At 44.1% G+C, this 72,089-nt stretch overlaps 1 protein-coding gene across 1 annotated transcript; it reads left to right on the forward strand.

Annotated features, from left to right (window-relative positions):
* The first annotated feature begins 16,833 nt into the window (after positions 1-16,833).
* On the forward strand, positions 16,834-41,531 carry LOC141258873 (WD repeat and coiled-coil-containing protein-like). Its single transcript, XM_073674082.1, has 3 exons — positions 16,834-18,645; positions 39,755-39,869; positions 41,137-41,531. Exons 1-3 carry the CDS (start codon positions 16,834-16,836, stop codon positions 41,268-41,270), a joined length of 2,061 nt encoding a protein of 686 aa, XP_073530183.1. The 3' UTR covers positions 41,271-41,531.
* The last annotated feature ends 30,558 nt before the right edge of the window (positions 41,532-72,089 follow it).

Below are 72,089 nucleotides of genomic sequence, written 5' to 3' on the forward strand. Positions count from 1 at the left end.
AGCACGACAGGCAGGACTAGTCGTCCTCCCACATACTTGTCTCGCCAGCTTTGTGGGCCTGGTCATCTTACTCCTGGGGGTTGACCCTCTGCCCCAGGTGTTGCTCGTTTAAATCATAGAATCTTGCGATGTGCCCCGCCATTTGACAGTGGCGGTAGATGGATTGTCTGTCTGTTCTGGTCATAGCGATCGCTGTCTCTTCCTCTGGTCGGTGGAATTCTTCTCTGCGGTCACGGGACGTCATCTGGACTGGAAGCCAGCTGGATTCTTTCCTTTGGAGACACTTCCATGGCCTGCACGGTTTTGGTTAGAGTAGCCACACTTTTGGTCAGCTCCTGGACCTGAAGGCGTAGGTCTACAGAGGGGTCAGCATATAGGGTCTGCGCGTCAGCCTCCACAGGTGCTGGGAAAAAGGATGCCGCCTCTTGGTGGTATGTGATAGCTGGGCGCCGGAGTGGTGCAGTGCCACTTGGGGTTGATTCTCGCAGCAGCTGGATGGCCCGGTCTTTAATTTACGCAAAGTCTAAATCAGGGTTTTGCAGAGCCATAATGCGCAGCTGTGTCCGGTGAGCGTTAGACAGAAGCCCATCAATAAAATTTTCGTTAGCAATCTGTTCTCGTCTCACACACTGTCGGGGTCTACCTGTTTAATGGCCCACAGCGCCTCCTGCAGGTTTAGAGTATAGTCCCGTACACTGTCCTGCACCCTTTGTTTGTACCCGTAGAACTTCATTTTAATCTCCGCTGCTGTGCAGGTGTCAAAGGTATCCTTCAACCTGGCCAAAATTTGCTTAACAGTTCTTTTGTCCCTGCCCAGCCAGGACTTCACCTCCCTCTGGGCTGCACCGATTAGCTGGCCTATAAGGATGCTGACTTTTTGCTTCTCAGACAAGGTGTACACTTCGAACAAACTATGTAGTCTCTCCTCAAATTCGCTCAGGGTGTGCGACTCCCCTGAGGCAACCATGCCGCCCCTGGGATATACGGCATGGATAAAGGCATTACAGTTGCTGTGGCCGCGCCCTCAGCTGGACCCTCTTCTAAGTTGGGCATCTTCCTCCCCCCTAGTGAACCTCAGGCAGGTCCTGGGTTTCTGCTGGCGTACCAGTCTGCTGCTCTGCAGGCGAGAGGGATCGCTTACCCGGCGGTTCTGGATCAGGGCTTCCTGCTTCCCCCCGGCTGACGTCAAATGATGCGATTATACAGTTCAACAAAGTCTATGGCACACAGTACCCGGTCATACCGGGCTACGACAATCCTGTTTGTGACGCCAAAAATGACGCGCCCCCTAGGACCGTGGGGTACTCGCCACTGGGTCGATCGGTTCCTTGGGATAGTCACGGGGGCGTAACCCGGTCTGGGGCCCTAGGCGGTCAATAAAAAGGACAGTTTATTTAGGGGACAAGTTTCGTGATGCCACCAGTGGTATGCGGCTATAGGTGGCCGCCGCTGCTCAAAGAGTCCGCTGGGGCGATTGGTGATGCAGCTGGGATGGATTTGTTCCCCACTGGTAGAGCGGGGCCCCAGGGCTACCGGTATGGTTAATGTAGGGGATTGTGGATGTTGGGGTGCAGAACTGAGGGTGCAGATAATGACCAGACGACACAGGAATGGCAGTTTTCTCTACCTTTACTTGATGTTTGATGGTGGAGACCGGGGCACTGGTAACAGAAGTTAATGGAGATCCGGGCAGCCTAGAAGCAATTTGGGATCCACCTCGCCAGGTGGGGTTGTAGGCTTTCCTTCTGCGATGTCCTTTTTGGCCCTGCTGCCTAAAGCTATGCTGCGGCCCTCTTTCGTGAGTGATTGTTAAATCCTAGCCCGTATGGCAGGCAGCTCGAGCCTTTTACAGGTGTCGCTCCTTTGTGGCGGCTCCGGGCTCTAGTATGCTGCTGAGCCGCCAGGTGTTTGGTGGAGCCAGGAGACCAGCAGTCTCCTGCCCTCCGGATTTAGCTGCCGGGACTTCAGTATCCGAGCAACCACGGACTCCGGTGTCCGGTTTCTAGCGCTTTTCTCTGGGGCAAGCTTGGTCACTGCTCCCCTCCCCAGGTTCTCCCTTGTCTTTCACTCACTCTCCTCCATCCCCAACTGACTTTTCTCACTCCAACTGACGTTTCTAACCCATGCCTCCGGGCTCCAATTTAAAGGGGAAGCTCCCCTGAAACCGGGTTAGAGCTCCCCCTTCTGGTCTGGAGCCAGGAAATATGTTGGATGCCGGTGTTACCTGATAAGGATGAGGGGGTACCATGCATACCAGGATAGGGATGAGGGGTACCATACATACCAGGATAGGGATGAGGGGGTACAATACATACCAGGATGAGAGATGGGGTAGCATACATACCAGGATTGGGGATGAGGGGTACCATGCATACCAGGATGAGGGATGGGGTACCATGCATACCAGGATAGGAATGAGGGGTACCATGCATACCAGGATGATGGATGGGGTGCCATGCATACCAGGATAGGGATGAGGAGTACCATACATACCGGGATAGGGATGAGGGGGTACCATACATACCAGGATAGGGATGAGGGGGTACCATGCATACCAGGATGAGGGATGGGGTACCATGCATACCAGGATTGGGGATGAGGGGTGTCATGCATACCAGGATGAGAGATGGGGTACCATGCATACCAGGATTGGGGATGAGGGGTGCCATGCATACCAGGATGAGGGATGGGTTACTATGCATACTAGGATTGGGGATGAGTGGTAGCATGCATACCAGGATGAGGGATGGGGTACCATGCACACCAGGATAGGAATGAGGGGTACCATGCATACCAGGATGAGGGATGGGGTGGTATCCATACCAGGATTGGGGATGAGGGGTACCATGCATACCAGGATAGGGATGAGGGTACCATACTTACCAGGATAGGGATGAGGAGGTACCATACATACCAGGATGAGAGATGGGGTAGCATACATACCAGGATTGGGGATAAGGGGTACCATACATACCAGGATAGGGATGAGGGGTACCATACATACCAGGACTGGAGATGAGGGGTGCAATGCATACCAGGATTGGGGATGAGGGGTGCTATGCATACCAGGATTGGGGATAAGGGGTACCATAAATTCTAGGATTGGGGATAAGGGTACCATACATACCAGGATTGGGGATAAGGGTACCATACATACCAGGATAGGGATGAGGAGTGCCATACATACCTGGATTGAGGATTCGGGGTACCATACATACCAGAATGAGGGATGGGGTGCTATGCATACCAAGATTGGGGGATGAGGAGTGCCATACATACCAGAATTGGGGATGCAGGTACCATACATACCAGGATGAGGGATGGGGTGCCATGCATACCAGGATTGGGGGATGAGGGGTGCCATGCATACCAGGATTTGGATGAGGGGTGCCATGTATACCAGGATTGGGGAATGAGGGGTGCCATGCATACCAGGATTGGGATGAGGGGTGCCATGCATACCAGGATTGGGGATGGGGGCAGCACATAACAGGATGGGGGAACAGGATTGTGTAGCACAAATACCATGATGGGGGCAGCACAAATACCAGGATGGGGACAGCGCAAATACCAGGATGGGGGCAGCACAAATACCAGGATGGGGGCAGCACATAACAGGATGGGGGCAGCACATAACTGGATGGGGGACCATATACCAATAAAAATGCTCGCCACCCAGGCGTAGAACGGGTTCAATAGCTAGTATATACAGTATATATCAGGCCGTGCACCTCCACATGCCGGCAGGCCGGATGACGCTAACTATTCATTGTAATCCCGATGGCTGTCAATAACTAAACAAGCAGACTTTCCATCAGGAGCGGACACAGACAGAAGAGGCCCCTGTGTAAGAACAGTATATGGGCCCTTAGTAATCCAATAGCTCATCGTAATGCACAATGTTACCTGCTTTGGGGGTGGTAGTGGCCCCCTGACCTCTCAGGCCACTGTGCGGCTGCACAACCAGCACCAATCATATGTCTATCCCTGCTTTCCATACAGCCCACCATAAACAGGGGCTGGACAAGCCTCCTATGGCTTTCCGGATGCAATCCCCCTATCCACCATTCACTATAGGTGATGTCATTGCTCATCTCCTCCTGTACAATGACTGATAACACCTCTATATACAGTAGAAAACACAGGATCCACCATTTACAATAGGTGATGTCACAGCTCACCTCCTCCTGTACAGTGACTGATAACACCTCTATATACACTAGATAACACAGGCTTCACCATTCACAATAGGTGATGTCACAGCTCACCTCCTCCTCCTGTACAATGACTGATAACACCTCTATATACAGTAGATAACACAGGATCCACCATTCACAATAGGTGATGTCACAGCTCACCTCCTCCTCCTCCTCCTGTACAATGACTGATAACCCCTCTATATACAGTAGATAACACAGGATCCACCATTCACAATAGGTGATGTCACAGCTCACCTCTTCCTCCTCCTGTACAATGACTGATAACACCTCTATATACAGTAGATAAAACAGGATCCACCATTCACAATAGGTGATGTCACTGTGACGCGCCCCATGGGCCGTGGGGTACTCAGTAGCCGGGCCGGTCGGTGCAGGGGATGTCACAGTGGCAGTGACCCGGTCCATGACCCAGGGCAGTCAATAAAAGGGGATTATAGTTTTTATAGTTTAATGTTCATGACGCCACCTGTGGTATGCAGCTATATGGAGCCGCCGCTGCGGTGCAGGTCCCCTGGAACTGATGGTGACGCAGCAGAGTTGGTTCAGCTCTCCACAGGTAGAGCTTAGCTCCAGGGCAGTGCAGTGATGATTAATGAGGTAGATGTTGCTGTGCAGTATAGTGCAGGGGATGGCGCAGATAATAATTCTAGGATACAGTGGGGTGCAGGCTTCAAGGTTTACTCACAGTTGTTGAACTCCAGGCTACCAAGACCAGGGTAACCTCCCACGCCGTCCTGTGTTTACCAAGGCAGGGGTTCAGCAAACTCGCAGGTGTTTCAGGAGTACATAACGGGACCCCATTCTGTGAGCCTTCCTCGGTCATCTTCCTGCGCTGGCTCTCACCCTCCTGCCCTGTGCCTCGCAACCAGTGTCCCGAGCCGGTAACCTCGGATTTTGGCGGGCAACCTGCAGTCCCCTGAATCCTATGTGGCTACCTTTTTAGCTATGTAGTTGCGGTTGTGAGCAGCTTCACCCTTAAAGTACAGAAGCCTCCGGTTCCTAGCTGAGCCTTGTAGTTCTCCGCTAGTTAGGGGCCGGTCCCCTTTGCGGCCTGATCCCTCCACGTTCCTGCAGATTCGGGCGCACGGGTGGCTTCCTGCACTTCCCGTGCCCCTGGGATCCCCTCACTTCTGGAGCCTTCCTCTGCTCCCTTCCTCTTCAGCCAGTCCTCCTGGGCCTCTCACTCTAGGCCCGCTCCTCTGAGCAGAGCTCCTACAGAGCTCCTGCTCCCACTCCTTCTCCTCAGGCTGTCTGGTCTCAACTGTTCCCCTTCTAGATGGTTCCTTGCTTTCTTATACTCCTACTGAAGTGCTCCCCTAAACTACTTCCTCGACCCACACCCACTACATGGTTCCAACCTCCAGTTAGGGACCAGGGACTGTGCCCTCCCTTAGGAGCAATCTCACCCTTCGCTCTGAAGTGGAGTGTAATGGATGCAATTGCGTGGGTCCCGGGCAGTACTCCATCCTTACCTGAGAGTGGGATTCCACACCTCTGGATGAGATGCAGTACCTCTGTGGCGACTGAACCCGCAGCGGCGCCACAACTGCTCATCTCCTCCTCCTGTACAATGACTGATAACACCTCTATATACAGTAGATAACACAGGATCCACCATTCGCAATAGGTGATATCACAGCTCACCTCCTCCTCCTCCTGTACAGTGACTGATAACACCTCTATATACAGTAGATAACACAGGATCCATCATTTACAATAGGTGATGTCACAGCTCACCTCCTCCTCCTGTACAATTACTGATAACAGCTCTATATACAGTAGATAACACAGGATCCACCATTCACAATAGGTGATGTCACAGCTCACCTCCTCCTCCTGTACAATGACTGATAACACCTCTATATACAGTAGATAACGCAGGATCCACCATTCACAATAGGTGGTGTCACAGCTCACCTCCTCCTCCTCTACAATGACTGATAACACCTCTATATACAGTAGATAACACAGGATCCACCATTCACAATAGGTGATGTCACAGCTCACCTCCTCCTCCTGTACAATGACTGATAATACCTCTATATACAGTAGATAACACAGGATCCACCATTCACAATAGGTGATGTCACAGCTCACCTCCTCCTCCTCCTGTACAATGACTGATAACACCTCCATATAAGTAGATGACACAGGATCCACCATTCACAATAGGTGATATCACAGCTCACCTCCTCCTCCTCCTGTACAATGACTGATAACACCTCTATATACAGTAGATAACACAGGATCCTCCATTCACAATAGATGATGTTACAGCTCACCTCCTCCTTCTCCTGTACAGTGACTGATAACACCTCTATATAAGTAGATAACACAGGATCCACCATTCACAATAGGTGATGTCACAGCTCACCTCCTCCTCCTCCTGTACAATGACTGATAACACCTCAATATAAGTAGATGACACAGGATCCACCATTCACAAAATGGCGATGCAAACAATTTTTTTTTTTACAAAGTTCTGAGAATCATAACGGCAGATCATTTTTATCACCGTAATGCCGTAAAAAAAACTTTAAAACACAATGGTGGAATTTTTTTGTATTCATCATTTCACCCCACTTGGAACCTTCTTGCTGTTTCTCAGTACAATATATAGTAAAGTAAATGATGCCATTCAAAACTACAACTTGTCTTGCATGAAAAACCCAAAGCTTATGTCGACAGAAAAATAAAAAAAAGTTATGGCTCTTGGAACAAGGTAAGGAAAGCAACGAATGCGCAAAAATGAAAACTGTCCGAATCCTTGAATGGTTAAACAATAGGTAATTTTCTGGTGACTCGTTCACTTTAGGTGTCCAATATCTCAGTATCTTAGTGATCCCTAGTCATTTTTCCACATCTATGGGAGTGATGGAGATAACTGCTCTGCTGAGATAACAGGACAGCGGAGCAGGATGCATCGTTCACCGCCTTTAAATTGGAGAAGATGGGATCCTGACTGGTTACACACCTATAACCTACCTCATGGATAGGTAGTAACGTATAATTATGGAACAACAATTTTAAAGTCATTTTTGTATTATGCCTTCTAAAATGTTCTCTACAGTTAAAAGTAAGTCACAGAGTAACCATAGTTTTTAATTTCTTAAATCAATAAAAAACATGAAAATACATAATTCTGTAATGTATCATATCAGAGAAATCGACTTCTTTCTCCTCCTGGATTCATTGATAAAATCCGTGAAATCAGTAAAGGCAGACTTTCCCAATACTGAGATAGGAGATGACAGTTGGTGCTTATAAGATTCTATGAAGAAGGGACGAGGGGCTAGAGACCTATACAGACATGCGACTGCAAGTTCTCCTGAAACGGCAGTTAAATTTTAAAGTGCCCTGTGAACTTGCAGCAGAATATCTGTTTCCACCTCTAGCTCCTCCGTCTTTCTGCCATAGAATCTTATAAGCACCAACTGTCATCTCCTATCTCAGTAATGGGAAAACTTGTCTTCACTAAATATGGATTTTACCCTTGAAATGAGAGTGAAAGATCAGTCCAGGAGGTGAAAGAAGCTGATTTCTCTGATAAGATCTATTGCAAAGTTTCTTATTTTCATTCGTATTATTGATTCATGAAATAAAATATAAAATATTGGTTACTCTTTACATTTTACATACATTTCTATACCACGTTTACACATGTCCAGCACCTATCTGGTTCAGCTTAGCTGTATCGACAGTTGTTCAGACATAATGGCCAAACTAATCACGTTCTTAACAGATATCATCCATATATCTCGAGGTCCGGGAAGGATTTGCCCATCATCAGCCCAGGAAAATTGTCGATACAATTATTTCTAAACCAGTTAAACGCTTTTTTAAAAATGCAGAATTAATTGAGAGGTCAAAAAGGGCCAAAGGTCAAGAAAAGAGGTCATTAGGACCCACAACAGTCCATGTAAATTTCTTGGGATAATAAGGGCTATGGGGTGTTCAGAAGTTGTTGATGAATTGAGGTAAAATAGAGGTCAAATTCAAGGTCACGATAAAATTCCCCTTTAGGGATTGTTTATTGTTCTGGTCAATATGGAAGCACTGACATGGCATGGGAACAAGGCGAGGTGAGTATGTGATCCGAGGCCTAAAATGAAGCGCTGGACCCACAAACAAAACATCTACCAACCAGTGTGAAGGTCCTTTGTGCCACCAAACATCTCTGTTCCATCAATCCATCAAGGCAAGGACTCCACAAAACCTCTGATCCTGTCCTATGGTGACTGGCACCAAGACATTAGTCACAGATCCTTTAATTCCTGTAAGCTGCATGGTGCGGCCTCCATGGATCGGACTAATTTTTCCAACACGTCCTACAGATGATCAATCAGATTGAGATCTGGGCAGTTTGGAGACAAGTCATCTCCTTGATCTCTTTGTCATGTTTCTCTGGATATTTCTGAACTAGTTTTGCAGTGCAGAAGGGGCATTATCCTGCTGAAAGAGGCACTGCCTTTAGGGAATACTGCTGCCATGATGGGGGGCCCTTGATCTGCACAATGTTGAGTAAGTGGTCCGAATCACAACCACATGATGCCAGGACCCATGGATTCCAAGCAGAACATTGCTCCATCACACTGCCTTTGTCAGCTTGTCTTCTTCCCATAGTGTATCCTGGTGACATTTCTTCTCCAGGTAAGTGATGCACACGCACCTGGATGTCCAAATGATAATAAAAATGTGATTAATCAGACCGGGCCGCCTTCTTTCAGTGCTTCAAAGACTAGTAGACGTGACTGTTGTGGCTAATTTCGGAGCTGGGCAGGGACAGCTGTCTGGTATTTGGCTACACAGCTCCCTACACAGCAAGTAGGGTTAAGCAAAAGGATTTGCAGTATTCTAGTCAAGCGGCCATGTTGTTAGCCCGTAGCTACCGGACCAAGGTCTGGTGACCCCCCCTACAATATGCTAGCATCCCTGGCAGATCTTCTGATTTAAAAACACACACACATTGAGATGAGGTTTGAGTTGGTATAAATGCAGCATATAAATGCATGTTCACATTGGCCATTGTGGCACCCCAGGGGTCTGGTTACCACAGTAATAGAAATATTACGTCTGAGAGCAGGTGGGAGGTTTCCTGGTCAGGAGCCCTTAAACATGCAACACCTACTGTCCCAGGCCAGATAGGGGAGGAACCTGCCCTATATAAACTGGATCTGGGGCGGGGTTAGTTAGACAGAGCCTGGAGTGAAGTTCCAGACACAGGGTACGAGACAGCTAGGAGCTCTGTAGGAGCAGGAGCTGAGTGCCAGGGACTGGAAGCAGATATTGCTCGTCCTGGCTGAAGAGACTACGACCGGACAACGGAGTCCGAGGCTGTGGGAACCTCTAAGTCCAGCAGCAGAAACCAGCCGGCAGGGGATTCCAGGTCCTCTGGCCATAGAAGCCCGGAGGCTCAGTCACAAGGAAGGGACCAGCACCGCCATGGAGGAGCGGAGGCTATCAGAAGGCCCCAAGTCACCAGCCATACGGGTGAGCACCACACGGTATACTCAGGGACGTGGGCTACTTTCACTCGCTTACAGCAAGGTAGCCAGGAAGAGTGCAGATAGACGGGGAGGCCTACAACTCCACCTGGCCAGGGGAACTCCTGCTTGCTCGCAGACTGACCAGGCCCCTTATGCTAGCCAGTACTCCCGGGAGGAGTAAAGACCCTGAACTGCACTGCAAAGACTCTGAGTCGTTCCTGCTTTCTCACCGCACTACTAGTACTGGGACGCCCGTGCACCATCACTCCCATCATCCACATTACCTGCCCTGAGGCCATACTCTTCCCGTGGGGAGTTATCCCATCTTTAGCTGTGCACACCACACCAGCCTCAGCGAACTGCCTCGCAGCGGCGGTACACCCTGACCGCAATCCACGGGTGGCGTAGTCGGACATTAAACCACAAAAATCCTACAAAGACTGCCACTGGTTTGACCACCCTGAGCCACGGGACCGGGTCGCCGCCACGGAGACTACAACCCCCAGAGACCCGGCTCCGGGTATCCCACACACGTGCACACTCGGCCCAGGGGGCGCATCACCATGAAACCGTCAAAACCTACAAGCGCATTTAAAATGCTTCCCAAGACTGAGGTGTCCACGGTTCGAGACCTAGTCCTTTGTCTGCCCTTATTCACATAGGTGAATAATAATATTTTAATAATATTAAAAACACATGTTAAGGTTTTTAATATTAGACAGTGTAGGACTGTCCCAGATAGGGTCACCGTGTCGTTGGTGGGATGGCTCTTATGCTATTTTTGATCAAAAACAGTGTTACTAAGAACCCTATGTTATTTAAATGCACTTTTGCTTTTTAATTAATAACTTACAGCAGGGTTTATACTCAATGTGTTTCTAGTAGGTTTTGAAATCTTCTGCTTAGTAGCCCCCACAATGTCATTACATTGTGCCACAACGCATGCATGAATTCATGCTGGACCATTAATAAGAAGTGGAGCCAGGGATGCCGACAAGTAGTAGAAAGTCGATAAGTGGTGTGGCAGCCACGGACAACTGATGTGGCCACTTTGTCAAGTTCTGCAAATCTTTTTGGTCAACTTTAACGTCAAGCTGTGATGCTTCATGTGTTTCACTTGCATTCTGTCATAGCGAGCAGTAACTACATTAGCAAACAGACTATCCACTGTATCAGCAGGCTAGCCCAGGGCTGAACATACCATTTGTGCAACCTGTGCAGAGGCATAGGGGCCCAACAGGTAAGGAGGACCACTTCCACCTCCAAAACAGGTGGAATTGTGCATTATGATAAGCAACTGGGCTGCAAAACGCCAATATCATGTTCTTGCACAGGGGCCACTTCTGTCTGTGTCCGCTCCTGACCTCACCTTTGCTACCTTGCCCCCAAGCTTGAAGCTTGAGCACCCAAGACCCTATCGCTAGTTCATGGGTTACCTCACTCCCTCTGTCACCTCTTTTTAGTAACCTACAGACAGTAGAGGAGAAGCCAATTAAGAAAAGAGTAAGGTAGAGCAATAATTTAAACACAATTTCGTGCGGAAACACAAAACACCCAACTATAGTACCCTCATGTCAATGCGATAGTACACGTCTGCTAACAGCAGTGCCCCAAACCCTACGCCGGTAACTGTTTAAATTGAATTAGTATTACTAATATTCTAGAGAGTAAATGCAGAATCCTTTTACCTTCAAGTATAAGGAGAATCTGACAATAATGTTTTATTGTTATAATATCTCTAATACGACATTTGGTCTCTCTCATATTCTAAGCATTAGATTATAGGAAAGTCAGAGACAGCCCTTCTGGAGCCACAAAGTACAAGGGATGACATTTTAGATAATTCATAAGATTATTCAAAGGCTATAATATATTTCAGTACAGCTTGTGCTTGTAAAAAATCTATCTATCTATCTATCTATCTATCTATCTATCTATCTATCTATCTATCTATCTATCTATCTATCTATGTGTCTATCTATGTGTCTATCACCTATCTATCTATCTCATTTCTCGTATTTATCTATCTAAAATCAATTTATCTATTTGTCTCAATCTATTATCTATCTATATCAACTTATCTATTTTCTCATATCTCTGTATCTATGTATCTGTCACTCACCTGTCCCTGCTCCAGCTCCGGATTTTGCTTCCTTCCCCTATGGCTGTCTCCCTTTGTGCTCATCCGTGCTGGGTTACTAGCCCAACAGCCACCATAGATGTAAGCATCCTAAGCCTTTTAAGGCTAGCTCAGGTGGCGGTCTACCACCTGAGTATTCAGGAAGTATTCCATGTGCTTTTCCTAGAGTTTGCGTCATTATCCTCTTGACTCTTCTCCAGCCTGAAGTCAATTATCTTCCCAGCTACTCTTGTCTGCAATCTAACAACCAGCTACTACTGCCCAGCTCAGTCCATCAATTCCTTATACTATTGCACATAGGTCCCAACTGCTGAGTATACAGTGGGACAGCCTGGCATTTGATTCTCTACTCTGCTGTCCCAGTTGGCATGTTGAATATTCCACACTGTCACAATCTGCTGGTTCTGCTCTTCCCTGAGAAGACAAAAGCGGTTTATTACCACTTCTGTTTTCTCTATTGCAGAGCTCAATATGTGCTATATACCAAATAGAAGCATCAGCAAAGGCGAGGCTTCTGTTAGATCCAGTGGTCACATAATTGCCCCATGTGTGCCTGGAAGAGCTGTTGGGTCCTAGCAGACTCAGATCAGTTTTGCCAGTGACTCACTGCAATTGGGCCTCCTTGTTTTCTCTGTTATTGGGGCTCCTTGTTTTCTCTGTTATTGGGGCTCCTTGTTTTCTCTGTTATTGGGGCTCCTTGTTTTCTCTCGTATTGGACCTCCTTGCTTTCTCTGTTATTGGGGCTCCTTGTTTTCTCTGTTATCGGGGCTCCTTGTTTTCTCTGTTATTGGGCCTCCTTGTTTTCTCTGTTATTGGGGCTCCTTGTTTTCTCTGTTATTAGACCTCCTTGTTTTCTCTGTTATAGGACCTCCTTGTTTTCTCTGTTATTGGGGCTCCTTGTTTTCTCTGTTATAGGACCTCCTTGTTTTCTCTGTTATTGGGGCTCCTTGTTTTCTCTCTTATTGGACCTCCTTGCTTTCTCTGTTATTGGGGCTCCTTGCTTTCTCTGTTATTGAGGCTCCTTGTTTAATCTGTTATTGGGGCTCCTTGTTTTCTCTGTTATTGGGGCTCCTTGTTTTCTCTGTTATTGGGGCTCCTTGTTTTCTCTGTTATTGGGGCTCCTTGTTTTCTCTCTTATTGGACCTCCTTGCTTTCTCTGTTATTGGGGCTCCTTGCTTTCTCTGTTATTGAGGCTCCTTGTTTAATCTGTTATTGGGGCTCCTTGTTTTCTCTGTTATTAGGGCTCCTTGTTTTCTCTGTTATTGGGGCTCCTCGCTTTCTCTGTTATTGGGGCTCCTTGCTTAATCTGTTATTGGACCTCCTTGTTTTCTCTGTTATTGGGGCTCCTCGCTTTCTCTGTTATTGGACCTCCTTGCTTTCTCTGTTATTGGGGCTCCTTGTTTTCTCTGTTATTGGGGCTCCTTGTTTTCTCTGTTATTGGGGTTCCTTGTTTTCTCTGTTGTTGGACCTCCTTGTTTTCTCTGTTATTGGACCTCCTTGTTTTCTCTGTTATTGGGGCTCCTTGCTTTCTCTGTTATTGGACATCCTTGTTTTCTCTGTTATTGGGGCTCCTTGCTTTCTCTGTTATTGAGGCTCCTTGCTTACTCTGTTATTGGGGCTCCTTGCTTTCTCTGTTATTGGGGCTCCTTGCTTTCTCTGTTATTGAGGCTCCTTGCTTAATCTGTTATTGGGGCTCCTTGTTTTCTCTGTTATTGGGGCTCCTTGTTTTCTCTGTTATTGGGGCTCCTTGCTTACTCTGTTATTGGGGCTCCTTGTTTTCTCTGTTATTGGGGCTCCTTGTTTTCTCTGTTATTGGGGCTCCTTGCTTACTCTGTTATTGGGGCTCCTTGTTTTCTCTGTTATTGGGGCTCCTTGTTTTCTCTGTTATTGGGGCTCCTTGTTTTCTCTGTTATTGGACCTCCTTGTTTTCTCTGTTATAGGACCTCCTTGTTTTCTCTGTTATTGGACCCCCTTGTTTTCTCTGTTATTGGACCTCCTTGTTTTCTCTGTTATTGGGGCTCCTTGTTTTCTCTGTTATTGGGGCTCCTTGTTTTCTCTGTTATTGGGGCTCCTTGTTTTCTCTGTTATTGGGGCTCCTTGCTTAATCTGTTATTGGGGCTCCTTGTTTTCTCTGTTATTGGGGCTCCCTGCTTTCCCTGTTTTTAAGGCTTACAGTGGAAAACATGCACAATAAAGAAAAATATATCGCCCCTGTGAGAGCAGGATTTATCTATCTATCTTGACTCCATTTTGGTTTTGTCTACGTGTATCTTCTGCTTAGTGAAATGCAGATTGACTGACTGTGTAGGTTTAGATTAATAGTCTTTGTCTAACAAGACTTTGAGATAACACTTAGGAAAGTGAAAGGAAAGAAGTAAGAACTACTCCATGACCCTTAAGGTGGGTGTAGATAATATTACCTTTAGCCAATGAGATGTATATATGCTGATGGCAGCATGTATGTAAAGAAAAGCGGAGCCTATTATATTGCTGCAATTTATGTCCAAGAAATGCCTATATCAAGAGTGACCATGATGAAATAAGCAGAATTCAGTTTTGATACATAAGAGTGTGTGTTTGCGTGATTCTCTCCTGTATGTACTTGGATTTTACAATTTAATTTGGAGCTGGCACAACGTCTCAGAACGTCCCACATTATGTGGCGACGACACCCCCTAGACATCTTTTAGAATTCTTTAGAAAAGTTGTATTAAAAAAATAAATAATCTAAAAAAGAGAAAATGAGAAAGATGAGGGATATGATACAATTTTAAACATCTGCGAGTAGAAAAACTTATGTGAACCTTTACTTTTAGTGTCTGATGTGACCTCCTTGTCCAACAATAATTCATCTCCATCTAACACATTTCCAATAACTGTTGAATGCACACATTGGTTTGGAGGGATTTTAGCCAGATCCTCCCTACTAAACAGCTTCACCTCTGTTATGTTGGTGATTTTCTCCAGAACTTCTCGCATCAGGTCCTTCCACAACATTTCCATTGGATTAAGGTCAGGACTGTGACTTGGCCATTCGAAAGCTTTGAAGACCAACTAAACTTTCTTCCTGATTTTTCATATTTAGCCGGCACTTAAATTGCCTTCAGATCAGTAGGGGTCCGGGTCCTGAGACACCTATCAGTCATGCAATAGACCCCTGAAAAGTGCGCAGCTCAACAAATAGGAGAGTACAGCCCCTGTCTGGGCACAGTTACAAACGGGAGCATGGATTCAATAGAAAGCAACGGCTCTGTGTGTGCACTCAGACAGGAGCATACTCTGTCTTCTATAAACCGTCTTCCACAACCTCACCTTTGTAGCAGAGTTTGGCTGTTCCTCACCCAGTTTTAAACCTCCTACACAGCTGCTTCTGTTTTAGTTAATGACTGAGTTTCAACCTACATATGAAAATGATGATCATTATCACCTGCTTGGTATAATTAAAATCCTGAAAAATCCCTGACTCTGTGAAAACAAAGGGTGGTGGTCACCAAATATTAATTGGATTTAGATTTAGTTAATTTACTTTGCATTTTGTTAAAGGGGTTGTCCACCGAACATGAAGAGGAAGTCCGGGATCAGCTGCAGCCCTGTCGTCCTCTTCGCCAACGGGCATCACATGTCATTCCACCACATCACAGCCCCAGGATCACGAGTGTCAACACCGCTGGAACGGAGCCGGCACAGGAGGTGAGTATAGGTCTTTTTATTTTATCAGGGCCTAACATTTAGTTTAAGAAGGGGTTGTCCTAGTAGTGGACAACCCCTTTAATCGTTAAAAAAGAAACCATTAACACTTCTATTTTTTAAACCATACTTACTTTGCAGCATTTTTCTACACCTGCCTAAAAGTTTGCATCGCACTGTATTTATCATATCCATCTACATGTCCGTCTGCCTAGCTGTATAGCTATCCGAGTGTAATCTGACAAAACATCGAATTACACTCAGATCAATGTTATCCAATGGGGATGTGCACATGTCCAATTTTTTCCTCGGACCAAACATGTCCAAGTTTGATCCAATATTTGTCTCTCACTCAGCCTTGCAAGTCAATGAGTCCTTGGAAAACATCAGACTGCACTCGGAGTGCAGTCCGATTTTCACGGACTGACACAATGGAGAAGATGCAGAATTTTTTTCCCCCATCTTCTAATCGGTTAAAATCGCTTCACACTCAGACCAAACTCTGATCAGAGTCTAGCAAAGCATAATTGTGCCAATTCTCTCGGATGAGAGAAAATAAGCTGGTGTGACTCCAGCCTAAATATCAATCTGTTTATCTTATACATAGATACACAATAAGCAGAAAGCAGGACATTACCAATAGCATTAATGGATGCAAGCTTCAGGATGCCGGTGGAGCGTCCTCTTTGATTCATACAAAGTGAGAAATAGCAGCAGTACAATCCCATTCACTGAAATAGAAGTAGAACTTTACCACTTTTAAATAAATAGATAAATAGATCCTTTTTTTTAAAGTTTAGGAGTGATCAGTTCACCCATTGAACTCTGTATAACTTCTGAAACTGAGTTTTATCTTGAAGCGCAGGATTAATTCTTGATCTCTTTTGTTAATTTAATTGAAGAACTAAAAGGGATCTACACGCAAACTCACATTGCCTCCTGACTTCTGCTGGCAGGTTATATCATAATCTCTGATCTTCTTCCAAGAAGGGGTTAATGTATTTAAAAGTTATATTTAGAGAGGGGCAGACAGCTTTGCTTCCTAAGTAAGACGTAATAAGCTAAACCTTCTTTGAATCTTCAAGGGTTTAAGTCTTCCAGGGATAAACGTAAACACGGCAGAATATGCTGGCCAGGAGGTCGACACCGCAGTAGTCGTGGTGGCTTATGACAAGACAAAAAGGGATACGGTACTACTACTTAACAACTGGAGTGCTCAGGAATTCAGACATCAACTTCCTTCAAAGAAATGAGACCTTAAAAATTCTTGCGTCTTTTTACTTCGATACAAGAACGAGACATGGACTTGGGACGAGCAAAGCTCTTGAGATGTGGGATGAATGCTCTTCATCAGGCCATTCACACCATCCATGGTTTAGCCTGGACAGATGGAAAACAGGTCATCCTGACAGCTCTGCACCTCCAAAAGGATGAAGCTGAATTTGGCAGCTCGGTGGTCATCGGACAGTTTGAACATGTTCATGGCCTATTTTGGGCACCTGCAAATGATACTCCAGCTTTGCTAGCTGTTCAACATAAGAAACATGTTACTATATGGCAGCTTTACTACAACCCATTGGAAAAGAACAAACTGGTTGTCTCTCAGACCTGTGAGTATGGAGATCCTCTCCCTGTTCTACCACAAGGATCCATATGGCACCCAAAAAAGGACATCTTAGGCGTTGTAACTAAAAGGGATGTCACAGTTTTGTATACAGTCTCTAATAGCAGTAGTAGTGTTAAGGCGGACATTAAATGTAGTAGTGTCATTCGATGTGCTTGCTGGACAAAAGATGGTAGTCGAGTGGTGGTAGCCATGGAGGACTCTCTTTACTCTTACATTTGGAACGATGACCAAAAGACCTTAAGTCCTTGTTCTTTTTGTCCTATATTTAATATTGTTGCTACAATCGTTGCACTTCAACCCATTATGGATTACCAAGTGGTTGTGACTACTGAAACTTCAGTTAAAACTCCATATATCCAAAACAAGGACCCTGAAGGATCTACTTTCCAATCTTCTCTGCTTATGTTGGATGAAGAATTAAACAGGAACAACAGGAGGGTCTCTATAGATTCGGGTAAATCAGAGCCTGTCGACATGTTGAAGGTCACATCATTGATGCCATCAGAAATGTCCCAGATCCTTGCAAGACATCGTAAGTCTGATCCCAGTCCTCTCATTAACTTAAAACAGAGGAGCATGTCGGGTGAAAACAGGTCAGAATTATCCAATCTCTTGCTTATAACTTTTGAGAAGAACTCAACCACCACTAGAAAAGTGGCAATACCAGGTATATCCTCCCCAGACATCATAGCTCTTGATTCTCGTTGTGAAAGAGTTGCGGTAGCATCTAACGCTTGCAACCTGGTGTTGATTTATCCCATTGCGCCATCATGTATGCCCAATATTCAACAAATTCGTCTTGAAGAGAACGAAAAAGCCAAAGGATTATGTTTTCTTACCGATATGTTGCTACTAATTTTGGTTGGAAGGCCAAAGACCAGTGATTTAGGGTTTGTGCATATGTTGATTTCTGAAAAATATACAGTGCACTTAGCGACTAGACAAATAATGCCCATTGAATATATACCCTCACGACTAAACTCTGGCCAGAACTTGATTTCAGATCAACCTAGTTTGACCATTGGTGGTTACAAACCATTTGGTGATGAGCTCAACGTTGGCAAAGAGTTTTGGATGCCAAACCACATTGGCAATAAATCTCCTCGTATGAGGCGGAAAATTAGAGATCTTGTTCGTGGAACAAGTGGTGAGGAAAGCCCAACATCAAGTCTGGATGACAATGATGACAACAAGGTTGCTGAATGTACTATAACTGTAGAGACTCTTAAGGCTGAGCCAACAGTTCGGAGGCCGGTAAAGGGAATGACCACCAAGATATTGCACAGATCATTTTCTCAAAGATCAAACAATGACCTTCAAGAAACAAATGAGAATCATTTTTCAGCGGTCACCAAGGATGATATCGAAGGGATGACACATTTTCAAGATTACTCTTCAGGAACAAAAGATTCTTCGAAGATGTACTCAAGAGTTTTGCCGTATCCATCTTCTGATGACCCACCTTATATTACCATAAGTCAGCAGGTATTCCTTATATTCTTATATCATTATAATAGTTTCATATATTGATTATTTATGAAAAATACTGTTATATAGTCAATTTACCATGTATCAGAGCAGGGCTACACTGTAACATAAATCTGAGGTCAAGTAATGGTTGCCTGATGGCCACAGAAAGGCATAAAATGGCAATTTTGCATGAGCATAACAGTTGTCGTAGAAAATTAGTCATAAATGTGAGATGATTAAGGACTGTGGCTACTGAGAATAAAGGGTTTGGTCCAAATGTGTTATCAATCCATGAAATGGAACGACTTCTGATTAGTAAAGTCTATAGATTTTTTATAGTACCCCCTTCCGAACTTGACTGATGACAATTCTTGTACAAGGTGTTCAGGGGATCTAAATAACAACATCTTAAATTTAATAATTGGCATGGATTTGAGTTCATGGACTGAAGACATATGCAGTCATGCAAGGTCTAGGGGTATTATGTTCACACTGAGTTTTCTTTTTTTAGGCAAACATTTTTTACATGGATTTAAGAGAAATCCAACTCAAAATACTCATGTTTCTTAATGAGGTTTCCAGAAGTGGGATTTTTTAAAGAGGACTTTTTATTGGATATTTTGTTAATCTCAACTGAGTACGTCCTCCAATTGGTGCTGCTCCACTGATTTTGGAACATTTTTTTTTTTTGCTCCCTGGTTATGTCCCTGGTAATAATAGTGCAATTTTGCCTTCAACCAATTAGGTGTATACTACAGAAAATTTCTGTGGGTGCAGCCATGTTATGCTAGCTGCATAAGAGAAAATGCAAACGCCCATAGAGGACTTCAGTGATAAACACCCAGTCGGTTGAAGGAAAAATTTGCACCATTTTTAGTGGGAGGAATAACTTTGTAATGATGGGACAGAGAAGAAAAACTGTTCCAGAATCAGTGGATCAGCGGTAATTGGTGGAGGTACTCAGTTTAAGTTAAGAAAAAATCCAACGAAAGGTCCTCCTTAACCATTTTTGTATACTATTTTTGCAGCCTTTTGACTTCTGTGTCAAGTTTGGGAAAGAATTTACAAATGTCTTCCCATAGTGAGGTTTTCAAAAAATAGTAGGAAAAAAACTTGCTCTATGTAGACCAATGTGAATTTCTGATTCAATTCAATAGTGAGCATATCTAAAGTGGGTTTTGATCTGGATTTTGGAGCAGATCCGCTTAAATATCCACATGAGCTTTATAACCCGTGTTGCTACATCACACAGGTCACTTTGCTCACCACCATTTCTCTTATGGCCCGGGAACCTGAAGGCTGCTCCCATGTCAATAGGAGGTATACAGTATTGGGCACCATTCAGGCTAAGGTCTCAGACATCACAGTCCCCATAGACAATAGACAGATGTATATTTCACCAATAGGTGAAACCAGGTTTACCCGTGGTCCATGATATACTTCTCAGAGTCAGTGTAACATTGGTAAATATTAATTAGAGGGATAGAAGATAAGTGAGTGTAATTCTGGCCATTCAATGTGATGAATTCCAGCTAAAGCCACCACGTATGACATGACTAAGCAACCATCCAAAGTGGATGTTGTCGTCTCTACACTAATGATAGATGTCAGAAGGGTCAGACATGCTAAATTTCAACGTGAACAATCCTTTTAGTCTTAAGCAAGATTGGCGGCCAGTTTTGAACACCAAAGGCTTACTCTCCCCTCCCTATTGAGAACATATGCATGCTCAGCTGAGCCCCGAGCTTCTAGGCCTACAAAGTTCCCTGCCCATGGTGTTCCCTGTCTGTAATGCGCCCAGTCACATATCTGTGAATAGTTCCAGCTCTGCTCTTTTGTAAAACATTTTTTGCACTTTTCTCTGTGGGTCTCATTATTGTGACAGTCGGGGTGTTTCTAACAAACATGTTGAGGTTGTGCCTTGATTACAAAAATTGAATCACAAAAAACCTAACGCGTTTTGGTGACTGACTTTTTTGTTAGTGGATCTCGGACTCACTGTGCCCCCAGGGTGCCTCCACCAGTGAATAGAGGCTTGGTATTTGTTACAAAAAAAAAAAATAAATCATAGAGGACCCAAGGTCGGATTTACAGGGAATGTGGCAGCAAAAACTTACTAGTAAAAGCAAAGTCTGAAAATGTCTTCACAATTTGACTATTGTTTTAACTACAAATGTTGATTTTCTTTTCAAACGGAAGGAACTGGGAACAGACTGTCGCACATCACATACAGGGTGATGATATGTAAAAAGTGATGACTGGGCACAAAACATACAAGGATGATGACTGGGCACATCACATAAGAGGGTGATGACTGGGCCAAAAACTCACAAGGTGATGACTGGGCACATCACATAAGAGGGTGATAACTGGGCACAAAACATACAAGGATGATGACTGAGCACATCTCATAAAAGGGTGATAACTGGGCACAAAACGCACAAGGTGATGTCTGGGCACAACACATAAGATAGCACTAACTGGGCACAAAAAGCAGAAGGTGATGGTTGGGCACATCACATAAGATGGTAATAACTGGGCACAAAACGCACAAGGTGATGACTTGGCACATCACATAAGAGGGTGATAACTAGGCACAAAAGGCTCAATGTGATGGCTGGGCACATCACATAAGAGGGTGATAACTGGGCACAAAACGCACAAGGAGATGTCTGGGCAAAAAATGTACAAGGTGATGACTGGGCACATCACATAAGAGGGTGGTAACTGGGCACAAAAATCACAAGGAGATGACTGGGCACATCAAAAAAGAGGGTGTTAACTGGGCACAAAACGTACAAGGATGATGACTGGGCACAAAACTCACAAGGTGATGGCTGGACACATCACATAAGAGGGTGATAACTGGGCACAAAATGCACAAGGTGATGACTGGACACATCACATAACAGGGTGATAACTGGGCACATCATATAAGAGGGTGATAACTGGGCACAGAAATCACAAGTTGATGACTGGGCACATCACATAAGAGGGTGATAACTGGGCACAAAACGCAAAAGGTGATGACTGGGCACATCAGATAAGAGGGTGATAATTGGGCACAGAAATCACAAGTTGATGACTGGGCACATCACATAAGAGGGTGATAACTGGGCACAAAACGCAAAAGGTGATGACTGGGCACATCAGATAAGAGGGTGATAATTGGGCACAGAAATCACAAGTTGATGACTGGGCACATCACATAAGAGGGTGATAACTGGGCACAAAACGCAAAAGGTGATGACTGGGCACATCAGATAAGAGGGTGATAATTGGGCACAGAAATCACAAGTTGATGACTGGGCACATCACATAAGAGGGTGATAACTGGGCACAAAACACACAAGGTGATGACTGGGCACATCACATAAGAGGGTGATAACTGGGCACAAAACGCACAAGGTGATGACTGGGCACAAAATGCTCAAGGTGATGTCTGGGCACAACACATAAGATAGTAATAACTGGGCACAAAATGCAGAAGGTGATGGTTGGGCACATCACATAAGATGGTAATAACTGGTCACAAAAAGTACAAGGTGATCACTTGGCACATCACATAAGAGGGTGATAACTGGCACAAAAGGCTCAATGTGATAGCTGGGCACATCATATAAGAGGGTGATAACTAGGCACAAAACGCACAAGGTGACGGATGGGCACATCACATAAGAGGGTGATAACTGGGCACAAAATGCACTAGGTGATGACTGGGCACATCACATAAGAGGGGGATAACTGGGCACAAAACACACTAGGTGATGACTGGGAACATCACATAAGAGGGTGATAACTGGGCACAAAAGGCATAATGTGATGGCTGGGCACATCACATAAGAGGGTGATAACTGGGCACAAAATGTACTAGGTGATGACTGGGCATATCACATAAGAGGGGGATAACTGTGCACAAAATGCACAAGGTGATGACTGGACACATCACATAACAGGATAATAACTGGGCACAAAACTCACAAAGTGATGAATGGGCACATCATATAAGAGGGTGATAACTGGACACAGAAATCACAAGTTGATGACTGGGCACATCACATCAGAGGGTGATAACTGGGCATAAAATGCAAAAGGTGATGACTGGGCACATCAGATAAGAGGGTGATAACTGGGCACAGAAATCACAAGTTGATGACTGGGCACAAAACGCACAAGGTGATGACTGGGCACATCACATAAGAGGGTGATAACTGGGCATAAAATGCACAAAGTGATGACTGGGCACATCATGTAAGAGGGTGATAACTGGGCATAAAATGCACAAGGTGATGACTGGGCACATCACATAAGAGGGTGATAACTGGGCACAAAACGCACACGGTGATGACTGGGCACAAAATGCACCAGGTGATGTCTGGGCACAACACATAAGATAGTAATAACTGGGCACAAAACGCAGAAGGTGATGTTGGGCACATCACATAAGATGGCAATAACTGGGCACAAAACGCACAAGGTGATGACTTAGCACATCACATAAGAGGGTGATAACTGGGAACAAAAGGCTCAATGTGATGGCTGGGCACATCACGTAAGAGGGTGATAACTGGGCACAAAATGCATTAGGTGATGACTGGGCACATCACACAAGAGGGTGATAACTGGGCACAAAATGCACAATGTGATGGCTGAGCACATCACATAAGAGGGTAATAACTGGGCACAAAATGCACAATGCTGGCACATCATATAAGAGAGTGATAACTGGGCACAAAACGCACAAGGTGACGGATGGGCACATCACATGAGAGGGTGATAACTAGGCACAAAATGCACTAGGTGACGACTGGACACATCACATAACGGTGATAACTGGGCACAAAACTCACAAAGTAATGACTGAGCACATCAGATAAGAGGGTGATAACTGGGCACAAAAAGCAAAAGGTGATGACTGGGCACATCAGATAAGAGGGTGATAACTGGGCACAGAAATCACAAGTTGATGACTGGGCACATCACATAAGCGGGGCGATAACTGGGCACAAAATGCACAAGGTGATGACTGGGCACATCACATAAGAGGGTGATAACTGGGCACAGAAATCACAAGTTGATGACTGGGCACATCACATCAGAGGGTGATAACTGGGCACAAAACGCAGAAGGTGATGAGTGAGCACATCAGATAAGAGGGTGATAACTGGGCACAGAAATCACAAGTTGATGACTGGGCACAAAACGCACAAGGTGAAGACTGGGTACAAAACGCACAAGATGATGACTGGGCACATCACATAACAGGGTGATAACTGGGCACAAAACTCACAAAGTGATGACTGGGCACATCACATAAGAGGGTGATAACTGGGCACAAAACGCAAAAGGTGATGACTGGGCACATCACATAACAGGGTGATAACTGGGCACAAAATGCACTAGGTGATAGCCGGGCACATCACATAAGAGGGTGATAACTGGGCACAAAATGCACTAGGTGATAGCCGGGCACATCACATAAGAGGGTGATAACTGGGCACAAAGCGCAAAAGGTGATGACTGGGCACATCACATAAGAGGGTGATAACTGGGCATAAAATGCACAAGGTGATGACTGGGCACTAGAGATGAGCGTTGTTCTACTCGAACTGTTCGCCAATCTCAAATTCGAGCTGTTTTGGGCGGTGTTCGAGCCGGTCGGCGAACACGAACAATTTGAGAAAAATTCGGCTGTTCGAGGTTATGTTCGATAACTGTTCGTGCACCAAAATCATAACTGGATTTTTTCTCAGTAATGATGAAAATTAATGTTAATACGCAGTTTGAGTGTACAGCGGGGTGGGGGGAGGGGCAGGGGATGGATCTCTGCAGGAACAATGAAGATCTCCATTTTTTTTTCTCTTTCCCGCATTTACAGTGGGGAGGTGCAATCTGTCAGCCTATCAGCAGCGCACACACGGAGCGAAGTGCTTTTTTTCACACAAGCAAGGGCATGTGTGATTGGCAGTGTATGTCACATGTCCTTGCCCTATAAGACCAAGCCATTTTCCCCGTCGCCACCATTTTCTCACTGCTGCAGCTGCGTGTTAGACGGCACCGCTGTTGCTGTGTGCGCTATACCTTGTTAATTTCAAGCCAATTTTCGCACAAATATACAGATAGCTTGGGAGTAGGGAATAGTTGTGATTGCAGTCCTTTTAAGGACTAGGTTACAGCATTTCCTACGACTTTTATCAGGCAGGTCTGTGCTCTTAAATAGATAGATTGTGGGAGTAAAGACTAATTGTAATTGGAGTCCTTTTCAGGACTAGGTTACATCAGTTCCTATCAGTTTTTGCCAGGCAGGTCTGTGCCAGTGCTGTGCAAGTTTTTTACACAGCATTTGGCTGAATCTAGCAAAGCTAATCCTTTTTGGCCTATTGCAGAGTGTGTTAGTCAGTGGAGTAGCCTATCTGTGTTGCAAGATATACCACCTGTGTATAGAATACCAATTTTTTTACTGCACCTAGTGAAGTAAAATCTTTTGGGCATAGCATCATTCTATTAGTCCATCTATACTGACCTCCATCAGGTTGCAAACTGAATATAATTTTTTTCTGCATCTAGCTCTGAAAAAATATTTGGGCTTCTAGCGGTGTGTGGGACTTGGTCTATTAGTCCATCTATACTGACCTCCATCAGGTTGCAAATTAAAAATAATTTTTTTCTGCATCTAGCTCTGAAAAAATATTTGGCCTTCTAGCAGTGTGTGGGACTTGGTCTATTAGTCCATCTATACTGACCTCCATCAGGTTGCAAATTAAAAATAATTTTTTTCTTCATTTAGCTCTGAAAAAATATTTGGGCTTCTAGCAGTGTGTGGGACTTGGTCTATTAGTCCATCTATACTGACCTCCATCAGGTTGCAAATTAAAAATAATTTTTTTCTTCATTTAGCTCTGAAAAAATATTTGGGCTTCTAGCAGTGTGTGGGACTTGTTCTATTAGTCCTTCTATACTGACGTCCAGCAGGTTGCAAATTGAATATAATTTTTTTCTGCATCTAGCTCTGAAAAAATATTTGGGCTTCTAGCGGTGTGTGGGACTTGGTCTATTAGTCCATCTATACTGACCTCCATCAGGTTGCAAATTAAAATTAATTTTTTTCTGCATCTAGCTCTGAAAAAATATTTGGGCTTCTAGCAGTGTGTGGGACTTGGTCTATTAGTCCATCTATACTGACCTCCATCAGGTTGCAAATTAAAAATAATTTTTTTCTGCATCTAGCTCTGAAAAAATATTTGGGCTTCTAGCAGTGTGTGGGACTTGGTCTATTAGTCCATCTATACTGACCTCCATCAGGTTGCAAATTAAAAATAATTTTTTTCTGCATCTAGCTCTGAAAAAATATTTGGGCTTCTAGCAGTGTGTGGGACTTGGTCTATTAGTCCATCTATACTGACCTCCATCAGGTTGCAAATTAAAAATAATTTTTTTCTGCATCTAGCTCTGAAAAAATATTTGGGCTTCTAGCAGTGTGTGGGACTTGGTCTATTAGTCCATCTATACTGACCTCCATCAGGTTGCAAATTGAATAAAAAAAATTTCTGCATCTAGCTCTGAAAAAATATTTGGGCTTCTAGCGGTGTGTGGGACTTGGTCTATTAGTCCATCTATACTGACCTCCATCAGGTTGAAAATTGAATAAAAAAATTTTCTGCATCTAGCTCTGAAAAAATATTTGGGCTTCTAGCGGTGTGTGGGACTTGGTCTATTAGTCCATCTATACTGACCTCCATCAGGTTGCAAATTAAAAATAATTTTTTTCTGCATCTAACCCAGCCAATAGTTTTGGCCTAATACCACAGTTTGGTCACTCAGCTCTGCTCGGTTACCATCCATTGTTTTTTTGTGCAAACAACTCCAGAGTTGTGAATTAGTTAACCACCAAAATGAGTGGAAAAAGGCCTGCTGCTGGTGGAAAGGGGAATAGGCGTGTTGGGAAGGGGAAAAAAGGTTGTGTCCGTGGGGTAGGTGCAGAAGAAAGACCATCTTCCAGCCAAACTAAAATGTCTACTTCTTTTAGCGGACAATGTGATAAGATCCCTTTCTTACGGCCACGCCAATCGCTACAAATTCCAGATGAGGCACAAAAACAGCAGGTGCTTCAACGGATATCAAGTGCTCCTTTAAGTGGGCTCTCCTCCACATCAACTTCAACATCACAAATACTCCAGTCCTCAAAGGTGTCACCCAAATCGCACTTGCTTCCTCACAGCTCCCAAATCTCCAGCTGCCCGTCTGAGTATGAGGTAGAACAGATGGTTGAGTCTGCAGAGCTGTTTACTCATACTATAGCCTGGGAATCAGAGGTCGACTCCAGCGCTTCTGTGAATCCAGACGAGGAAATGATCTGCACTGATGCCCAGAATCTTTATGAGTCGGATCCAGGACCAGACGCAGAAGGTTCTGACCATAATGTAGACCCTCATTCCCAAACTGTAACTCCTGTTGGTGGAGACAATGAGGAAGACGATGATAAGACTCAAATACCTGATTGGAGCGACAACTTTAGTTTTTTGTCAGGGCAGGAACAGGTTGGCTCTGAGGACGACGGGTGTGATAACGCACAGGGTGATGATGATGAGGTCGGAGATCCCACTTACTGTCAACCCACAGTCAGCCAAGAGATGAGGTCAGCAGAGGAGGTGGAGGAAGATGCTAGTGACGACGAGGTCAGGTTGCGCCTTCCTGGACAGAGACGTAGTACTGGAAGCACGTCAACAACTGCATCCTCAAACACAACTCTGCCTCTCACCACAAGTCGTGGTGGCTCTTCAGGTCGCATGGGTGCTAAGCCTTGCATAGCCTGGGCATTTTTTCAGATCGATAAAGATGACCCAACTCGTGTTATCTGTAACATTTGTCAGCAAAAGCTAAGTAGAGGCCAAAAAATACATAGTTTGAGTACTTCATGCATGAACCGGCACATGGACATGAAGCATAAGTTGCAGTGGGAAGCTCAGTGTGCTACAATGCGGTCTAGCCGGCCGGGCCAACCACCGTCTGCCATATCTTGTGCATCCGCGGCCTCTTCATCCTCTGTGACTGGGGGTACAGCAGTCACACCTGTTTTGGGGCGCAGACCTGCCACCTCTTTACCCGCAACAGCCAGCGTGATTGGCAGGTCATCATTTTCTTTGGAGGTGGTAACACCAGCTGGTCTTGAGCGCTGTCCGACATCGATAGCACCACCTTTGGATCAAGGCAACCTAACATGTCCGCCTGCATCTTCCTCACAGACCGGCAGTTTGCCGGGGACACCCTTATCAACCCCGTCTAAGCACAATAGCCAGCCCTCGGTCCCTCAGATGTGGACAAGTAAAAGACCATTTCCTCCTAGCCATGAGAAAGCTAAGAGGTTGAATTTCACCATCTGCAAGCTCTTGGCTACAGAAATGCTGCCTTTCCGCCTGGTGGACACAGAGGATTTTCGAGACCTTATGTCCGTCTCAGTGCCCCAGTACCAGATGCCCAGTCGGCACTACTTCTCAAAGAAAGGTGTGCCTGCGCTCCACCAGCATGTCGCACACAACATCACCGCTTCTTTGAGAAACTCTGTGTGTGACAGGGTGCATTTCACCACAGACACTTGGACGAGTAGGCATGGACAGGGGCGTTACATGTCGCTGACTGGGCACTGGGTAACTATGGTGACAGCAGGACAAGGGGCTGCTGTCCAAGTCTTGCCGTCCCCACGAGTTGTGCGTCAATCCTCTTTATGTCATTTTTCCTCCACTGCTTCTGCCTCCTCAACCTCCTCTCGGTCTTCCACCTGCACCCAAAGCCTGTCTGGTCATGCCACAAGCTTTCTAACTGCGCAGAAGGGATCCTGCACACCTCCTTACTATGCTGGCAGTAGGGCTCAACGTCATCAGGCGGTTTTTACATTGAAATGTCTGGGAAATGTGAGTCACACAGCTGAGGAGTTGTGGTCAGCTCTGGAGAACCAATTTCATGAATGGTTGTCTCCACTGGACCTGAAACCAGGGAAGGCCGTGTGCGACAATGCTGCAAACCTGGGTGCGGCCCTTCGCCGGGGCAATGTCACACACGTGCCTTGTATGGCTCACGTGTTGAACCTGGTTGTCCAGCAATTTTTAGCCCACTATCCCAGACTAGATGGCCTTCTGCAGAGGGCACGGTCGCTGTGTGCTCACTTCCGCCGTTCGCATCCCGCAGCTCAGCGACTTACATCTCTACAGAAGTCGTTGGGCCTGCCACTTCACCGGCTAAAATGCGATGTGCCTACCCGGTGGAATTCAACTCTGCACATGTTGCAGCGACTGTGGCAGCACCGACAAGCCCTGGTGCAATACGTTCTGACGTATAGCCTGGGCCAACGAGATTCAGAGGTGGGGCAAATCACGCTGGAGGAGTGGTCTCAGATCAGGGACCTATGCACCCTTCTGCACAGTTTTGAAATGGCGACGAAGATGTTTAGTGCTGACGATGCCATTATCAGCATGACTATTCCGGTGATTTACATGCTGGAGCACATGTTAAACAGAATTCGGAGTCAGGTGGTGGCACAAGAGGAGGTGGAGGAAGTAGAGGAGGAGGAGTTGTATGCGGAAGGGCTAACATCTGCAAGGTCCAGACGGTCGGCAGCACCAAGGCGGCAGGCATGTGAGGGTGGGGGAGATGGTTTAACCAGGGCGCATGGTAGCAGCCAAACTAGTGAGGAAGGTGCAGGAGCCCAGGAAGAAGTGGAGGACGAACTGATGGAAGACTCATCAGATGAGGGAGACCTTGATCACATTTCTGTTGTGCGAGGTTGGGGGGAGAGGACAGAGGAAGGAAGCATGATTGTTACCTCGCCACCAACACAACAGGGACTTGGTGCTCCTGGATGCGCAACACACATGAGTGCCTTCTTGCTGCACTACCTGCAACATGACCCTCGAATTGTGAGAATTAGAAATAATCCTGACTACTGGGTTGCCACACTGTTAGATCCCCGGTACAAAAGTAAATTTGCAGAAATTATTCCTGCCATAGAAAGGGATGCACGCATGCAGGAGTATCAGCAGAGACTGTTGCAGAATCTTACATGTGCTTTTCCACAAAATACCAGTGGTGCACGTAGTGAATCTCACAGTTCCAACTTGCCAACCGTGGGACCGTCAAGTGTTCAGCACTCAAACCGTAACAGAACCACAGTATCTGCTGGTAACATCAATTTTGCGGAATCATTTCACCACTTTTTTAGCCCATCCTTTGCAAGGCCACAGGAGACAAGAAGTCTGACACATAGTCAACGCCTAGAGACGATGGTACAGGAGTATCTCCAAGTAAACATTGAAGCCACGACTGTGTCACTGGACCCTTGCTCTTTTTGGGCTTCCAATCTGGATAAATGGCCGGAGCTAGCCACTTACGCCTTGGAGATCTTGTCATGCCCCGCAGCCAGCGTTCTGTCTGAACGTGTGTTCAGCGCTGCTGGTGGTGTGCTGACAGATAAGCGCACGCGGCTCTCCACTGATAATGTAGACAGACTCACGTTCATAAAGATGAACAAATCATGGATCCGAAACGACTTTTCTACCCCTGTGTCATCCTGGGGAGAGTAAAAGCTTGATGATTGGTTAAAATCACCCTACCAACCGTTTTAAGCTTTCAAATTACTAATCATGTTTATCTGTATCTTGACTGGAAAATAATTTGGGCTTTGTAGCAGTGTGCAGCACTGATCCTATTAGGCCATCTATAATAAGCTTCACCAGATTTAAAATTAAAAATAATTTTTAGCTGCATCTAGCCCGGAAAATAATTTTGGGGCTCCGAGATGCGCAAGACACATAAGTGCCTTCTTGCTGCACTACCTGCAGCATGACCCTCATATTGTCAGAATTCGAAGTAATCATGACTACTGGGTTGCCACACTCTTAGATCCCCCAAACTTTTCGATCAACCTTTTCATTTTAATAAAGACCAAAAAAATGGTCATTTTTGAAATTATAAGCATTAGCAGGTTGTTAGAAACTGAAATCAAACAGTTTTCAACTCAAAACTTTATTCTAGGTGATGTTACATTTTCACATAGGACCCCTTGTTCGAAAGGAGCTTCTGAACTCTCTCGTCCATTGAATTTGTCAGGTTTTGGATGGTTTCTGCTTCAATTGTTTTGCATGAGGACAGAATACCCTCCCAGAGCTGTTGCTTAGATGTGAACTGCCTCCCGCCATCATAGACACTCCTTTTAATGATGCTCCAAAGGTTCTGAATGGGGTAGAGGTCAGGGGAGCATGGGGGTCACACCATAAGTTTGTCCCCTTTTATGCCCATATCAGCCAGAGATGCAGATGTTTTATGTGCAGCATGAGATGGTGCATTATCATGCAGAAAAATGATCTTGCTGTGAAATACACGGTTCTTCTTCTTGAACCATGGCAGGAAGTGCTGTTTGAGAAAATCCACATACATTATGGAGTTCATCTTTAGCGCCTTCAGGGATCCTAAAGGGGCCGACAATCTCTCTCCCCATGATTCCAGCCCAAAACATTACTCCACCTCCTCCTTGTTGGCGCTGTAGCCGTGTTTGCGTGGGGTGTCCATCAACCAGCCATCCTCCACTCCATTCATCTGGACCATCGAGCGCTGCACGGCACTCATCCGTGAACAAAACAGTTTTGAAATCAGTCTTCATGTAATGTTTGGCCCACTGGAGCCGTTTCTGCTTGTGTGAAGTGGATAGAGGAGGTCGACAGGATGGCGTATGCACAGCTGCAAACCTCTGAAGGACCCTGCATCTTGTTGTTCGGGGGACGTTGGAGGCACAAGCAGCTTCAAAAACTTGTCTGCTGCTATGACAAGGCTTTTTTGCCGCTGCTCTTTCAACCTGACGTAATTGCCTGTAGGAAAGAGTCCTCAATTTGCCCTTATCAGCACGCACACGTGTGTACTGTGAATCAGCTACATACTTCTTGATTGCCAAGACACTTCATCCTGATCATCGCACAATGTTGATTGTAGTCATGCCTTGACCTAAACACTCCACAATTTGTTGCTTCTCAGCAGCCGACACATCCTTTTTCTTTCCCATTTTGGCAGAAAATGTAGGCTGCTTAATAATGTGAGAGAGCCTTCTTAAGTAGTCTTGCCTTTATTGGACACACCTGCCAAACTAATTAGCACAGGTGTCTGCAATTGCTTACAGTGATATAAAGAGCCCTGACACACATCACCATCAATGAGTTTAACTGACAAACAAACAAATTCTTCCCTTATCACTCCTAAACACTTTTTGCATAATAATTTGGAACGCGGTGTACATGTGCTTTTCCACAAAACACCAGTGGTTCACGTAGTGAATCTTACAGTTCTAACTTGCCAACCGTGGTCTGTATGGAATTGTTAAATAAAGGGCCCAAAATTAAGATAACATAGATGGGAGAGGTCTCTATGAATAGGAATTCCTAAGTATTTGATACCCTGTGAGGGCCAGGCAAAGGGAAAGTTGGACTGGATGGAATCCTATATGGATTTAGGGAGGGAGACATCGAGGGCCTCAGACTTCGCTGCATTGATTTTAAAATTTTACCATGTAACAAAGTGATCTATTTCAGCCATAACAGCAGGGATGGATATATGTGATTGAGTGATATATACTAGGACATCATCAGCAAATAGAGAGCACTTGTACTCGGTGCCTCCCACCTCAATCCACCTAATATTGGGGTTATGGCGAATTGATGAGAGCAGGTGCTCCGTCACTAGGATGTATAAGAGAGGGGACAGAGGACATCCCTGCCTTGTCCCATTGGTGATTGTGAAAGGTGATGAAAATGTTCTGACGCACCCCCTGGGCCTTGGGACACCCGGAGCCGGACCCTTTTTGGTGGATGCTGGTGGTTGTAGTCTTCGTGGCGGCGATCCGGTTCCGTGGCTCAGGGCGGTCAAACCAGTGGCGGAACTATTTATGTGGTTTTGATGTTTAAATGTCCAACTACGCCACCTGTGGATTGCGGTCAGAGTGAACCGCCGCTACAGGGCAGACCGCTAAGGCTGGTGTTGTGGGTGCAGCAGAGCGTAGCATAACTCCCCACGGGAGGAGTATAGCCTCAGGGCAGTGTATGCGGAGGATGGGGGTGATGGTGCAGGGCAGCAGCAGTAACGACACGGAGTCAGTGATGCAGTTCAGGGCCTTTACTCACAGTTCTTATTATCCAGACCACGTCTGCAGGTAACGGCTGCCCACGTCGTACTGTGCTCACCAGGTGAGGGGCTCAGACAACTCCCAGATAACTTTGGAGCGCTTCACAGGACCCCCTTTGTGTGTCCTTTGTCTGGCCTTTCTTACCAACACTTCTGTCCGGCTGCCTCGGGCCTCCTCTTGGTAAACTTGGCGCCAGTTTCCCTGACCCTATGTGGTGCCTTCCTAGCGGGTGGAGCAAGGGGCTGCGCCACATAAAATGTCAGAGCCTCCGGTTTCTAGCTGAGGGTCGTTTCCTGCCTCCACTAGTTCGGGGACTGGTCTCCCCCTTTGGCCTGACCCCTCCACGCAGGTGGATTCGGGCGTGCGGTGGCGACTCGCCCGTCCGCACCCCTGGGATCCCTTCATTCCTCGTTCCTGGAGCCTTCTCCGCTCCTCTTCCTTCCTTCTCCCTCTTGCAGGCCTGGGCCTCTGTTACTAGGCCCGCCTCCGGAGCAGAGCTCATGCAGAGCCCCTGCTCCCTGCCACTTCTGCTCAGACTTCTCTGCACTGAACTAAGATGGTGCCCACCTTTTATACTCCCTTCTCAATGCACCCAGGAACTGCTTCCTCCCTGCTCCTGCACTGCAGGGTTCCCCTTCCTCAGTGTTCCCTCCCCCCACTCCAGCCAGGGACAGGGACTGTCGTGCCCATCTCAGGGGCATATTGGTCGCCCTGCCCCACGGCAATGTGGTGTAATGCATGCAGGTGTCGGGTCCTGATCCACACTCCATCCTTATCTGAGAGTGAGATATCACACCTCTGGGTGAGGTGCAATACGTCTGTAGCAACCGAGCCCTCGGTGCTACAGTTCCATTTATCTTCAGCCTAGGTGACGTATTGTGATACAGGGCCGTGATTTTGGCTATAAAAGGGTCCCCTAGACCCCTACCCCAAGCTTTTTAAGAGAATCATATATGGCGTGCCAGGAGACTCTATGGAATGCTTTCTCAGCATCCAACGAGAGTATCTACTTACAAATTTTTAACTGCATCTAGCCCAGGAAATACTTTGTGCCTAGTAGCAGTGTCTGCTAGTCAGCGGATTATCCCGGCTGTTAAGCAAGCTACACCACCTGTAGTTTGGACACTTAATTTTTTCAAAGGAAATGCTTCGGGACCATGGGATACTCAGTGAAGAGCATCAGGAGGCACCCCAAGGCATAGGGGCTGGGACTGGCAGTAGGATGCCTTGCGGTGGACAGCCGAGCTCGATCCTTATAAAAGCTTTTTAACTGCAGCAGCTTTAGTGGACGCTACTGGAGCTGGAATTACGCGGCTGCTGGCATGAGACTTGCCCTCCAATAGATCCTTGTAAATGGATTTAAAGTGTATTCATTCAAATTAGAGGGACAATTTAAATTAAAAAGCTTAGAGCTGCCTCCACCACAGGGGGGCTCGCTCGACCCACCAGCGGACAGGCACCAGTATTGGGAGAGGGGGGCTGGCCGTCAGGGTTCACCGCGGCTCTGGCACAAACCCGGCGACACGGAGGTGGCACGGGCAGGAGCGGACTGAACGTGTCGGCTTCTCACTTTTTGGATTTTAGAAGGGCATGACATGCCTATATCTGTGTCTCCCCCTCCTTTTACTCCTCCACCTCTTTTCTTTTCGCATGACTATATGTACTTGTCACTTTTCCATGTGTTAGTTGTGTCTTCTGAGCAGTTTGTCAGCTTTTGGACACCTTTGAAGGTGTTTTCTATGTGTTTCTATGTGTTTTTGTTTGCCTGCCATTGGTTTTAACGGTGTTCGAAGGTGTTCGACGAACAGTTCGACGAACTGTTCGGCGAACACACGGGTGTTCGACGAACCGAACCGAACTCGAACACTACGGGGGTGGCTCAACACTACTGGGCACATCACATAAGAGGGTGATAACTGGGCACAAAATGCACAAGGTGATGACTGGGCGCACAATGAAGCTAGGTGATGACTCAGCATACTGCATACATAGGAATAACTGGGCGCACCTCATACAGGGTAATGACCAGGTACACAATGTACAAGATTCTGGGCGGTTACACGGTGTACTGAATATTGGCAAAAGCCCTGAAGATTGGGGAGAAAGCATCAGGTTTACATACAAAATTAAGTGTTGTCAATTTCTCAAATTTCTCTCACTTAAATTGACTTTGTTGCTCATAGCAGCCAATCACAGCACAGCTTTCATTATTTGAGAGCAGTTTACTAAATGTTTGCTGAGCTCTGATTGGCTGCTAAGGACCACAAGGCCAGTGTGCAGGTTGATAAATGAGGCCCAGTGAATGATGTTCCCGGGACGCTGTGCTCATAATTATGTTCTGGGCCTAATTCACTGACTGACTCCTGTACCTTTTGCATCACATGTATCAGCAGTTAAAGGGGCAGATTCACAAAAAGTGTCTGAAAGAAAAACTGACTTTGTTGCCCATAGCGACGTGCAATATATTAAACTGTAATTATTTTAAGGAGTCATTACTTCTGCATTATATTGTTCTTCTTTTATTTTTCACATTACCATCTATAGAAAAATAAATCTTGCAATAAATCTTGCAACTGACCGCTGGGCCATATTATTATACTCATCCTTTCTGTTCTGCACTTGCACATTAGCAGCAATTCACTGATTCCGACCCTATTTGTTTCTACAGAACTATTATCTGGGCATGCTGTAATTCAGGAACAGGTCATTATTAGTGATGAGCGAGCATGCTCGCCACTGCTCGGTACTCGCCCGAGCATCTCAGTACTCGAGATGCTCGGAGCTCGCCGAGTACTTGCGCGATGCTCGGGCGGGAGCTCGGGTCCCCGTCCTGCATGTCTGGTGCTATTTAGAGCACGAATCATGCAGGGATTATCTGCCACTCACTGTAATGTCACGGCCATGGTGGTTGTGGCATTACAGTGATTGCCAAAATCGATGGGAACAGTGCCAACAGTGAAACATGAAAAGCCGGCAATCCTTTATTTTAACACTAAATGACAAGAACAGTAACCAACACTATCACTGTACTTCATATATATGTGACTGACATGTTTCTATCTATCTAATCTATGTGTGAAGCTCTATTCTGTCTGTTCTAAATTGTCGGGTACCGGTGAATGCCGCTGATGAATTGTCGGCTTTTTTAAAGAGATGGGTGCATGAAAATCGGAGGGCACTAGTGTGTTCCAAGTGCCATGCTTTCATGCACCCTCCTATATACCCTGCCTGTCTGCCTATATATTCTGCCTGCCTGACGTTTAATTGAGCACTGTTCCCATCGATTTGCGCAATTTATGACCTTCTGCAGACCGCCGGGGGGACCGCCAGAAAAATGCTCGAGTTTCCCATAGACGTACATTGGGCTCGTTGCTCGGGTCGAGCACCCGAGTATTCCAATGTGCTCGACCCCAGCTTCGAGCACCCAAGCATTTCAGTGCTCGCTCATCACTAGTCATTATGAAGAGAGAAGGAGGGAGTGAGCTGTGACATCACCTATTGTGAATGGTGGATTCTGTGTTATCTACAGTATATAGAGGTGTTATCAGTCATTGTACAGGAGGAGGTGAGCTGTGACATCACCTATTGTGAATGGTGGATCCTGTATTGTCTACTGTATATAGAGGTGTTATCAGTCATTGTACAGGATGAGGAGGAGGTGAGCTGTGACATCACCTATTGTGAATGGTGGATCCTGTGCTATCTACTGTATATAGAGGTGTTATCAGTCATTGTACAGGAGGAGGATGTGAGCTGTGACATCACCTATCGTGAATAGTGGATGCTGTGTTATCTACTGTATATAGAGGTGTTATCAGCCATTGTACAGGAGGAGGAGGAGGTGAGCTGTGACATCACCTATTGTGAATGGTGGATCCTCTGTTATCTACTGTATGTAGAGGTGTTATCAGCCATTGTACAGGAAGAGGAGGTGGTGAGCTGTAACATAACCTATTGTGAATGGTGGATCCTGTGTTATCTACTGTACATCAAGGTGTTATCAGTCATTCTACAGGAGGAGGAGGTGAGCTGTGACATCACCTATTGTGAATGGTGGATCCTGTGTTATCTACTGTACATCAAGGTGTTATCAGTCATTGTACAGGAGGAGGAGGTGAGCTGTGACATAACACAGGCACCACCATTCACAATAGGTCATGTCACAGCTCACCTTCTCCTCCTCCTGTACAAAGTCTGATAACACCTTGATGTACAGTAGAAAACATAGGATCCACCATTCACAATAGGTGATGTCACAGCTCCCTCCCTCCTCCTGTACAATGACTGATATCACCTCTATATACAATAGATAACACAGGATCCACCATTTACAATAGGTGATGTCACAGCTCACCTCCTACTCCTCCTGTACAATGACTGATAACACCTCTGTATACAGTAGATAACACAGGTACCACCATTCACAATAGGTTACTACTGTATATAGAGGTGTTATCAGTAATTGTACAGGAGGAGGAGGAGGGGGTGGGCTGTGACATCACCTAGTGTGAATCGTGGATCCTGTGTTATCTACTGTATACAGAGGTGTTATCAGTCATTGTACAGGAGGAGGAGAGCTGTGACATCACCTATTGTGAATGGTGGATCCTGTGTTATCTACTGTATATAGAGGTGTTATCACTCATTGTACAGGAGGAGGAGGAGATGAGCTGTGATATCATCTATTGTGAATGGTGGATCCTGTGTTGTATCTACTTTATGTAGAGGTATTATCAGTCATTGTACAGGAGGAGGAGGTGAGCTGTGATACCGCCTATTGTGAGTGGTGAATCCTGTGTTATTTACTGTATATAGAGGTGTTTTCAGTCATTATACAGGAGGAGGAGGAGGTGAGCTGTGACATCACCTATTGTGAATGGTGGATCCTGTGTTATCTACAGTATATAGAGGTGTTATCAGTCATTGTACGGAAGAAGGAGGAGGTGAGCTGTGACATCACCTATTGTGAATGGTGGATCATGTGTTAACTATTTATATAGAGATTTTATCAGTCATTGTACAGGAGGAGGAGGTGAGCTGTGACTTCACCTATTGTGAATAGTGGATCCTGTGTAATCTACTGTATATACAGGTTTTATCAGTCATTGAACAGGAGGAGGAGGAGGTGAGCTGTGATACCGCCTATTGTGAATGGTCGATCCTGTGTTATCTACTGTATATAGAGGTGTTATCAGTCATTGTGCAGGAGGAGGTGAGCTGTGACATCACCTATTGTGAATGGTGGATCCTGTGTTATCTACAATATATAGAGGTGTTATCAGTCATTGTACGGGAGAAGGAGGAGGTGATCTGTGACATCACCTATTGTGAATGGTGGATCATGTGTTATCTATTGTATATAGAGATTTTATCAGTCATTGTACAGGAGGAGGAGGTGAGCTGTGGCTTCACCTATTGTGAATGGTGGACCCTGTGTTATCTTTTGTATATAGAGTTGTTATCAGTCATTATACAGGAGGAGGAGGAGGTGAGCTGTGATATCAGCTATTGTGAATGGTGGATCCTGTCTTATCTACTGTATATAGAGGTGTTATCAGTCATTGTACAGGAGGAGGAGGTGAGCTGTGATACCGCCTATTGTGAGTGGTGGATCCTGTGTTATCTACTGTATATAGAGGTGTTATCAGTCATTATACAGGAAGAGGAGGAGGTGAGCAGTGACATCACCTATTGTGAATAGTGGATCCTGTGTAATCTACTGTATATTCAAGTTTTATCAGTCATTGTACAGGAGGAGGAGGAGGAGGTGAGCTGTGATACCGCCTATTGTGAATGGTGGATCCTGTGTTATCTAATGTATATAGAGGTGTTATCAGTTATTGTGCAGGAGGAGGTGAGCTGTGACATCATCTATTGTGAATGATGGATCCTGTGTTATCTACTGTATATAAAGGTGTTATCAGTTATTGTACAGGAGGAGGAGGAGGTGAGCTGTGATATCATCTATTGTGAATGTTAGATCCTGTTTTACCTTCCTATCTGTGATTATGTGACTCCCGTAAAGTCTTCTGTGCAAAACAGGAAGCATGAGTCTAATATCAGACCTAGTGACTAGTCTGAAAATTGCAAGTATTTTTTATATAGATAGTGATACTGAAAGAATACAATATAAGTAAAAAATAAAATAAATTAAACATACAAATGTGATATTACCAATAGGTCATTTTTTTTTATTATAAATTCCCTTTAAAGGCACAGAAAGAACACAGTATAATTATTCCGTAGAAATAAGACATATACCCATTAAAGGGAACCTGTCATGTCCCCAAAAGCTATTAACCTGCAGATATAAAATAAATGTGTAGGTCAATAGTGTTATAAACTATCTGGCTTCCTTACTGAAAGAACGGCTACCGGGTGAAAATAAACTTTCTTCCTCCTGGGCGCCGACGGCTTTCAGTCATAGATGAATTCTCAGAGTAGCTTCAGTCACCGCTCAGTGCACAGTCAGCAGCGGCTGTAAGCAACACCCGGGCATTTTGATCATTTACAGCCAGCAATGCATCTGTGCAGAGCGAGCTGTCAATCACAGTGCTGGGGCGTGCTTACAGCAGCTGCTGACTGTGCACTGAGCGGTGACTGAAACTACTCTGTTCACGCCTGAATGACTGAAAGCCGGCAGCTCCCGAGAGGAAGAAAGTTCATTTTCTTCCATTTTCTACACTTTCAGTAAATAGGCCGGACAGCATTATAATGGTATTATCCTCCAGGATAGCCCTGTATCTGCAGGTTAATAGCTTTTTGGGGACATGACAGGTTATACTTAAAAATTGGGGATTTCAGTTAGAACATTGGGCTTTCATGACATTTAGCATCACTACGTTTTGGACAGAGTCCTTCTTCAGGTTGGGATTAGAAATTATTATTATATATGAGCATATGTGATATCCTTTAATAAGTGGGTTATTTTCTGATAATTTAATTTATCTCTTTATTTATTCCAAGAACTCATCCAGCGGTGAAGGAAATGAATCCCGAGCTGTTCTTCTGTGTCACGGAAAACTTCATCTGAGAACTTTACAGGAGATCTTTCACATTAACACCATTGAAATGAAGTTTGGTAACATTTCTGATTATTATTGGCTCAGAATTCGCCAACTGTGTCTGTCAGTGTTGGGTACGTTCACACAACGTCTTTTAAACTCAGGCAGACCAAACAAGTTTTTCAAGCAGAAAACTCTTCTGGAAACTTTGCCTTTTTTTCCCGAACTTTTTTACTGAGCATTTGCAGGACCGTTTTGGCAGTGAGCGAGTCTTTTGGAGGGTGTTCCCATGGTTTTTATACTTTTTTTACTGTAGATTTTGGGTCATTTTTTGCACTCTTTTGAATAATGAAGAATTTTTTTTTTAAGTATAGCAATTGCAAAATGCTCCAGAAAACGTCCGGGCGTCCTTTGAGCTTTCCCATTGACTTGTATTGTAAAGGTCAGAGTGTCTTCCAAGCAAAAATTGCCAGAAAAATGGACCGGTCACTTATTTTAACTGCATGGCTTTTTTAGAAATCCGAAGCAGTTAAAAGATCTTCATAAGCCTGATGAACTGCGAGTCATTTTTATATAGAAATGCTTAAGTTCATCCTTTTTGAGTGTTTTCTAATAGCTATTTCAGGCGGAATCTGCCTGACAAGGACGTTATGTGCACATATCTTAAAAAAGGGTTTTCTGTTTTTGGATTAAAAAAAAGAAAAAACAAATTGTCCTTTACTCACCCTCTCTGGGTCCAGCACCGAGTCTCCACCAATGCTTCTGGTGTCTGTCATTGCCGGCAGCGCTGATGTCACATCAACATCTCTCCATACAAACAATGAGCCGATGTGCTGTCAGCGCTGCAGACAATAACAGACACCTGGAGAAGAGGTGGAGACTCAGCACTGGACCCTAGGAGGGTGAGTAAAGCATAGTTTTGTTTTTTAAACAAACTGCAGCTGGGGAGAGGGGTTTTTGTTCAAAACCGGAAAACACTTTTAACTACAAGGATATTACGGGAAGGTGGATTGTAGAGTATTTTACTAAGAATAGTTATTACACATGACACTCGGGAGTTGTATGCCTTTTTTTTAAATGACCACTAAAATACTAATGCACAGTTGCCAACATTTCAGTCCTGCCCCCAAATTCTTAGGAACCCCCTACCCCGAAACTTCTTGGGAACACCCACATGGAACCCATCCACTTTCCAAGACACTTGCCAACTAGATGAGTCTTGAGGGCAACTCTGAAATAATATTTGCTTGAGATATTTAGACATCGGATCTGTACCATTCACTGTACAAATAAAACCAATAAATTCTCCAGGATCTCTCTAAAATACATTGTTCTTATCTCTAGGTTCAAAATGGCTGATCCTCACCGAAGACGGAGAAGGCTTTGTCCCAGTTACCTTCAGAGCTAACCAAGAAGTTGTGATTAGGGAGGTTACAGAAAACTCCGGAGATCCAACTCATGAACATATGGAGCCCTAGTGGGACACAACCTACAGTAGTAATCTGTTGTGATCACCATCTTTTATGCTACCTGTCCAGTGTTATATTCAAGAATGTCCTGGGCTAAGATTTCTTGTATGCAATGCTAGGATGCCTTGTCATCAGATGGAGCCCCATCATCCAAATGCTCATTAATGGGTGGATAATGGTGTGTGTGGAGGAGTGGAATGAGGGTGAAGAAGTGTGGCTTGGAGGAAGGGGTATGGTCATTGCGGCTACATGTATTTTGGCATCTACAAACAGTGGGGAAAAAAGTATTTAGTCGCCACCAATTGTGCAAGTTCTCCCACTTAAAAAGATGAGAGAGGCCTGTAATGGACATCATAGGTAGACCTCAACTATGAGAGACAAAATGAGAAAACAAATCCTGATAATTACATTGTCTGATTTGGAAATAATTTTTTTTCATATTTTGGTGGAAAATAAGTATTGGGTTAATTACAAACAAGCAAGATTTCTGGCTCTCACAGACCTGTAACTTCTTCTATAAGAGGCTCCTCTGTCCTCCACTCATTACCTGTAGTACTGGCACCTGTTTGAACTTGTTATCAGTATAAAAGACACCTGTCCGCAACCTCAAACAGTTACACTCTAAACTCCACTATGGTGAAGACCAAAGAGCTGTCGAAGGACACCAGAAACAAAATTGTAGCCCTGCACCAGGCTGGGAAGACTGAATCTGCAATAGGCAAGCAGCTTGGTGTGAAGAAGTCAACTGTGGGAGCAATAATTAGAAAATGGAAGACATACAAGACCACTTATAATCTCCCTCGATCTGGGGCTCCACACAAGATCTCACCCCGTGGGGTCAAAATGATCTCAAGAACGGTGAGCAAAAATCCCAGAACCACACAGGGGGACCTAATGAATGACCTGCAGAGAGCTGGGACCAACGTTACACAGGCTACCATCAGTTACACACTACGCAGCCAGGGACTCAGATCCTGCAGTGCCTGACGTGTCCCTCTGCTTAAGCCATTTCATGTCCGGGCCCTTCTGAAGTTTGCTAGAGAGCATTTGGATGATCCAGAAGAGTATTGGGAGAATGTCATATGGTCAGATGAAACCAAAGTAGAACTGTTTGGTAGAAACACAACTCGGCGTGTTTGGAGGAGAAAGAATGCTGAGTTGCATCCAAAGAACACCATACCTACTGTGAAGCATGGGGGTGGCAACATCATACTTTGGGGCTGTTTCTCTGCCAAGGGACCAGGAAGACTGATCCGTGTACATGAAAGGATGAATGGGGCCATGTATCTTGAGATTTTGAGTGCAAACCTCCTTCCAGGGGAGGAGTCCTGAGGAGATAATTTGCATATTCCCACTGCATTTTGGGGTAAGTGAAGAGTCTCCGCGAGCTCAAAGAACACTGGATTTTGGCTGTTGGAGCTGAAAAGAGGACATCGGTAAACCAGGGGAGGAGTCCTGAGGAGATAATTTGCATATTCCCACTGCATTTTGGGGTAAGTGAAGAGTCTCCGCGAGCTCAAAGAACACTGGATTTTGGCTGTTGGAGCTGAAAAGAGGACATCGGCAAACCAGGGGAGGAGTCCTGAGGAGATAATTTGCATATTCCCACTGCATTTTGGGGTAAGTGAAGAGTCTCCGCGAGCTCAAAGAACACTGGATTTTGGCTGTTGGAGCTGAAAAGAGGACATCGGCAAACCAGGGGAGGAGTCCTGAGGAGATAATTTGCATATTCCCACTGCATTTTGGGGTAAGTGAAGAGTCTCCGTGAGCTCAAAGAACACTGGATTTTGGCTGTTGGAGCTGAAAAGAGGACATCGGCAAACCAGGGGAGGAGTCCTGAGGAAGCTTTTTTTTTAAGCTTTTTTCACTGTTTTCAGAACATTAACAATAAGAACATGGAAGAGTCCAGGAGCCATTTGGTGAGCTGCATATCCTGCTACATGTTCACAGACTTGCCAGTGGAAAAGCCAAACTTCACATGCCAGAAATGCAAGCTTGTGTCCCTGTTGGAGGAAAAGTTGCGAAATCTAGAAGAGAGGTTAACTACCTTGAAAATCATTAAGGAAGGTGAAGAGTTCTTAGACAGAGCAGAATTATCTCTTCATGATTCAGAAAGAGAAGAAATTCGAACTGCACCTGACGAAACAGAGGAATGGAAGCATGTGACCCACAGAAGCAGGAGGATCGAGAGGCAGTCAGCACCCATACTGCTCAGGAACCAGTACCAGGCTCTCACGCAGGAGAACCATGAAGAAATACAGAAAATAAGACTTTGCCAGCAATGAATAACCTTGTAAGCCCTCAGAATCCTCCTGGATGGAGAAAGAAGAATGTTGTGAAGAAAAAACGGAGAGTGGTGGTCATGGGGGATTCCCTGTTAAGAGGAACAGAGGCCGCTATCCGCAGACCAGACATAACCTCAAGAGAAATGTGCTGTCTTCCAGGAGCAAAAATTAAAGATGTGTCTGACAGGATATCAAGACTCTTCAAACCTACAGATCACTACCCATTCCTGCTAATACATGTGGGGACAAATGACACCGCAAAAAAGGACCTGGAAACCATCTGCAGTGACTTTGAAGACTTAGGCAAGAAAGTGAAAGAATTGGGAGCGCAGGTGGTCTTCTCATCCATCCTCCCAGTGGATGGCCATGGAACAATGAGGTGGAATAAGATTCTACAGGTGAACAACTGGCTACGTCGATGGTGCCGTCAACAAGGATTTGGATTTCTGGATCACGGAATGAATTACCTATACGATGGACTACTTGCTAGAGATGGGGTGCACCTTACGAAGACTGGAAAACATGTATTTGGAAGTCGCCTTGCTACACTCATCAGAAAAGCTTTAAGCTAGAACAATGTGGGAAGGGAAGCAAAAGGCCAGAAAAAGCCATACAGCTGACAAATACTATTGAGATCTCTGCTACTGGAAGTGGAAAGGAAGAACAAAGACAAAACAATTTAAATAATAAAAATATGGGAGGAAGAGAAACCAATCACAAACTAAAATGTTTTTATACAAATGCACAAAGCATGGGCAACAAACAAGGAGAATTGGAACTACTAATGCAGGAAAAGGAATATGATGTCATTGGAATCACTGAAACATGATTGGAATAAAAGGCTAAAAGGATACAACTTATTTGCAAGAAACAGACTTGATAAACGAGGAGGAGGTGTTGCATTGTATGTTAGAAAAGCGTATATCTGCACAGAGATTGAAGCTTCAGAGACTGGGAGTTCTGTGGAAACTGTTTGGGTAAGAATACAAGGAGAGAACAACGGAAAGGACACCATTGTAGGCATTTACTACAGGCCACCTGGGCAAGCTGAAGATATGGATGAACTCTTTATGTATCAAATGACCAAGTTCTCCAAAAAATATGACGTAGTGGTCATGGGAGATTTCAACTATCCAGACATTTGTTGGGAATCTCTCTCAAGTAAAACTAACAGGTCAAGCAAATTCTTATCCTCTCTTGCTGACAACTTTATCTTCCAAAAGGTAGGGGAGAAAACAAGGGGATCTGCTACTTTGGATCTAATCCTTATAAACAGGGAGGAAATGGTTGAGGAGGTAAAGGTGGCTGGGACCCTAGGAGGCAGCGATCATGCTATTATAGAATTTTGGATAACTAGAGGAGGAAGACATGTGAAGACTCAAACTTCAAGGTTAGATTTTAGAAAGGCAGATTTTAAGAGACTCAGAAAGAGAATAGGAGGGATCCAATGGCTGGATGTCCTTAAGGACAAAAATGTCCAGGAAGGATGGGAAATTTTTAAAAATGAGATTCTCAAAGCACAATCGTTAACAATCCCGAAAAGTAGGAAGAATGGGAAGCATTTAAGGAAACCAGGATAGATGAACACAGAACTTAAACACATGCTAAAAAGAAAGAAAGAAATGTTTATTAAATGGAAAGAGGGAGGCATATCTAAAGAAGATTATAATGCAGTCTGCAGATCCTGCAGGGCACGTATCAGGTTAGCTAAAGCTGACAATGATTTAAGGCTTGCAAGAGATGTCAAAAGCAATAAAAAAGGATTTTGGGGGTATGTCAAAAGTAAAAGAAAAGTCAAAGATGCTATAGGATTTTTACAGGATGAAAATGGAGAAATGGTAAGAGAGGATGCTGAGAAGGCCGAACTTTTTAATTCCTATTTTGCATCTGTTTTCTCTCAGAAAGAAAATGTAACATCAACTGATCTTCACTGTCCTTTTAAAGGAATAGAGGAATCCAAGTTATCTGTAATCAGAAAGATTGTGAGGGAATATTTAGCTAACATAAATGAGTTCAAGTCTCCAGGTCCAGATGAATTACACCCCAGAGTACTGAAGGAGATCGTAGAAGAAATTTTAGAACCACTCTCCATAATCTTTGAAAATTCTTGGAGAACAGGAGAAGTCCCAGAAGACTGGAGAAGAGCAAATGTTGTTCCTATCTTCAAAAAGGGGAAGAAGGTGGACCCAGGGAACTATAGGCCGGTGAGTCTGACTTCTATACCAGGAAAGATCTTTGAACAAATTATTAAACAACATGTCAGCATGGGTTTGTAACTAACAAGTCATGTCAGACTAACTTAATTTCCTTCTATGACAGAATCACTGACTGGGTGGATCAGGGAAATGCTGTAGATATAGTATATCTTGACTTCAGCAAAGCATTTGACAAAGTATCTCACACCATCCTTATTGAAAAAATGACCAAGTATGCAATGGACCAGGCAACTGTTAGGTGGATTCATAACTGGCTTAGTGATCGGACTCAAAGGGTGGTTGTAAATGGCTTCACATCCAGCTGGATGAATGTCTCAAGTGGGGTACCACAGGGCTCCGTCCTGGGACCTGTATTGTTCAACATCTTTATCAATGATTTAGATGAAGGAATTGAGGGTAAACTGATTAAATTTGCTGATGACACAAAGCTAGGAGGGATAGCTAATACTAGAGAAGAGAGAGAGAGGATTCAAAAAGACCTAAATAAACTGGAGCAGTGGGCAGCAACCAACAGAATGGTTTTTAACAGGGAAAAATGCAAAGTACTACATCTGGGCAATAAAAATGAAAAAAGCATATACAGAATGGGAGGAATAGAGCTAAGCAACAGTACATGTGAAAAAGACTTAGGTATACTAATAGATCATAGACTGAACATGAGTCAACAGTGTGATGCAGCAGCAAAAAAGGCAAATACAATTCTGGGATGTATTAACAGAAGCATACAGTCTAGATCACGTGAAGTCATTATCGGTCTTTACTCCTCTTTGGTCAGACCTCATCTGGAATACTGTGTACAGTTTTGGGCACCACATTTTAAAAAAGACATAGACAAACTGGAGCAAGTTCAGAGAAGAGCGACCAGAATGGTGACTGGTCTGCAAATCATGTCCTATGAGAAACGGTTGCAGGATTTGGGAATGTTTAGCTTGCAAAAAAAGAAGACTGAGAGGAGACTTAATAGCTGTCTACAAATATGTCAAGGGCTGTCACATTGTAGAAGGATCATCTTTATTCTCATTTGCACAAGGAAAGACTAGAAGCAATGGGATGAAACTAAATGGGAGGAGACACAGATTAGATATTAGAAAAAACTTTTTGACAGTTAGGGTGATTAATGAGTGGAACAGGCTGCCACGAGAGGTGGTGAGTTCCCCTTCAATGGACGTCTTCAAACAGAGGCTGGACAGACATCTGTCTGAGATGATCTAGTGAATCCTGCTTTGAGCAGGGGGTTGGACCAGATGACCCAGGAGGTCCCTTCCAACTCTACCATTCTATGATTCTATGATTCTATGATTCCATCAGCAAGGGCATTGAAGATGAAATGTGGCTGGGTCTTTCAGCATGACAATGATCCCAAGCACACCACCAGGGCAACGAAGGAGTGGCTTTGTAAGAAGCATTTCAAGGTCCTGGAGGGGCCTGGCCAGTCTAGAGATCTAAACCCTATAGAAAACCTTTGGAGGGAGTTGAAAGTCCATGTTGCCCAGCGACAGCCCCAAAACATCACTGCTCTAGAGGAGATCTGCATGGAGGAATGGGCCGACATACCAGCAACAGTGTGTGCCAACCTTGTGAAGACTTACAGAAAACGTTTGACCTCTGTCATTGCCAACAAAGGATATATAACAAAGTATTGAGATGAACTTTTGTAATTGACCAAATACTTATTTTCCACAAAAATTTGAAAAAAAATTCTTTCCAAATCAGACTGTGATTTTCAGGATTTGTTTTCTCATTTTGTCTCTCATAGTTGAGGTCTACCTATGATGTCAATTACAGGCCTCGCTCATCTTTTTAAGTGGGAGAACTTGCAATCACAATTGGTGGCTGACTAAATACTTTTTTTCCCCACTGCATAATGTCTTGTGATTTAGCCAGTTCTAAGATTATGGAATCGATGTGGGAAGAACTTTAGCCTTCCTATTGTTATTCAATTATTTCCTTTTTCTTGTCCTTTCTTAAAATATTTGTCCCATAATTTGTCATCCATGCTAAAGTATAACTTTAGTGAATAAATTAATTCCCATTTTTGGATGCCTTTGTGTTTATACAAAAAGTTATTATTAAAGTAGTTTTTTTTCAGCAAAACAAAATCAGATAAATTATATTTAACCGGTTCCTGACCGCCCACTGTACATAAACGTCGGCGCTTGCTGGGCTCTGTGCAGCGCCGACTTTTAAAACCGGTGGGTGGTCCCGCAGCGCTCACGACCCCCAGGGTCCTGCTAGCGCTGCGGTACCGGTTCAGAGCGATAGCTCTTACATGTGGCATCATGGGGACCTGATTGGATCAGGTCCCCATGATGTTAACCTGTTCCTATCTTCTAGATGCCGCGATCCATAGCGATCGCGGCATTTAAAAGATAGTGACAGCCGGTGGTCGGCGATCGGGACCCCCCACATACCTTACCAGCGGCGGGGATCCCAGTGCTGTGACCTCTGACATCATCGAGACCTGATTGGCTCAGGTCTCGATGATGTCAGCGTCACACCAGCCAATCAGAGAGATCACCAGGGAAGTTTGTTTTAGCAACAAACTTTCCTGGGCGATCTGCCTGATAAATACATTGTTTCTCCTCCGATCTCAGTGAGAGAGCAGAGGAGAAACAGTGTGACAAGAGCTGTCAGCCTTGCCACTGTGAAAGTGAAAAATCAAAATAAAAAAATAAAGTAAGGTTAGGGTTAGTCAGTCTGTCAGATCAGTCAGTCCTGTCAGTCAGTCAGTCCTGTCAGATCAGTCAGTCCTGTCAGTCAGTCAGTCCTGTCAGATCAGTCAGTCAGTCAGTCCTGTCAGATCAGTCAGTCCTGTCAGTCAGTCAGTCCTGTCAGATCAGTCAGTCCTGTCAGTCAGTCAGTCCTGTCAGATCAGTCAGTCCTGTCAGTCAGTCTGTCCTGTCAGATCAGTCAGTCATGTCAGTCAGTCCTGTCAGATCAGTCAGTCCTGTCAGTCAGTCAGTCCTGTCAGATCAGTCAGTCCTGTCAGTCAGTCAGTCCTGTCAGATCAGTCAGTCCGGTCAGTCAGTCAGTCCTGTCAGATCAGTCAGTCCTGTCAGTCAGTCAGTCCTGTCAGATCAGTCAGTCCTGTCAGTCAGTCAGTCCTGTCAGATCAGTCAGTCCTGTCAGTCAGTCAGTCCTGTCAGATCAGTCAGTCCGGTCAGTCCAGTCCGGTCAGTCCAGTCCGGTCCCGTCCTTTCAGTCTGGTCCGTTCAGTCCGGTCCGTTCAGTCCAGTCAAAAAATATAAAAATAAAATGGCCCGTCAGACTTATACCGCAGAGGAGGTGTATGCCCTGCTATGTTCTGATAGTGATGACAGTGCAATCTCAGATGGAGATATGGATTTTGAGGGCTTTAGTAGCGGCGACACTGAGAGCTCAGAAATGAGCAGTGATTCTGTTCCATCCTCAAGCCCAAGGACCAGTACAGCAATAGGGGCAAATAGCGCTACTGGAGAAACGTCTCCAAATCAGAGAACACTGCCCAGTACAAGCGCTGTCCCTGCTACTAGTGAATTGGCGCACGCCAGTGTACAAGGGGCGTTGCCACATGATCTAGCATTTCCCAGATGGGAGGCTTCGGATTCGGTTGCTCCATTCAGCCCTGATTTCAACGCCATTCCTGGTATAAATGTGGAGGTGGAAGATTTTGGACCAATTCATTTTTTTAATTTGTTTTTTTACAGACAGCTTGCTAGAGCATATTGTCGTGCAAACAAATTAATATGCATCCCAATTCATAAGCCAGAATCCCCGATGTTACTATGCTAGGGCAAATTTATGGACACCCACTAATGTCCCGGAAATAAAAAAAATTTTAGGACTTACATTTGCCATGGGGCTTGTTAAAAAACCAAGCATTCGATCCTACTGGTCCAACCACCCTGTTCAAGCCACCCCTATGTTTTCAGTCGTTCTGCCTAGGACCCGTTATGAAATGCTCATGCGGTTTTGGCATTTTAACGACAATAGTCAATGCCTGCCCAGAAATGCCCCAGAACATGACAGGTTATATAAAATTAGACCCATCATTGAAAATTTGTCAGAAAAATTCTTAAGCCTCTAGACCCCAACACAAAATATTTCTATAGATGAGTCCCTTGTAAAATTCAAAGGAAGGCTGCACCTCAAGCAATTTATCCCATCTAAAAGGGCAAGGTTTGGAATAAAGCTCTATAAAATGTGCGAAAGTTCAACCGGATACACATCCGCTTTTCGCATATATGAGGGGAAAGATAGCCAACTAAACCCACCAGGATGCCCTACTTATCTGGGGACATCTGGAAAAATTGTTTGGGAGCTGATAAGTCCATTTTTTCAAAAAGGCTACAATCTATATGTGGACAATTATTACACCAGCATACCCCTATTTAAAAGTCTGTTTGAACACAACATCGGGGCTTGTGGGACCATCCGTAAAAAACGTCAGGGGTTTCCACAACCATTGGTCAACCAAAAGTTTCAAAAGGGGCAGTCAGGGGCTGTACGCAACGGAGAGCTGCTTGCCCTGAAATATAGGGATAAGAGGGATATTTTTGTCCTCAGCTCGATCCACACAGATGCCACAAGGGCCACTGTAGAACTAGAATCCACCACTCCGAAGCAAAAACCTGTGTCAGTCATTGACTACAACAAACACATGGGGGGTGTGGACCTTGCAGACCAGGTTCTACAGCCATACCAGGTATCAAGAAAGTCCTATACCTGGTATAAAAAGTTGGTTATTTATATGTTTCAGGTGGCCACATACAATTCTTTTGTGTTGTACAAAAAAGCAGGAAATTCAGATCCTTTTCTTGATTATCAAGAAAAGGTAATTGAAAATCTTGTCTTTCAAAGTGTTAGCCCCGCTCATCCATTAGAATCGGAGGATGTGAAAAGACTCACTGAGCGACATTTTATTGCACTTATTCCAGCAACGAAAACAAGAAGGAACCCCCAGAAAAGATGTCGTGTATGTACTAAGAGAGGAATGAGGCGTGATACCCGCTACTATTGCCCACAATGCCCATCATTGCCAGCCTTATGCGTCACTGACTGCTTTAAAATCTTCCACACAGAACCACGTTTTTAAACTGTAAAAATGTATCTCATTATGTCATTCAAACATTTGGTTCATTTAGTGAATGACACATTCGAGTAGAGCTCACTTAATTTCCAGGGGGGGGTTCTCCAGAATCTAAACCTTCCATTGCGTGCTTGTTTCTGGAAATCATCCATTGAGTTAAAATGGTCACTAAACCCATAGATGAATTCCCAGAGGGGTGTCATTTCCAAAATGGGGTCACTTCAGGGGGGATTCTTTAGTTCTGGTACTTAGCGCCTCTGAAAAGTGCCAGAACAGCAGAATCCCCCCTGAAGTGACCCCATTTTGGAAATGACACCTCTCTGGGAATTCATCTATGGGTTTAGTGACCATTTACCTATCTACTTATTTTCCCACCACTAGATTAATTTATACAGAGGAGTAGATTGTAAAATTCGGTCACTTGTTGGGGGTTTCCTCTGTTTAGGCACCTCAGGGGCTCTCCAAATGCAACATGGCGTCCGCTATCCATTCCAGTCAAATTTCCATTCCAAAAGTCAAATGGCGCTCCTTACCTTCCGAGCCATGCCGTGCGCCCAAACAGTGGCTTTGCACCACATATGGGGTATCAGCGTGCTCAGTAGAAATTGCTCAACACATTTTGGGGTCCATTTTTTCTGGCTGCCCTTGTGAAAATTAAAAATTTGAGGCTAAAGTAGCAGTTTTGTGTTAAAAATGTGTTTTTTTTATTTTCACACTTCAACATTATAAAATTCTGTGAAGCCTCTGGGTGTTCAAGGTGCTCAACACACATCTAGATAAGTTCATTGAGGGGTCTAGTTTCCAAAATGGGGTCACTTGTTGGGGGTTTCCTCTGTTTAGGCACGTCAGGGGCTCTCCAAATGCAACATGGCGTCCGCTATCGATTCCAGCCTTATTTCCATTCCAAAAGTCAAATGGCGCTCCTTACCTTCCGAGCCATGCCGTGTGCCCAAACAGTGGTTTTGCACCACATATGGGGTATCAGCGTGCTCAGGAGAAATTGCACAACACATTTTGGGGTCCATTTTTTCTGGCTGCCCTTGTGAAAATTAAAAATTTGAGGCTAAAGTAGCAGTTTTGTGTTAAAAATGTGTTTTTTTATTTTCACACTTCAACATTATAAAATTCTGTGAAGCCCCTTGGGGTTCAAGTTGCTCACCACACATCTAGATAAGTTCCTTGAGGGGTCTAGTTTCCAAAATGGGGTCACTTGTTGGGGGTTTCCTCTGTTTAGGCACCTCAGGGGCTCTCCAAATGCAACATGGCGTCCGCTATCCATTCCAGTCAAATTTCCATTCCAAAAGTCAAATGGCGCTCCTTACCTTCCAAGCCATGCCGTGCGCCCAAACAGTGGTTTTGCACCACATATAGGGTATCAGCGTGCTCAGGAGAAATTGCACAACACATTTTGGGGTCCATTTTTTCTGGCTGCCCTTGTGAAAATTAAAAATTTGAGGCTAAAGTAGCAGTTTTGTGTTAAAAATGTGTTTTTTTATTTTCACACTTCAATATTATAAAATTCTGTGAAATCCCTGGGGGTTCAAGGTGCTCACCACACAACTAGATAAGTTCCTTGAGGTGTCTAGTTTCCAAAATGGGGTCACTTGTTGGGGGTTTCCTCTGTTTAGGCACCTCAGGGGCTCTCCAAATGCAACATGGCGTCCGCTATCCATTCCAGTCAAATTTCCATTCCAAAAGTCAAATGGCGCTCCTTACCTTCCAAGCCATGCCGTGCGCCCAAACAGTGGCTTTGCACCACATATGGGGTATCAGCGAGCTCAGGAGAAATTGCACAACACATTTTGGGGTCCATTTTTTCTGGCTGCCCTTGTGAAAATTAAAAATTTGAGGTTAAAGTAGCAGTTTTGTGAAAAAAAGTTAAATGTTCATTGTTTTCTTCCACATTCCAAAAATTCCTGAGAAGCACCTGAATAAACTTCTTGAATGTGGTTTTGAGCACCTTGAGGGGTGCAGTTTTTAGAATGGTATCACTTTTGGGTATTTTCTGTCATAAAGGCCCCTCAAAGTCACTTCAAATAAGATGTGGTCCCTAAAAAAATGTTTTTGTAAATTTTGTTGTAAAAATGAGAAATCGCTGGTCAACTTTTAACCCTTATAGCTCCTAACAAAAAAAAATTTTGGTTCCAAAATTGTGCTGATGTAAAGTAGACATGTGGGAAATGTTATTTATTAACTATTTTGTGTGACATATCTCTCTTATTTAAGGGCATGAAAATTCAAAGTTTGAAAATTGCAAAATTTTCAAAATTTTCACCAAATTTCCGATTTTTTCACAAATAAAAGTGATATCGAAGACATTTTACCACTATCATGAAGTACATTATGTCACGAAAAAACAATCTCAGAATCAGGGGGATCCGTTGAAGCGTTCCAGAGTAATTACCTCATAAAGTGACAGTGGTTAGAATTGAAAAAATTGGCCCGGTCACGAAGGCAAAAACAGGCTCTGGTGCGAAGTGGTTAAATACTTATTTCAATGGTGAAGAATGGGGCTGAATTTAATAGTGAAATACATTTTTTTAAGTGACCGCTCAACACCCAATAAGACACAATTTCAATGTGTTTCAATTCACAAACTCCAGAGATGTATTCCAGAAGATAATTAGAGAAAATCCCATGGGCATAGTTAATTAGTCTAAGTAAGACCCTTGTAAATCATTAGTGCATATAATATATAACTATATACTCTAACAAAAAATTGTATATCAAACAGGAGAAACAAAGGAGTATCTCTTTTCTTTAAAAAGAATACATGTTTTTATTGAAAAAAATGATTAAAAATCACAAAGAAATAGACATGATGGACAAAAGTGGCAATAAAATGAACATTCCGGGTACAGACCTAAATGACCAAAAGTTTGGTCATCACATTACCAGCAAATCTAGGATATGGGGCAAACATGAATAGAGATTTATATAATAGATTTTTATAGTATATCGTTTGTCTGGTTATAATAATTGTGCCCCAAATAATCCTAAGGAGCTCATGAGTGAGTGACCTTACCCATTAGTCAGGGGAAGTCTGGCCTGGCCCGGAGTGAAAAAGGCTAGAAGCATTGCGCCCCAACGCACGTTTCTCGTGCCGCCCACACGCTTTCTCAAGGGAAAGTGAGGAGAAGGATTACCTGCAGGACCTTCATACCATGTGACCATACCACATGGTTCCCCGCTCACCAATAGGAGCAGCCGCCCGGCGCGTGTGCCGATCGCCGCACCCACGACATGCCCACCCCGGCAGTCAAGCCAATCACAGCAGGCCAGTAGTCCCGAGGACATCCGCGCCCGCCGGGACCAACATAGAGATGCCGGCGAGTGGCGCGCCCACGGGGGAGGAGAAAAGAGGCACGCGCACACTGCTTCCACGGTGAGTATATAACAAGACAAGTGTAGGGATTTGCTTCAGGGTACAATTATTCACAAGATAAGTCCAAAACATTATCAAGCCCTAAAGTAATGGGCTGCCATGAAAACAGAGGAAGAAAGAGAACAAGAAGGGAAGGAGGATAAAAATCTACATAAAACAGCAGAAAGACGTGTTGACAGTATAAATACATCTCATTAAGCAAAAAATATATATGATTGCCAATTCAACATGCCTGCTGTATAAATAACAGTATATATAAATTGATGCAAATGCGGCTGATGTCCATCCCGACTCATCATCCTCAAATCCTCCATGTAGATATCATAAGTCTATAATTCACCAAAACATGCAGCCAATAAAGTATGAGGGTCGGTCAAAAAATATGATATAGAGCAATAAAAAGGAACTGCAGGTAAATCAACAGAAAAAATCATAAATAGAGATAATCACAACAAACATAAAGTATTAAAATGGATGTTAAAAACAAACAAAAATAAATGGCGCATAGATATACAGCCCAGTGATAGTGATGGCAAATGTGTCAATTTATAAAAAACTGAGTGACTCATTAAGGCCCAATGGCGCCAACGTCCCCAGAGTGACAATCCATCTGGTCTCACATTGTGCCAGGCGTTTGCCTATATCTCCTCCCCGTGGCCTGCAGCAATGTCATCTGTAGTTCCTCATTCTCTTCAGCGGATGAACTCCGCCATTTTGGAATAAAACATCATATCACATGCACCAGCATGAACGTAATTTATTACGCAACTTGTGGATGTTCTAAAATTTACATTGGACTTACGTCCAGGGAATTAAGAATACGGGTGAGGGAACACGTGAGGGACATTGCTGCGGCCAGGTTAGTGTCTGACATGTCAGAATTAAAAATGATTCCCCGACATTTCAAGATGCACCATGACTGTAGCCCCAAATCCTTTCGGGTGAGAGGAATTGATCTCATCCATAATGGTATACGGGGAGGAGATATAGGCAAACGCCTGGCACAATGCGAGACCAGATGGATTGTCACTCTGGGGACGTTGGCGCCATTGGGCCTTAATGAGTCACTTAGTTTTTGGTCCTTTTTATAAATTGACACATTTGCCATCACTATCACTGGGCTGTATATCTATGCGCCATTTATTTTTGTTTGTTTTTAACATCCATTTTAATACTTTATGTTTGTTGTGATTATCTCTATTTATGATTTTTTCTGTTGATTTACCTGCAGTTCCTTTTTATTGCTCTATATCATATTTTTTGACCGACCCTCATACTTTATTGGCTGCATGTTTTGGTGAATTATGGACTTATGATATCTACATGGAGGATATATGGATGATGAGTCGGGATGGACATCAGCCGCATTTGCATCAATTTATATATACTGTTATTTATACAGCAGGCATGTTGAATTGGCAATCATATATATTTTTTGCTTAATGAGATGTATTTATACTGTCAACACGTCTTTCTGCTGTTTTATGTAGATTTTTATCCTCCTTCCCTTCTTGTTCTCTTTCCTCCTCTGTTTTCATGGCAGCCCATTACTTTAGGGCTTGATAATGTTTTGGACTTATCTTGTGAATAATTGTACCCTGAAGCAAATCCCTACACTTGTCTTGTTATATACTCACCGTGGAAGCAGTGTGCGCGTGCCTCTTTTCTCCTCCCCCGTGGGCGCGCCACTCGCCGGCGTCTCTATGTTGGTCCCGGCGGGCGCGGATGTCCTCGGGACTCCGGGCCTGCTGTTATTGGCTTGACAGCCGGGGTGGGCGTGTCGCGGGTGCGGCGATTGGCGCATGCGCCGGGCGGCTACTTCTATTGGCGAGCGGGAAACTATGTGGTATGGTCACATGGTATGAAGGTCCTGCAGGTAATCCTTCTCCTCACTTTCCCTTGAGAAAGCGGGCGGGCGGCACGCGAAACGTGCGTTGGGGCGCAATGCCTCTAGCCTTTTGCACTCCGGGCCAGGCCAGACTTCCCCTGACTAATGGGTAAGGTCACTCACTCATGAGCTCCTTAGGATTATTTGGGGCACAATTATTATAACCAGACAAACGATATACTATAAAAATCTATTATATAAATCTCTATTCATGTTTGCCCCATATCCTAGATTTGCTGGTAATGTGATGACCAAACTTTTGGTCATTTAGGTCTGTACCCGGAATGTTCATTTTATTGCCACTTTTGTCCATCATGTTTATTTCTTTGTAATTTTTAATCAATTTTTTCAATAAAAACGTGTATTCTTTTTAAAGAAAAGAGATACTCCTTTGTTTCTCCTGTTTGATATGTATTCCAGAAGGTATTATCTGGGATAGCCATTGTTATCGATGATCTCACTTAGGAGATTGTTGCTTTGTGGCAGTAATGCTGTCTATAGATTAAAACAGCTCCACATGGTGTGATATTGTAAAAACATTTAATTGTTGACGACAGTGCAACAATTACACTCACAAACAATCATTAAATAAAGGTACGTGACAAAAGTTTTCTTGGCTGCACACTGAGAACTTACTCCCACCTTGAGGTTTCGCTTTTCTGGCTTTCTCAAAGGGCATCATTTCAGGGCAAGTGCCCTTTGAAGAAGCTGTTTGTGAACTGAAACCCATTGAAACTCTGTACTATTGAGTGATGAGCCGTTATGTGAAAAATATTTCAAAACTATTCTGTTATGGAAGAACTTTGTTTGCAGGCTTTCTGTTTTTGATGAACTGCTCCACAAAAAGTATTTTGGGAATTCACATCTGTTTTTTTTATGTAATTTGCATGTAATTTTAATTCTGAACCTTTGTTTATTTTGTTAACTATTGTAACATTTTTCCTCTGTGCCCCCTTTTAGAATATTTGCTTTTTAGTGAAATTAGTAGTCAACCAGCCCCCTTCGCACAACAGTCACATTCTGATACAGAAAATACTGTTCCATGTTGACCACATGACCAGAAGTGGGACGAATGGGACCTGGTATGGAGCGGCTAGTGGAGGCACTGCCACTAGTTACTTCAGAGATTAATTTAGGTTTTCCTGCACTTGCAGCAAAAATTCAGTTTGGTGCCCACTCCAATATACAGTTTAACTGGTTTGAGTAGTTGTCATGTGACCACTCATATGCAATTTGCGTACTTACAGTCATGTGCCAACAAGATGCTCTCCCTAATTCTCCCAATGTTTAGTGAAAAACTACAGGGTCCTGCTTCATTGGGAGAAGCAGGAAGAGAAGCTAGTTGGCACATGACCGTTAGTATCAAAATTGAATATGAGTGTTGATGTGATCACCACTGGTATTGGAATGCAGAACCGAATCCTGACAGTGAATATATTTAAGGTTTGGAATGCTAAAGTGCTTAATTTTAAAATTAATGCTCCTAACATAAATACAGATATAGCAACCCTTAACTTGGACAGCACAATACATTATTAACATAGCCATGTATCATGCTATCTGACAAATTATGGATTGCTACTTGTGTATATGATCAGATCCAGTATAGGAACACAGCACCAGAACCACCATCAGTACATGAATGCAACATCTGAACCAACATCAGTACATGACTACATCATCAGAACCACCATCAGTACATGAATACAGCAACAGAACCACCATCAGTACATGAATTCAACACCAGAACCAACATCAGTACATGAATACATCGTCAGAATGATCATCAGTAAATGAATACAGAACCAGAATCACCAACAGTACATACAGCACCAGAACTACAATCACTACATGAATACCTCACCCGAATCAACATCAGTACAAGAATACATCACCAGAACCACCATCAGTACAGGAATACATCACCAGAACCACCATCAGTTCATTAATATATCGTCAAAATTCTTTCTTTTCTTCTCCATGTTCTTCTCCAGACACCATGATGACTTTTCACATCCATAGGTCGTCTCTGCAGATTTCCATCTTCTCCATTCTTCTGCAGAATACTCCGACACAGTGCCCTTAAAAATATCAGAATAATTATAATGCTCTTGGATAAAACTATCTGCCCTATGATGTTCCCCTGAATAAATAATTACGCTTCATTGTGCTCCCTGCACAAAATATTTAATTGATCCCCGACCACCCCCCGTCCATATTAAAGTGATCCCCCTGACCACATTTAAATGATTGACCCCCCCAGCCCATAATTGATTGATCCCCCTTGTCCTATTTAATAGATTCCCCTTGTCCACTTTTACTCATCTCCAGTCCCTATCTATTTGCCTTATCCCCCACCATATTTAATTAACCCCTGTCCATAATTAATTGATTGATTCCCCAGACCACAATTAATTATTTCCCCAGTCCATATTTATTGATATTATTGATACTTATTGATCCCCAGTCCTTAGTTAATTGACCCACCGTCCATACCTATTTTTTTGCTTTACCCCCCATCCTATTTAATTAAACCCCCTGTCCATAATTAATTGATTGAATCCCTAGTCCACAATTAATTATTTCCCCAGTCCATACTTATTGATCCCAGTCCATAGTTAATTGACACACCGTCCACACTTAATTAATCCACCTGACCCACTCAGCTGATCCCCCGTCCATACTTAATTGATACTTAATTGATCCCCCGTCCATACTTAACTGATCCCGCGCCGATATCTAATTGATACACTTGCACATCCCTAATTGATCCCCGTCCATACACCTATATATAAATAATTGTGTTTTGTACTTGTACATATATACTGACTGTATCCCCATATTTAGAATGACGTCCATGTTGGCCGGAGCCGTGCAGTGTACATCTTGCGCAATGTATGCATTCCCTGAGCTACCGCTCAGGGATCCATACTGCTGCGAGAGATGTGAGCATATCGTGCACTTGGAAGCCCAAATCCTGGATCTAAGTGCTCAGATAGCGGTACTGAGGAGCATCGACAACATGGAACGGAGATTGCTGCTCACCGAGCAGACACTCAATGGGTCAACACTGGGGGTGGAGCTTAGTGGGGAAGCGCAGGCTGAACAGGCAGGGAGCTGGGTAACGGTTAGAAGTGATAGAGGGAAGAAGTATAGGAAGGCTGGTTCAGAACCGGCATTATTGGAGCACGACAGATCCTCTGACCGCCGGGGGAGTGTATGCTCCAGTAATGAGGGGGAGGGGGGAAGTGTAGGGCAGGCTAGACAGGTCCTGGTAGTGGGTGACTCTATTATTAGGGGGACAGACAGGGCAATCTGTCACAAAGACCGGGATCGCCGAACGGTGTGCTGCCTCCCTGGCGCTCGAGTCCGGCACATCGCGGATCGGGTTGACAGGTTACTGGGTGGGGCTGGCGAAGACCCAGCGGTCATGGTCCACATTGGCACCAATGACAAAGTGAGTGGTAGATGGAGGGTCCTTAAAAATGATTTCAGGGATCTAGGTAGGAAGCTTAGGGCAAGGACCTCCAAGGTAGTTTTCTCAGAAATACTACCAATCCCGCGAGCCACACAGGAGCGCCAACGGGAGGTTAGGGAGGTGAATAAGTGGCTAAAGAGTTGGTGCAAGGCAGAAGGGTTTGGGTTCATGGAGAACTGGGCCGACTTCGCTGTCGGCTACAGGCTCTACCGTAGGGACGGGCTGCACCTCAATGGGGAGGGTGCAGCGGTGCTGGGGAAGAAGATGGCTAATAGGTTGGAGGAGTTTTTAAACTAGAGACGGGGGGGGGAAACCAAGGAAATAGGTGGGATGTGAGGCAAGCAAGGGGGAAGGGGAGAAGTGAATATAATGAGGGTGGAGAGGGGGGTGGGGATAGTACAGTTAGATCGTTAGAGAAGAATAGGATGCTAAATAACCCCAAAGTTTTATCTTGCATGCTGACCAACGCAAGAAGCCTGACCAATAAGGCGGATGAGCTGCGGGCGCTTATATCGGAGGAGAGGTATGACATCGTAGGTATAACAGAGACTTGGCTAGACGATAGCTACGACTGGGCGGTAAATTTAACAGATAATAGTTTATTTAGAAGGGACCGGAAACAGGGGAAGGGCGGAGGAGTCTGCTTATATGTAAAGTCACGTCTAAAGCCCAGACTAAGGGAAGATATAGGAGAGGGAGAAGAGGGGGTCGAGTCCATGTGGGTAGAGATAGAGGGGGCAAAAAATAATAATAAAATATTACTGGGGGTCTGCTATAAGCCACCCAATATAACAGAGGGGAATGAGAAACTGCTATTAGGACAAATAGACAAAGTAGCAAAACATAATGAGGTGATTGTAATGGGGGACTTCAACTACCCGGATATTGACTGGGAAACAGAAACCTGTAGATCGCAGAAAGGAAAAAGGTTCTTGACAAATATCAAGGATAATTATCTCTCCCAACTAGTGCAGGAACCAACGAGAGGGAAGGCCGTGTTGGACTTAATATTGACTAATAGGCCTGATAGAATAACTGAGGAACAGATAGGGGGGCACCTAGGTAATAGCGATCATAATATTATCAATTTCAAAATGCCCTTCAGTAGGGTTATCAATAAGGGAACAACTAAAACATTAAACTTTAGGAGGGCGAAGTTTGATCAGCTGAAAGAAAACCTTCAACTTATAGACTGGGACAAAGTTCTTAATCAAGGAAATACGAATAGTAAATGGGAAACCTTCAAAAGAATTCTGAATAATCAGTGCGAGAGGTATATACCGTATGGGAATAAAAGGGGCAGAAACAAGAGGAAACCAATATGGTTGAATAAGAACGTAAAAGGGGCGTTAAATAGCAAAAAAGAGGCATTCAAGAGATTAAAACAGGAAAACAGTAAGGAGGAACTAATGTGTTACAAGGAAAAAACGAGAACCTGCAAAAAACAAATAAAAATAGCAAAGGAGGAAACAGAGAGACGTATTGCTAGGGAAAGTAGATCAAATCCCAAACTGTTCTTTACGTATATAAATAGTAAAAGGATTAAATCGAATAATATTGGACCGATAAAAAGTGATGAAGGCAAAATCATAGAGAAAGATGAGGATAAAGCTAATCTATTAAATAAATTTTTTTCGTCAACTTTCACAAAGGAAAAAGAACTAACAGGCGAAATGAGAAGTGACAAGCTTAATCCTCCACTAAGTATGACAAATCTAACCCAAGCTGGGGTACAGAAACGCCTCAGTAACATTAAAATAAACAAATCACCAGGACCTGATGGCATACACCCACGGGTACTAAGGGAACTAAGTAATGTGATAGACAGACCGTTATATCTTATATTTAAGGACTCTGTTGAGACTGGGTCTGTACCACTTGATTGGCGACAGGCGAATGTAGTGCCAATATTCAAAAAGGGAGCGAAAAGTGACGCCGGAAACTATCGGCCGGTGAGTCTGACGTCCGTTGTGGGCAAAATTTTTGAAGGCTTTATTAATGAGGCAATCATGGAGCATCTTGACGCTAATAATCTATTAACCCCGAACCAACATGGATTCATGAGGAATCGCTCCTGCCAAACAAACCTGATTGACTTCTACGAGGAGGTTAGCTCTCGAGTAGATCAGGGGGAACCAGTGGATGTCGTGTATCTCGACTTCTCAAAAGCGTTCGATAGCGTGCCACATAATAGGTTGGTATACAAAATGAGAATGATGGGGCTGGGGGAAAATGTCTGCAAGTGGGTAGCTAACTGGCTAAAGGATAGAAGGCAGAGGGTGGTTATAAATGGAATATCCTCAGATTGGGTAAGCGTCACTAGTGGGGTACCACAGGGGTCTGTACTAGGCCCAATGTTATTTAATATCTTTATTAACGACATAGTCAACGGGATAAATAGTAAAATATCAATATTTGCAGATGACACAAAGTTATGTAAAACAATTAATACAAAAGAGGATAGTGAAGACCTTCAGAGGGATTTGGATAAGCTGGGTAGGTGGAGCATTAAATGGCAAATGAGGTTTAACGAGGAGAAATGTAAGGTCATACATATGGGAAGGAAAAATGGAAGTCACCAGTACTCACTGAATGGGAAATCATTGGGGAATTCAGAGATGGAGAAGGACTTGGGCATCTTGATTGATAGCAAACTAAATTGGAGTGCCCAAAGTCAGGCCGCTGCTGTAAGGGCAAACAGGGTAATGGGATGTATCAGAAGAGGTATAGCTGCAAAGGATGAGAACATTGTTCTTCCACTGTACAAAGCACTGGTCAGACCACACTTGGAATACTGTGCTCAGTTATGGGCCCCAATATATAGAAAGGATATAAATGAGCTTGAAAAGGTACAAAGGAGGGCAACAAAATTAATAAAGGGAATGGAGGGACTGCAATACCCAGAGAGGTTGGCAAAACTAGGACTATTCAGCCTGGAAAAGAGAAGGTTGAGGGGGGACATAATAAATGTGTACAAATATGTTAGGGGACAGTATAGAGACCTTGCCCGGGATTTGTTCAAAAGGAGGGATATTACGGTAACAAGAGGGCACTCACTAAGACTGGAAGAGAAAAGGTTTCAGCACCAGCATAGGAAGGGGTTCTTTACGGTAAGAGCAGTGAGAATATGGAATTCACTGAGTGAGGAGACGGTAATGTCGGATTCACTACACCAGTTCAAATGGGGACTGGATGCATTTCTAGATACCAGGCAGATTTCTGCATATACTTAAAAATAGAATAAAATAGTAGGTTGATACAGGGATTTATTCTGACTGCTGGTTTCAGAGTCGGGAGGGAATTTTTCCTCAGGTGAAGATTGGCTAAATCATTTGGGGTTTTTGCCCTCCTCTGGATCAACTTTAGCAACTACAGAACTTACAGGTCGAACTTGATGGACGCAAGTCTTTATTCGGCTTTACAAACTATGTAATATGAACCCCACACTGTCCCTCTTATGGTACATGGTCACCCCACTGTCCTCTCTTATAAAATATTGCCTCCACACCATTCGCACTTATGACCCACACTGTCCTCGCTGAGTAACTATAACCACCTCACTGTCTGCCCTTATTAGTTCTAATTGTCATGCTATCCCAACCTCCAATGTCCCACCATGCTGCCACCTTTGCAAATTGAGCCCCCTTCTCACACATTCCCCCACTGCATACTTTCCCACAAACTGTGCCATTATCCTGTCACCACTTTATACTGTGCCTCATACTGTTCCTCACTCCATGTCCCCAGAATACTGACCAGTCTCTACAGTGTCCTCCCTCCTCACCCTTTTCCCCTTTCTGCATGCTGTCCTCTCCATACTGCGCCCTTGCACTGCCCCCTCACATTGCTCCTTCTTTATACTGTGTCTCATACTGTCTCCTCATACAATGTCTCCCCCACTGTGCCCAGTTTCTATGCTGTGCCCCCTTCTTACACTTTACTTCCCATACTGCACCCTCACACTATTTCTCCCCCAATAAAACTCCCCTGTATCTCTAGCTACATTGGAGCCCTTACCTTCCCACAACATTCTCCACCTCTGCCGCGCAAGAATGACATCAGCAGCGTGATCAGGTGACCTCATAACGCTGCTGTACGTCGCCTTGACCCCGGAAGTGACAGTGGTCAGAGATTTAATTGTATTCACGCCTAAAAGACTCAAGTTACCTTTTCTCTGAGCTGGCTGTTATAGAAGACACTGGTTTAAAAGAGTTTTAGAATTCGGACAATCTTTTGTTAGACAGGTCCCCTAAAAGTAAACTGATCCCAAGGTATCCAGATACAAAGAACCAAAGCAGTCAGCTGTGATGTGTAAAGAATCCAGGTGCAACTATTCAATTCCCCTGCAGTGCCTCCACTGGAGAAATGAAGCATTACATGGTGTCCACTGAAATTGTACAAAAAAGTGTTTTTTATTTATCTCTTTGACTCCAGACTGTACACTGCCATCAATATCTACCAATATGTGTCATACAAGAATTGTTCTCCTCCAAATTTTTAATGATTCTTAACAATTTTAGTTATATCTGCTCCCCATTTGATTTTCAAAACTGGAACTGGGAAATACCGGTAAACCTAACAAAGTGGTGTCCATGTGCATGTGAGTGTGTCTGGTACAACCCTGCTCACTTTAAGGGGTTGTCCAATCTGGGACATTTATGGCGTATGTCAGAAAAATTAGGGTCCCAAAGCTGGGAGAGCCTCCCGCTATTGATTCATTTTTGCTGCAATTTTGAGACCAAATGCCCTCTGTTCCTGCCCACCCTCTTTCCTCTGCTTCTGCCAATGCTGGCTCCACCCACTTGACCAAATTCGGATACAGGACACTTAGCTGGCCCATTCGGCCTTTGCTAGGATATTTGAAATTAGCGCAGGAAACGGTGAACATTTATAAGACAGAGTTGGATTTTTTGATATTTATATGTATTTCTGTCAAGAACAAATGACGACAGAGGCTTTTTAAAATGACCTGGGTAAAGAAACCCTTTAAATGAAGAAGTGCACCATTAATAGTATATCATGTCCATAAGCAGCTAACAGAGCAGACGTCAGAATTTATAGGTTAATTGCTTTGTACGATGTATAATATTATATAAATGTCATCATAAATAATGCTCCATCCTACATTAACAAAGTCCGTATCATAGGTCAGGCTGATGGTATTGATTGTGCACAAAGCTGAATACTCAGAAGTTGGATCATTAAAGTCCTGGAACAAGAGCTGTCAGGTCATAGCCACAATATATGCATTGCAAACTATAAAGCTGATAGGTGATAAAAGTCTATTCAGTGAGGGTCCTAGCAGGGGCGTACATAGAAGTCATGGGGCCCCATAGCAGAAGCTCTAATTGGGCCCCCCCCCCCTACAAAAAAATAAATATTTTCCAGCCTTTACATAGTAATTTACCTCCTTCTGAAGTCGTAGATTCCTCCTTCATTGCCCCCATAAAGTATGATGCCAACAAAAGTGCCCACCAAACAGTATGATACCCCTATGGTGCATTCCTCCACATGCACAGTATAATGACACTATTGTACCCCACTTCAACTCCCACGGCAAAGTATGGTGACCCTAACACAGTATAATCCCCCAACTGTGAACCCCACAGAGCCCTCCATACACTCTCATGGCCCCACACAGCCCTCCAAACAGTATAATGACCCCACACAAACATTCACACTGTATAATTGCTTTCATACAGTATAATGGCCCCCCACATAGCCCTCAAAATATTATAATGGCCCCACATAGCCTTCCATATAGTATAATGCACCACCAATAATCTTCCATATAGTATAATGCGCCCCCCATAATGAACTTCCCATGGTCCTCCATAGAATATAATGCACTCCCCATAGTCCTCCATACAGTATATTGCACACCTCATAGGGTAAAATGCAGCCCCCATATAGTATAATGCACGCCACAGTCCTGCAGTATTATGGGCACCACGTACTCACTGATTTTAAAATACCGTATATTTTAAATAAGCCGACCCGAATATAAACCGAGGCCCCTAATTTTACCACATAAAAATGGGAAAACCTATTGACTTGAGTATATGCCTAGGGTGGGAAATGCAGCAGCTACTGGTAAATTTCCCCATCCTCGTATGTGTGGCCCCCTCAATCCCACAATCCCTGGTATGTGTGGCCCCCACAATTCCTGGTATGTGTGGCCTCCTCAATTCCCCAATCCTGGTATGTGTGGCCTCCTCAATTCCCCAATCCTGGTATGTGTGGCCTCCTCAATCCCCCATTCCTGGTATGTGTGGCCTCCTCAATCCCCCATTCCTGGTATGTGTGGCCTCCTCAATCCCCAAATCCTGGTACATGTGGCCTCCTCAATTCCCAAATCCTGGTATGTGTGGCCTCCTCAATCCCCCATTCCTGGTATGTGTGGCCTCCTCAATCCCCCATTCCTGGTATGCGTGGCCTCCTCAATCCCCAAATCCTGGTATGTGTGGCCTCCTCAGTCCCCAAATCCTGGTAAGTGTGGCCTCCTCAATCCCCCATTCCTGGTATGTGTGGCCTCCTCAATCCCCCATTCCTGGTATGTGTGGCCTCCTCAATCCAAGTATCCTGGTATGTGTGGCCTCCTCAATCCCCTAATCCCTGGTATGTGTGGCCTCCTCAATCCCCAAATCCTGGTAAGTGTGGCCTCCTCAATCCCCCATTCCTGGTATGTGTGGCCTCCTCAATCCCCCATTCCTGGTATGTGTGGCCTCCTCAATCCCCCATTCCTGGTATGTGTGGCCTCCTCAATCCAAGTATCCTGGTATGTGTGGCCTCCTCAATCCCCCATTCCTGGTATGTGTGGCCTCCTCAATCCAAGTATCCTGGTATGTGTGGCCTTCTCAATCCCCCATCCCTGGTATGTGTGGCCTCCTCAATCCCCCATTCCTGGTGTGTGTGGCTTCCTCATCCCCCCCCAATCACTGCACACATAAAACAATAAACACTTATACTCACCTTCCTTCCTCACCTCTGCTCCAGCGCTGCGTCCTGTCCGCAGCAGCTCATGTCGGCATCTGAGCTGCGCGCGCTCTCAGAAGCCGAGGTGAGCGCTGCCGGCACATTCACTCCTCTGCACTGACAGCAGGAGATGCGGCTCAGCGCTCCTCCGTGCCCGCTACTAAAGAGAATGAATATTCCGTCTTCTCCACGCCCATGGGAGTGGCCTCAGAGGGAATATTTATGTCCCTTTAGCAGCGGGGACACGTGGTGGCTGCAGCAGCCGGCTACTGCATGTGCACCGCTCCTCCACTGCCGCAACCCGCTCCTCTGCCGCCGCAACCTCCTACTCACCTATCCTCCTCGTTCCCACGCTGCTTGGGGCCCTCACTGGCCCCCTCCGGCCACGGGCCCCATAGCAGTGGCGTGGTCTGCCGCCATTGGCGGTACGCCACTGGGTCCTAGTGCCTGGACTCCATAGAACAGGGGTCCTGAGCCATCAAATTCATCCTTAAACCCATAGAACTCATATTTCAGCTATCATGGGAAAGAAAAAGAAGGTGACTTCCAGTCCACACTGAAGAAACTGTTTGATCCAGGTAGTCAAAATTCAGAACTCTGTAAAATAAATAATTGGTTTGCGTCGCCATTTTCATTTTCCCATTGGGCTTGTTGCTGGCATGGCGAGCATTGTCTGGGGAACATATGATGTTTTGATCTCCTTTTTAAGCATTTTTTTTAGAGAAGTGGGGAGATCGGAAATTGCCAATTTGGGCATTTCGGTTTTTTGTCACAGCGTTTAAATATTTTTAGTTTTTCATATGAGTTTTTTTATGTTTCATAAATCAGACATTTGCGGACATAGCGATACCAAATATGCTTATTTATTTCTTTTAAATCACTAATTTTTTTTTACTGAGAATGGGAGGGATTCATTCAATTGTCTATGCTTTTTAAAATTGTTTAGTATTTTTAGAAACTTTGAAATATCTTTTACAATTTTTTTGTTCGCCTACCTAGTGAAATTAAACACATCTTCACAGGTGTACCAAGATGGCAGTGACATGGCAACCCATTGGCGTCCTACAATTAGGATAGATTATTCTATTCTTTTATAATAGTTTCATTTGAAACACATTTAAAAACAAATACATGTAAAATTCGATCATAAAGACTGTCACAGTGGTCTTCATTTTGTATGTTCTTATACTCCATTTTGTATGGTTCCAATTAATTATGCTATTTTTATTTTTATTAGTGTAGAGCTTTTCTTTTCGTTACGCTCAGACTCTTATCTTTCTTGGCGTAACACTGTAGTATTATTTTGATAGAAATTGTTTAGATTAAAGGCCATATACACAGGTGCAAAAATTAATTCAACTCTTGTCTAAATAGCTAAAATAGCAGATTCACCAATTATAGTTGATTTCTTTGCATTTGCCCATTAGGAAATTAGCTATGTGACTAACGGTATTCACTACATAAGGATGTATGTGAGTGTTGTTCTCTCTGGTTGCAACTAGTGATGAGTGAGTATGTTCGGATAACCCTTTCGGCGAGTATGCTCGGGCCGAGCTCCGAGTATTTACAGCTGCTTGGTGATATGTTTGAATCACTCCCGTGTGCATGATTTGGGACTGGTTGACAGATTTAATACATGTGAGGAATGCTTGTTTCTTTCGCAGTCCTCACATGTATTAAAGCTGTCAAACAGTCGCAAATCATGCACACGGGAGCGATTCAAACATATCACCGAGCAGCTGTAACTACTCGGTGCTCGCCTGAGTATACTCGCCGAAAGAGTTAACCGAACATACTCACTCATCACTAGTTGCAACTGCTACAAGGAAGGTTAAACTGCCAAAGACATACAGAGATACATACAGCACCTTGAAAAAGTACCCCATGAACTTTTCCACATTTTTTCACGTTACACTCACAAACTTAAATGTATTTTATTGGGATTTTATGTGATACCAACACAAAGTAGCAAGTGTTTGTGAAGTATAAAGGAAATTATGCATGTTTTTTTATCTATGTTAAAAATATAAATCAAAATATTTAAAATTGCATTTGTATTCATCCCCCTGTAGTCTGATACACCTAAATAAAATGCTGAGTAACCAATTGCCTCCAGAAGTCACAAACTTAGTAAATTGAGTCCACCTGTGTGTAATTTATTCTCAGTATAACTACAGCTGTTCTCTGGAGGCCTCAGAATTTTGTGTGAGAACATTAAGGACCAAACAGCATCATGAACCAAGGAACACACCAGCCAGGTCAGGGATAAAGTTGTGGAGAAGAGTATAGCAGGGTTAAGTTATAAAAAACAGCCCAAACTCTGAAGATATCACGGAGCACTGCTGCTGAATCCATCATCCAAAAACAAACAGTGGATGGCTGTTAGGATTGCCAAAGCACATTCACACGGGTAATGTACAAACCAGGAAGACATATACCTGAACCTGACAGGTCCTTTTTTAGACTAAGAAAAGCCTTTCTCTTACCCTGGTATGTCCCTGCCTGACCGTGGAGGTTGGCACCCTAAGGTAATGGAATGATGCCCCCACTCGACGGCCTTTTACCCTGACTGTCACATGTAAGGCGCTATGGAATGAATGGCGCTATAATAATAAATAATAATAATGTCCTAGCAGGTCCTAGGATCGCTAGAGTAGCAGTTCCCTAAGAAGGAATCACACATGTACTACTGCAACCAACACAAACTACAGCACAGTGAATGAATCCAACAAAGTCTATCACCAACAGGAAACACCAGTAGGGGAAGGTATTTAAAGCTGCACCCAAAAGGTGATAGGGCAGACAAACATAGTAAATGAAAAACACCTGTTACCCAAAACCGACAGAAACAAAGATAACAGAACTAAAACACCCAAAGAAAATGTGTATCAGTTGTGGCTCAGCGGAAAGAGATGCCGACCTCAGAACACAGAACTAAGGGATCGAATCCAGAAGCATGACAATGGCACCACTGCAAACCGTCCACCTAATCTGAAATTCCAAACAAAGGGAGCACTAATTAGAGAAGCAGCCAAGAGGCCCATGGTCACTCTGGAGGAGCTGGAGAAATCCACAGCTCAGGTGGGAGAATCTGTCCTCAAGACAACTATTAGTCATATAGTCTTGACAAACAAGGAAAGGGAGAAGGGGAGAAAAGACTATCATGTCTTGTGTCCTTGTATCCCATGTATTGTCCTTGTGACATGGCTGCTTTTATATGTTCCTAATAAAAGCTTAATTTTATCGAAGATCCGCTGGAAGACCACATTTCTTTTTCCTATTAGTCATATACTCCACAAATTTTGGAAGAGTGGCATAAGGAAAGCCATTTATAAAAGCAAGCCATAAGTCCCATTTGCAGTTTGCAAAAAGCCATACAGGAGACACAGCTAGCATGTGGAAGAAGATGATCTGGTCAGATCAGACCAAAGGAGAACTCTTTGGGCTAAATGCAAAACACTATGTGTGACGGAAAATTAATATCGCACATCACCCTGATAACACCATACCCACCGTCACACATGGTGGTAGCAGCATCATGCTGTGGAGAGGCTTTTCATCAGCAGGGACAGTGAAGCTGGTAAGAGTCGATGGGAAGATGGCTGGAGCTAATTACAGGGCAATCCTGGAGGAAAACCTGTTAGCGGCTGCAAAAGACTTGAGACTGTGGCGTAGGTTCACCTTCCAGCAGGACAACGACCCTAAACATCCTGGCAGAACTACAATGGATGGTTTAGATCAAAGCATATTCATATATGTGAACGGCCCAGTCACAGTCCAGACCGAAATCCCATTTAGAATCTCTGACTAGACTTGAAAATTGCAGTTTACAGACGTCTCCATCCAATCTCACTGAGCGATAGCAAGTGTGCAAAGAAGAAGGGGCAAAAATGTCACCTCCAGATGTGTAAAGCAGGTAGAGACAGACCCCAAAAGACTGCAGCAGAAATTGCGGTGAAAAATGGTCCTACAAATTATTGACTCAGGAGGGCTGAATACAAATGCACTTCACAATTTTCAGATTTTTGTTTTTAAAAGTTTTTGAAATCCCATGTCTCATTTCCATAACACTTCACAAATACTTGCTACTTTGTGTTGGTATATCACATAAAATCCAAATAAAAGTTCACAGGGTATGAGTATTTTTTCAAGGCACTGTATGTAACATATAATCCTGTTAATTTGAAAATAATGTAAGATTTTTTAGACAATTAAGAAAAAAATAGTTGGAATTAAAATTTGTGCACATTTTATGTAAAATAAATGCTAAAAAAAGTATAAAGAAATCACTTGAATTGCAAAAAAAATGAGGATTTCGCACAGCGCAGAGAACGGAGAAATCAAAACGTTATGGCGTCAAAAAAAGAAAAAAAATGTTGCATCCTCAAGGCCAAAACAAATATAGAGGGTTAACTAGATAAAGAAAATGCATCATGTGAGTAATCAAGTAATATTCCACTTTGCAGAAGGAACAGGAGCTAGCAGGCATGACTAATATACAATAGGCACATACTTCTCCCCAGCGCTATACATATTGTATATACATTGCTGTACGTGTTTTCGCTTTGTACAGTCATCATTCGGTACGCTTTCGCTATTTGCATAACTCTCTCCTTGACTCCAGATGCCAGGGCTCATAAAACCTGCACCAATGTCTTTATTTCATCTCCTTGGGAATAAATGAATGTGGGGAAAGCAGCCTTCATCATACAATATAACCAGACTGCTTTGTACATCAAGGTTGGATGTTAGCGACAAAGACCTGTGTCATTGAGCAGCTATTATACATACATATGTATATATACAGTGATGTGAAAAAGTTGTTGCCCCCGTCCTGATTTCTTATTCTTTTGCATGTAAATTCTTATTCTTTTACAAATGTAAATATTAGACAAAGATAACACAAGTAAACAAAAAATGCAGTTTTTAAATGAAGGTCTTTGTTATTAAGGGAAAAAGAAATCTAAACCTACAGGGACCTGTGTGAAAAAGTGATTGCCCCCCAAACCTAATAACTGGTTGGGCCCTTAGCAGCAACAACTTAAAACAAGTATTTGCAATAACTTGCAATGAGACTTTTACAATTTTGGCAACTCATCTTTGCAAAATTGTTGTAATTCAGCCACATTGGAGGGTTTCCGAGCATGAACCGCCTTTTTAAGGTCAGGCCACAGCATCTCAATCGGATTAAGGTCAGGACTTTGACTAGGCCACTCAAAAGTCTTCACTTTGTTTTCTTAAGCCATTCAGAGGTGGACTTGCTAGTGTGTTTTGGATCATTGTCCTGCTGCATAACTCAAGTGCGCTTCAGCTTGAGGTCACGAACAGATGGCCAGACATTCTCTTTCAGGATTTTTTGGTAGACAGTAGAATTCCATTTTCCACAGCAAGTCTTCCAGGTCCTGAAGCAGCAAAACCGCTCCAGACCATCACACTACCACCACCATATTTTACTGTTGGTATGATGTTCCTTTTCTGAAATGCTGTGTTACTTCTATGCCAGATGTAAATGGACATACACCTTCCAAAAAGT

This window comes from Phyllobates terribilis, unplaced genomic scaffold (genome assembly GCF_046119375.1).
Source record: "Phyllobates terribilis strain yellow unplaced genomic scaffold, ASM4611937v1 Scaffold_3__8_contigs__length_932513732, whole genome shotgun sequence".
Classification (NCBI taxonomy): Eukaryota; Metazoa; Chordata; class Amphibia; order Anura; family Dendrobatidae; genus Phyllobates; species Phyllobates terribilis.

Bases quoted from the DNA above. Each gene is read 5' to 3' on its own strand.
- LOC141258873 (XM_073674082.1), top strand. From the start codon at position 16,834: ATGGACTTGGGACGAGCAAAGCTCTTGAGATGTGGGATGAATGCTCTT. The intron at 18,646-39,754 runs GTATTCCTTATA...ATTTATTCCAAG, and splicing joins ATATTACCATAAGTCAGCAG to AACTCATCCAGCGGTGAAGG. The intron at 39,870-41,136 runs GTAACATTTCTG...TCTTATCTCTAG, and splicing joins CACCATTGAAATGAAGTTTG to GTTCAAAATGGCTGATCCTC.